Source organism: Lonchura striata, chromosome 4 (assembly GCF_046129695.1).
Source record: "Lonchura striata isolate bLonStr1 chromosome 4, bLonStr1.mat, whole genome shotgun sequence".
In the NCBI taxonomy this organism is placed as follows: Eukaryota; Metazoa; Chordata; class Aves; order Passeriformes; family Estrildidae; genus Lonchura; species Lonchura striata.
The window spans coordinates 65,497,223-65,563,578 of NC_134606.1; the positions used below are offsets into that span (position 1 = coordinate 65,497,223).

At 42.2% G+C, this 66,356-nt stretch overlaps 1 protein-coding gene and 1 long non-coding RNA gene across 2 annotated transcripts; both read right to left on the reverse strand.

Moving 5' to 3' along the window:
- Window positions 1-19,142: 19,142 nt before the first annotated feature.
- ZNF330 (zinc finger protein 330) lies at window positions 19,143-30,983 on the reverse strand. Its single transcript, XM_021526500.3, has 10 exons — window positions 30,878-30,983; window positions 28,255-28,384; window positions 27,972-27,991; window positions 27,776-27,846; window positions 26,187-26,266; window positions 24,730-24,856; window positions 23,926-24,030; window positions 21,383-21,429; window positions 20,191-20,308; window positions 19,143-19,852 (listed from the first exon to the last, which is right to left on the reverse strand). The coding sequence occupies exons 2-10, from the start codon at window positions 28,372-28,374 to the stop codon at window positions 19,575-19,577; spliced, it is 966 nt and encodes a 321-aa protein (XP_021382175.1). The 5' UTR covers window positions 28,375-28,384; window positions 30,878-30,983; the 3' UTR covers window positions 19,143-19,574.
- A 6,143-nt stretch (window positions 30,984-37,126) lies between these two features.
- Window positions 37,127-40,842, reverse strand: LOC110468528 (uncharacterized). Its single transcript, XR_002465087.3, has 3 exons — window positions 40,777-40,842; window positions 37,618-37,741; window positions 37,127-37,146 (listed from the first exon to the last, which is right to left on the reverse strand). It is a non-coding gene; the product is annotated as an uncharacterized LOC110468528 (long non-coding RNA).
- Window positions 40,843-66,356: the final 25,514 nt, after the last annotated feature.

Here is a 66,356-nt window from a genome sequence, read left to right on the forward strand (position 1 = left end):
TCTTGGGATTTTTCTCCAGTGCTAACTTTTGTCAGGAGCAGGTTGTTGAGGCTGATTCTGGCTGGTGGGTCAAGTTATATTTCTGCAGTGCAAGTGACCACAAGGTGAAGTAGATAGGGAGTGATTTCCCTCTTCAAGAAACTGGTTATGGCACCAGCACATCTTTTAGGAAATCTTTGGATCCCTGCTGTCCTCCTACAATGCCCTAGTTCAGCTGCTGGAAAGAAGACACATCCCAAGTGACCCATTAGCAAAGAGAGCAATTGGGAAGCACATGCAGAAGAAAATAGGATTCCACAGGGCCTTTTATGCTTTGTTGTGCTTTGTACAGGATTCATATCAAAGGTAGTTTTGCTTTTGAGTTTCTAGTTTCAGTTCAGTCATCTTTGTGAGAATGCTAATTATCTTTCCATAGCAAAACAATGGGGGTTTTTAAGCTTTAGCCAATGATCCAATTTCTTTCCAGCTCCATTCCAACAAAGTCTTCTGAAGTCCCCAGGTGCACAAACAAGATAGATTGTAGTAAACTCTCTAAGAGCAGATTCTCATTTGAGTAGAGACACAAGCAATACATTTTTATCCCTGTACAAAAGCAGCAAAAGGCTCTGATGTGGTAATTTTCATCTCCTTTACTTCCTTTTCTCCTCCTTTGTATTCACCTCAATGTATTTAAATCTACAGAGACTTGGCTGCCTATATGCATGCATAACCCAGAACTGGAAGGCCCTGTGCTACACCCACCACAGAAAACCAGAGTCTAGGGCGGGCTTGGGATATTCTGAGGCAGGTCTGTTCTATCAGGAAGAGCAGCTGGGACAGGAACTGGTCCAGAGAGAACCAGACAGGCTGCTCCCAGCAGGATGTTTTGCTGCGTTTGGTTTGTTGTTGGCTGTTTTTTTAATTGCCTACCTGCTCTATAATAGGCACTCATAGCTATGATGGACCCTTTGTAGTCAGTTGAATAAGTGCAGATTCTAACGTGGATTTTTTTCACAGCTTTCAATTTTCCTGTCAGCTCCGAATTGATCTTTTGCTAATGCTTTCACATAGTCTCTTCCAGGGCTCATACCCATTTATCTTTTCAAAAGATGCAGAGTCATATTAAAATTCTAGCAGAATTTTGTTTCCTAGATACCTAAGTTGCTCTTGAAAAGTTTTTCAAGCTTTTTAAGCTGTAATTTGTTACACTATGAAGAAAAAAAACAACAACCAAACAAACAAAATCACCACTGAAAAAACAAACCCACTAAAGTTTATGTGTGCAATTTTAACAAAAAAAAAAAAGGTATTGAAAATTTTTATATTCATTCTGGTCAAAGAAGCATGGTTAAAACATAAATGGGCCAATTGTTTGTGTAAGCATTGCAATCAGAACAGGGGACTCTGTAATTCAGTTACAACTACAGTGCAGAAAATTTAATTACAAGTAAGAATGGGAATATTGAAAAATGTGGTTTAGTTTTCTAATATCCCCTGCAGCCCTGGAATGCACATTCAAGACTGCATAATCTGGGAATTAGCTTAAGAGACAATGGCAGTAAAGATTCTTTAATTCAAAAAGCTGAGTGCTCAAATGACACAAAACCCACTGAGAAAGTGCTACAAAAGATGATGCAAACAAACAGCCAGCCACATAATTATTCTTCCAGCAGGCTCATCAGAGAATTCCCAGCATGCCCTCCTGCCTCTTCTGGGAATGTTTTGACTAAATCCAACAAAATAATGGATACCGTCACCTCTTTTTATAGTCACTTGGGTTAAAAATTGGCTGCAATGCCAAATCCTTGAAGGAACTGATGGTTCTCACCAGCAGTATTTGACTGTCAGATGCAAAACACTAGGCAGACACACAAGCATGTTGAAAACCATTGGAAAAAACATCCTTTTTTTTCTAGACTGAAATCCTCAGGGAGGAAACACTTTGGATATGCTTCTTTTTAAGAGAAGAGTTTTTCCTATAACTTTAGGTTATTTTAGGAAAAAGTACAACTGCTTTTGGAAACTTCACAAGCAAACAATTCCACTCCCTCTTCCTTAGTATAGGCACTATCTGTGCCCTTATTAGGAATAAGAACTTGAGCAAAACTAACTTCAGAAGCCATTTCATAGCACTTGTCCTTTCATTGCATCTTTCATTCCTAGTCATAAATATTTGTTAAAAGAATTTGCTTCCAAAAATTGAACTAGATCTCAAAGCTTAATATGTTATGAGCTTGGCCCTCTTGGGAGGTTCTGCTACTGTTGGATAGGCACCAAAATGCATTTCTCCCTCTTCAGATCCACATCTGAAGCAGTACCTGGGTAATAAGTCAAAATGGCCCTGTTGAAATTGGTTTCCTCTGGGAATAAAAAAACTCCACGTGAGTACTTCTGTGTTTGGTAACACAATTTTGTGGGGGAGAAAAGTTATGAATCTCATATTGTTTCTGATTACTTCACAGATTCCTGTCCTTTAAGGTAAGAAGTGGCCATTAGCCTCTCTCTCTCCTGGATGTCTTATATGGGTTGCAGTATCTCTTCACCAGTGCAGCAAGGCATGTAACTTGCAAGTTAGGAGTAAGAACAAAATAAATCAGCCAGAATGAAAGCCCTGAGGTGTTCCTTCTGCTGCATCTTCAGAGGACAGTAGGAGTTTTGTGATTGCCCATTCAGCACTGGCAATGAGCTCACTCTTCTTCAAGCTCAGGCTTGGGTGCCCTGTTTTGAGTAGTCTTAGGAAAGGAGAGACCACTACTTCTAGAAATGTTTGTTTGTGAAAAGGTTATGAAATTGAAAATATTATCTTTAAAAATTCTTTATATCTCTGAATCCTCATAAAGCAGAGTATTTTTGTTGTGTTCTGTATTTTTTCAATTGACTCTACATGTTTTACAAGCTTCGAAGAGCTAAAAGATCTTTTCTGCCTTTGGAAAAAGCTGTCTTCAGTGGTGGAAATTCAAAATGTTAGACTTATTCAAAACATATTATTTTCGTGTCTGGGTGGATAGATCAGTTTCAGTGTGTGAGTGAGAAAGTCTGCTCTCATCCATTATTGAGTTTATGGAAATGCATATTCTTGGAGCAGGCTCCTCTCTTTTTTTCTAAGGTACAGACCCACAAACTTCACCATCTCAAGTTATAGAATCAAAACTGTGTTGAAACAGTTTGTCATGGGTTTTACAGTCTTGAAGGATAATGTGCTGGATAATCACAAAATCACATAATATTCTCAGTTGAAAGGAACCCACAAAGATCATAAAGTTTAACTCTTTAGTGAATGGTCATACAGGGATTATAATGGATGATTTTTTCCAGAATTCATTGTAAATAAAGTTAACATCATTCTGGATCATAATCCAGAACATGATTCCTTTACAATACCTTTAGAATTGCCAATAGAAATATGATCCCTAGTCTTTGGAAGCTAAACTTCATGTGAGATATCTGGCACTATCCTGCATCTTCCAGAAAGATTATCTTCTTCAGCCCTCAAGGGATCTCTCTCTTCTTTGTCTAGCTTGCTCCACCACTTTTTCCTAGTCACATTTCCTGTGTAAAGGCTGCTCCTGTTGCCTCTCATTCTGGATCTCACAGAGCCAGCCCTGAAAACAAATTAATTAACTTGAACATATGACTGCAATGCTTCCCAGATACCCTGCCTTCTGCCAACGGGAGCACAGGTCCTGCAGGACTTGCCTGGATGCCATGGTCAGAGCTACCACAACTGCACCAGAGTCCCAAGCTTTTTGCTGTCCCCAAAGAACATTTTCCTCTTCCAGCTGAATTTGGAGCTGGGATTTGGCAACTGCTCAGTCCCCAGAACCTTGTGTCTGTAGATACGGGTTCATTCATCACGGGTTCAGGCTGGACCATCCCTTCTGTCAGATGGCCAGGAGCAGAGGTTACATTGGTGATAAAGGGTGAGAGAGGACAAGTCCTCACCACCTTCCTCTTACTTGTAGGGACCCAGCCTCAATCCATCTCTGCTGTCTTCATCTTCAGCAGCAGCTGAAGGCAGAGCCAATCCCTCCATCTTACCAGTCTAACAGTCATTCCCTCATGTCCCAAAGGCACTGACCCACTGTTTTATCTGAAAAAATTCAAGTTGAAGATGTGCTCTGAGAAAAAAGAGCATTTCTTTCCTTAGGGGTATATATTTCCCCCTGCACATCTCATCATAGTCTGATCTGTTTAAACATCAAAAGTACTTGTGTAAATATATACAATGAAACTAAGTGATTAGAATAATCTAATGCAAATTTCAAAGACTCTGTGGAGATCTGAGAAATCAACACTGTCATAAGTTTCATTTCCACAGCATGAATGGAAATAATATTAGTAAAATACAGTTTGTACTTCAAAGAAAAGCGGTGTTGAAATGCTAATAGGTGAGAGGACTACAGTAAGGTGGGGAGGGGAATATGGCAGGTGCAGGGTAAGCTCCTTCTCCAATTTTATGTGCATTTTATTTGTTCATAAATGCCTTAGAAATGTAATAACCTCTCTGGGACCAATGATGCATTATTTTCCATTAACTTTTGCCACATACTTTTTTAATGCGTTCTCATTCGTCTCCTGAGCCTGACTTGAACTCCACAGGCTGGCACTGCCCAGGGCAGGGCACTGGCCTCTCTTGGCAGCACCAGTGACAGCCACCACAAGGACTGAAAATAAGAGCCATATAAAGATACCCCAGGGAAGGGAAGCCTTCTCAAAGGCAGCACCCAGCCTCAGCCACCCTCTGCCCAGAGACAAGGATGCCTTCCTCTTGGACAAAAGGGAACGTAGCAGAAAAGCAAAACATGATGCCCAGATGATTCAGGCAAGAAAATGCGGTGGAGGTGTAGCCCCTATAGGTGCCACCAGTCCGATACCTGTGGTTCTTGTTCAAAGTCTGAGCATCTGCTCTGTCCCCACCACGTCCCAAAATGGCACTGTGTCAGCCCTGCTGAAGGGCAGCAGAGGAGGGAGTCAGGGTGTGGGGGCATCACGTCTCCCATCTGATGGGGATGTGAGAGAGTCTCCTCTAAACATCTGCTTGAGACTCAAACTCAAACTCTGCAAAAGCTGCACAGCTTTGCCTGCCAGCAGCCAGTTCATAAAAAGCTCCTACACTCTGGAGCTGACAGAACCAGAGCAGCCTCCTTGCCATGACAGGGAGTGGCCCATCTGGTCCCTGGGCTGGGGCTGGCTTCCACCTCCTTTTCCTTCTCTTTATCCACTAAGCCCTAGTGCAGCTCCACTGCCCAAAGTGCTCATTTCCTCTATCACCATCACATGCACTGAAAGTGCCATGGACAGCTCCTCAGGGATGGAGGAGCTGATGGAGAGGTGGCACATTAAAGCTAGGAATATGTCTTATATTTTCAATTTTGAGGACAGGCATCTTCATGACAAAAAAAAAAAAAAAAAAAAAAAAAAAAAAAAAAAAAAAAAAAAAAGGTACATTTTTAGATCAGTAAGAGGTGAACAGTTCAGAAATAAAAGCTTTTCCTTCAGAAATGCAAATAATTTGGATTGCTATAACATCTCCGGGGCTCTAATGATCTAAAGCTCTGTCTTTTTTCCTGTCTGCAAAGCAGCCATAGCTTGACCTCTGAAGGACAATTTCATTTCAAGTGACCTAGGGAAGCAATAAAAATGAAAAGACAAAATGGAAAGAAATATTTATTTCTTCACTCATGGCACTATTTTTATTTGCATCATAGAGATCATAGAGCTGTTCTGTGTGATGTTTCCATTCCAAATGGCAATGGTCCACTATAGCAAATGTGCTGTTTAAGGTCAATCATGAAACAGCTACAAGTACAATTTAAGCTTTTGCAATTACAGATAAAACAAGAGAAAAGGTACTTTGTACTCTATCTGGAATTCTACTCACTCTGTGCACAGTGTTAATAAAATACAGCTGCAGCTTGAGTCAGTGGTAATCAGAAGTCATTAACATCAGAAGCTGTTCAGGCCGGTATGACTTGTATTTTGTTGGTCTTAGCTCAGTGCCCACTAGACAGACCATCTACATTACAGGCAGAGCCATTGTGCCATTGGCAAGGACCACTGTGACACATATTCTCACTGAAATCCCCTTTTGGAAGTCAGACTGACCACTTTTGGACACTGTGGGGTCCCTTCTCCTCAGCACCACTCATGCTTATAACCTCCCTTGTCCCTGAGGGCAGAATGTGCACATGCAGGGCTTTTGGGTAAAGGGCAAATAGGGGCCAACAGAGAAAGCCATGACTGATGTAAGAGCAGCAAGGAAAACCTATAAGGCTGTCTGTCTTAACTGGAGGGAGGTGATACTTCTTCCCCTTCTGAACATCCAGAACCAATCCTATATGTGACTACAGCCAAAGGCATCGCTGAAACAAGAGATGCTGTGTGCCTGCAAAACATCTCTTGAGTGTACAACATGCAGCACAGACAGCCAGGGCTTTGTTATCTAAGAGATCACTGATCAATTAGAAGAAAATATTGGAAAGCACATGAGTCTTCTCTGCCCTGTGACATTTCCCTAACCTGCCTGTGTTTTTTCTTCTGTAATATTGCTACATTCAGAGCATAATCCTGAGGCAAGACCCCCTTACCACCCTTTCTGGTTTGTTCTGCTCTCTCTAAACCAGCACTGTATTTGGCATGGCAGAGACATAATTTTCCATCCCTTTGTTGCAGGATCACCCTTTCTGAGGCATCAGAGGAACGTGCTGCCAGCAGAGCATGCTGTAGCCCAGCTTTCAAGCCTCACTGGATCCACATGCTTCCCATGATCAAGGTGATTTTTCCCCTAGTTTCTGCATGGCTATAACTTGTACCTATCTAATCATACAACCATGGCCATATGCTTTTGGGTACCAGCAGAAGAAAGAAAAGATTCCAATCTTCAGGCAACTGTGTCCATCATTATCCCAGATGCCACCAGAACAGGACAAGGCTCAGGAGTTTTCAGTTCTCCTGCTGAGACTCTCTACCTTTCGGGGACATAACATTTTCACTCAGATTTGTCACACACCTCCCAGGTTGGAAATCATATTTTGATCTGTTAAATCCCCCAGTCCTATCTCCAGTAATATGTTTCACAGAAAAATGTCTGGAAGGCTTTTTTACTATGAAAATACAGTATTAAGTTTGGGGTTTAAGGCTGTAAGGATCTAAAAATATGTATTCATTCATTGAGATGCTTTAAAAAGAGTACAAAGCTAAGCAAGTGAAAATAAAGTAGGTCTGATTTATACAGTAATACAGTAAAAGGCTGTGCAGGAAAAAAAGCAAACAATCATTTTATGTATGTTTATGCACATTAACTTTCTAAGTGATTACACAGTCTCTAACGTCTAGATTTTCATGAGGTTTTGTAATGCTTCAAAGGAATATAGCTACAAATAGGCAAGTATAAGTTAAATTTCCTTCATTTCAATAACAGCAAATGCATATTTTTTTTCTTTCAGACACAGCCTCTACTGTCAGTAGTGCTTACATTTTTGTCTACTTTTATCCTGATAAAATTCCACTGATGTCAACTGTAGCAAACCTTCATGCTTGCTAAATTTGCAAACAAGAAGGGAATAAAGGCCACACTAAACAAACAAAAGTCAATCACCAAGGAATAAATGGGGGTTTTAGCTTGCTCAAAGAAAAGGTAAGAGGAAGGGCCTTTATATAACCCTTCCTCCATGCTCAAAGGTATTGTATTATGTAATAGGTAATGGTGTTATTTAAATAAAAACTTATCTTTGCCTTCTTTTTTCCTTGTGTGCTCTCAGAGGAAATTCTATTGAAAAGGCTAAATCCACTGACATTTTGGTGTTGTGAGAATGTAAGCTAGAAATTAATGGGAGTGGATCCCTAAGTATAAGATCTATTAAGTTGTGTTCCAACCCTGAGGAATGAAGGATAGAGTATTTTCTTAAAATCAATATCCCACAGGGGTGAAAGCAAGATTGGGATCTTCCAATGCAACAGCCCAGTAAGTACCTAGGTATAAATAGAAAATACCTCTGATTTACTTAAAGGGACTGCCCTGAATAAGTACCAGTGCAGCTGACAAACAACCCAGGGCCTCTAATCCCTGCCTGGATGTCTCCAGGCTAGTGTCCCCAGTGCTCTGCACCTGCCAGTGGCAGCTCACTGGAGGGTAGGAATAGGACCTCAGGACCTCCCATGCTTGGCCTGAGATGGATCTGAACTGATGTTTTCAGGGGTGGTCAGCTGCAGGAGATTTTCTTTTCAGTAGGATGAAATAAAGAAAATTACTCTCCAGGGGAGTTCTTTACAGTGCATACCTGAACCTTAAATACAGAGAGAAGTCAGGCATTAAAGGAGTGCCATCTTCAAAAAGTTGTTGGCACTGATAGATGTGGCTGATCAATGGCGTTTTGTTGCTACAAGAGGAGCTTCAATTGAAGCTGATTTCCCCTTGGTCCGCTACCAGGGACAGCAGCAGAGGTCTCTGAGGAGCTAAGGAAGAAAGGAAAAGGAGTCTGGAGGAATTCCTTTGTGGCAATGACTACAGACCAAGAGCAACCTATCAGCCATATACATTTTTTATAACCAAAAGCTTTGCAAGCTTTAAAAGCAGTCAGTATGCTGCTGAAAAGAAAGTGCAATCAATCCTCAAATACTCTTTTCACTGTATTCTGTCTTCAGGTCCTGTGAGTGGCAGGTGAAATGAAACACATCTGAAAACAGGTGCTTCTCCATCATTCCCTCTGCATTTGGCATACTGGGGATTAAAAGGCAGAATTATGAAGCTGCAATTGCCCAGCATAAGGGCTCTCTTCCCACTGCCAGTTCAAGCAAAGACAGAATCACAGAGTCACAGAATGGGTCAGGAAGTGACCACAGTAGGTCATCTGGTCCAACCTCCTTGCTCAAGCAGCGTCATTTCAGAGCACAAGGCACAGGAATGTGTCCAGATGCTTCTTGAGTATCTCCAGTGAGGGAGACTCTGCCCCCTCTCTGGGCAGCCTGTTCCAGCGCTCAGTGCTCAGTAAAGAAGTTTTTCTAGTGTTCAGGTAGAACATCTGTGCATCACTTTCTCCCTGTTGCCTCTCATTACTTGGCACCATGGAGATAAGGCCTGAGCAGGGGTTTTTCCTCAGTGAGGGGCCTTGTCCAAGCCCAGGAAGCAGTTTATGCATCTCTGTGTGTCTCAGCCCAGGCTGTCCCTTGTGACCCCCATGCTGGAGCTGCAGAAACTCCGCTGTGTCCAGTCCTGTCCTGTGCAATGCCTCCTTGCAGCACGTGCGTGCGCGTCCTGCGCAGCGGGACCGGAGCTCCCAGGTGCAGCAAACACACTCCTCCAAGCAGCGAGCGCACAAGTGCCATCTTGCTCGGGCTGCTCCAGGGGGTCTTCAGCCTCTGCTGTAAATTGGGCAGGAAGACACAGCATCAGACTTGCCTGTTGCTAGGGCTGATGTCATTGCACTGTACACAGCCCTGCTTTGGGGCAGCGGGCCCTTCTCAGACATCCCAGAGGAGCTTCAGCCCACCTGTCTCAGCTGCTACACCCTGCTGAGGCACCTTGGCTCAGGGAGCTGGGGCTCCTCCACTGCCTTGGGCTGGCTTTTACCACTTTCACAGCGACATCAGGCTCCTCAGCCAAAGTTAAATCCACACATGTGAGCTACACACTGACATATTCCAGTTAGTGCCTCTTGGGCAGTACAGGGGTTAAGCTGAAATTAGCAGGCCTCTGAGGTGACCGACAATCACATGCAGGAAGAAGAAGAGTCAGGGTCCCAGTAATTTCACAGACTTAAACTAACTCTGTCTTTCCAGCTCTGTCACACCCTTTTTGAAGCAATGATTTTTAAGTTTTCTTCTGGAAATAGAATGGATGCTTTTAATAAAAAAGCAGAGCCCTTGGGTGCTGCATCTTTTTAACCAGATGACAGTGACACCAGAAACCATCTCTCAGTGTGATAACTTTTGCCTTATCTCTAAAGTAACACATTTTCCTGATCAATCAAATATAGAAAATATAATTTAAAACAGCTGCATTTTGGGTTTCTGAAATTCATTACATCTTTAGACTGTTACTCTTATCCCCTAAGCTGCAATATAATTTTAGTTAATAACCTTCTCCTTCACCTTACCTTCTCCTTCACTTTACAGTATAGTCCCATTTCATCCCTCGCCTTTAAAACCAATTGATTTGATTTTTTGGCTGCTGGGGAGGTGGGGGATGGGGGACAGGAAACCAGTGGGGAGAAGGAAAAGCTGAGTTTGTAAAGGAAACAGGATTGCTTTTGTGTCTTGCTTTTTCTTTCTGCACATATAAATTTTAGGCAATGAGTAAACCTTCCCCATCTGTGACTATGCAGAAGTAGGTTACATTGCCTAAAGCAATTGCAGTAACTCACATCCAGTTCTATAGAACTCTCTGCTTTATTAGTTTTTATGCTGATAACTTTACTTTCCAGGCATATAAAAGGTAGGTAATTGAAATCACAAAGGTAGTTTAATACCTGAGCTATCATATCATCAGCTGGATGGATCTGAAACCAAATAAATTCTGTGTTAGTTCTTTCAACTGGGCAGTAATATAGTTTATGTATCACATAACCGAGTGTTCTCTGTGTAAAAAAGACAAGTGATAGAAGGACCTTTTCTCCTAACAGTGCAAGTTCTGTAATATTTAGAAGCACAAATTTAAGACCATTTGGTCAGAAGCTACTCTTACACTAATAAAGGCACAATGAGATAAACCTGGAATCCAACTGTTTGGAGTAGTGGTATTAGTAAAAGCAGAGAAATTTACAAACTTTCCGGATGTTCAAAGTGTTATAGAACTCGGATTTATTCACATGAAAAACTAGTGCTTTTGTGACTTACAGGCACAGATGAAGAAACAGCTTTCACCATTTCAACCATCATGAAATATTTCATTGTGGCTATCAAAATGCAAGAATGAAATTAGACTCCTCTTTCCATGGCAGAAATAAGAATGATGACCACAGATGTCTGATGCAACCAGATCTCAGGATCAATCTAAACTGACTGACAGCATGCAATTCCAACATCTCAGAATATATTGCAGTATACAGTAGACCTGGGAATTTCACCTCCTGCACTTCTACTTCATCTTCCACACATCTAAAAGGTATTCCTTCAGTCAGTCAAGCATAATATTGGTTTCCTCTTCCCTGCAGAGTGTGGCCGTAGCAGCAAGCAGTTGATCCAGTGTGCCATAAATTTCCAATTAAGATGGCAACAGAAGTCTCAGTATCATTGAAAGCTGAGTTTGGAAAAACTACTTTCAGATTGGGCTCTTAGAAGCAAGGTAAAGTTTGTTCATATAAACATATAAAGATTGTTCATATAGTAACAATTGGTCTACAGCCAGATAAACACGAACCCAGCTGTGCCCAGGTGGCCAAGAAGGCCAGTGGCATCCTGGCCTGGATCAGCAATAGTGTGGCCAGCAGGAGCAGGGCAGTGATTGTCTCCCTGTACTCAGCACAGGTGAGGCCACACCTCGAGTGCTGTGTCCAGCTCTGGGCCCCTCACTGCAGGAAAGATGCTGAGGTGCTGCAGCGTGTCCAGAGAAGGACCATGCAGCTGGGAAGGGTCTGAGGAAGCACAGGTCCTGTGAGAGGCAGCTGAGGGAGCTGGGCATGTTTCTCTTGGAGAAAAGGAGGCTCAAGGGGGACCTTGTCATTCTCTAAAACTCCCTGACAGGAGGCTGTGGCCAGATGGGGGTCAGTCTCTTCTCCCAGGCAACAAGCAACAGGACAAGAGGAAATAGCCTCAAGTTGTGCCAGGAGTGGTTCAGGTTGGACATCAGGAAGAATTTCTTTACAGAAAGTGTTGTTAAACATTGGAACGGGCTGCCCAGGGAGGTGGTACAATCATCATTCAAACAGCTCACTCAGTTCCATGGTCTGGTTGACAAGGTCAAAGGCTGGACTCAATGATCCCAGAGGTCTTTTCCAACCTAATTAATTGGTGATTCTGTGACTGCAAGTGGATACTTGTTATCTCAGCACATTCCTAACTTTCCCAAGATCAATTGCACAACTCTTGTAATTTAAATGGCAGGAAATTACTGTTTGCTGATTTCCTGCACTTAACACTGGCAATTTGAGCTGAGTCTTCAGTAAGGGCTTTTTAAACTATAGCCACTAATGCTATATGTGTATTCATTAATTTTGAATCTCAAGAATTGGAGATTCCTGTTGTCTGCAGAAAACCAAAGCACACAAACAGCTTTCTGTGCTGGTCTTTTTGTTCACTTTCAGAATGAAATGTTGCGTGCTGTTAGCTTGGGTTTGCCAGGCTCTGAGCAGAGGCGTTACTCGAGGGAGCATGAACTCTGCAAGCATCTGGAGCTTGTGCTCTTTGCCTTGGTCCTTGATTAGACTTGATTCTTTGGGCAGAAATGGCTCTCTGGAAACCAGCAAGTGGTGATGGGTTGAGATTCCTGAGACAAGAATTACCTCCTGCTGTTCCCAGCTGCCAGTTCTGTGTAAATAGAAGTGAGTTGCAGTTGGGCTCTCCATCACTTACCACACTGCAAAAACAACTTCCAAGGCTTCATAGGTTTAATCTCACACACCAAATGGTCAATATTAGTGACAGAAGGAATACTAATATTGGGAAAAGGGGAACACAATAGTGCAGATCCTGCCACAGTTGCAAGTGTTTCTGAAAGGACTCCCTTAGGTCCCACAGGCTCAGAAAAAGTGTGAAGTTATTCAAGGACAGTCCACAGGCTGCATTCCAGTGGAACCCAGCCCATCCTAACATAGTCCTGGCTTACTGGACTAGACACCAACTCCTACAGTTCAGGTGAACCTAAAGGTGAGTGGGCAACAGTGGGGCTTTGGCAGGAGGGAAAAGTGCTGAAATTATTCTGAGCAAAGGAGCACAACCGACAGAGCACTGTTCAGCACCTGGGGAGCTGAAGGACTACAAATGACGAGTACAGGAAAAACAATCCTCAGGTTTACTAGTGATGTAGTTTGGCAATATTCCATTTATTAGAACAAAATGCAGATTTTAAACTTAGTCCAGTAAAGAACATGACAGACCATTTGGATTTTGTTCTCACCTTAGGATATTTCACTAAAGAACCTGAGCTTAGCTGGAAACAAAACACCATGTCCTTCAGCTTCATGGGTCACATCACTGCTTGGGCTGACACTAATCCTCTGTCAGCAGCAGCAATTCCTGTCACTTCAGGACACACTCTCCTGCTGGGCTGCAGCTTATGAGAGCAAGTGGGAAGACCTTTTAACTTTCTGTATAAACCTGGAAGAAAGTTATTATCTGAGAAGCAAACATCTCCAAAAGAACAAAGGCTTTCAGATATTTTTAAATGGTACTTTAGGGACTCTGGCTCATTTTCAATGTTAATAATCCGATATAGCTGTAATATATTTTTTTAATATCCAAGAAAAAAATTCAGCACATAAAAGACCATGAGGTTATATTTTAGTTTTCTAGAAGCTGAAATAGTCATATTAATATATTATGAAGGCATTGTAGCAAGAGATTTTAAGACAAAACATTCAGGGTCAGCAGAAAATATATATCATCATCTGCATATTCATTTTAGATATAATAAAATAGCATAACATAGGAGATCTGTCACATTTCAAATAGGATAAATGTTATTTATACTTTACACTGCAGCATTTTATCCTCTGGAGAAGAAGGAAAGTACAGCAGGATTCAGTATTTGATCATGTAGCATCTGCAGATGTGCTGAGCAGCCAAAGCAGCTCATCCAACAGCAACAGTCCAGGGCTGCAGGAATTGCCATGTGTGGGGGATGCTGGAGGCCAGCTGAGGAGAGAAGCCATGCACACCAGCCCCAGACAGAGTCAGCTGGAGCCTGCTGCAGGGGTGCAGGTGGGAGAGAGGTTATAACAAGGGGAGCAGGCAGTGAGTGAGCTGTGAGGTGTCAAGGAGCTTTGGGCAGCCTGAAGTCACTTGACCTCTGGGTGAGTGACAGCTTGGGTTTCTCTGCAAGGGAAATGTGATGGTCAAGTGCAGCTGGTCTGGTGGCAAGCAGAGGAGGGGGAAAGCTTGTGGCAGTGAGTGGTTTCCTTTGGAGTGAACTCTGGTGCTTGCAGGGGTGGCCACACAGGGTGCAGTGGTTCTGACAGAGCCCAGGGAATCCGTGCTCCAGCACCAGCAGGATGTTGGGCGCAGGTCTGCCCCAAGTTGACTAAAACCTACTAACTTAAATCAAGGTCAGAAATGTTGTTTGCAGGAAGGGCTTCTTACACTGTTAATTTGCTGATGACTTTGTGAAATGTTGAACAAAAGAGCAGTATTTTTCTGAAGGTGTGATATGCTTAGATGGAGTATGCTACATTTTATGTTGGCCCTGTCTGCTCAGAAATGCTTTTGACAGTAGATCACAGCAGTGTACTTGTGCAGTACTAGCAGGTAAATGCCAAGAGGGGATCTTTGAAATGCATGCAACATCAAGAAAGTGTAGAGAATGTGGAAGGAATGCAATTTATTATCTAACTTCTGAATTATTTTAATATTTCAAATCTGGTAGCAGTGGTTGTATGTGCTAAATGCTAAATGTAAGAAATTGCAGTGTTTCACAGGAACTGTGAATGCTTTGGCAAACAAAAGCCCCAAGGTTAAGCTCTGCATAATGGTTTCTTGGTCTGCACTGCCAGACTTAAGAGGAGGGTGCTGAAAAAGCCAACTGTGAGCATATGGTGTTGTCCTCTGCATACCCTTCCTTCAAAGCACTCAGGACAGCTTTGTTGTTCAGCTCTAGATAGGGAAACATCTTTATCAAACTTCCTATGTAATTTTCTTGCTTATATCTGTGCTCAACTGATTATTTTTTTAATAAGGTAAAAATGGTAATAATGAGTTCTGTACAAGTTTATGGACATAGTCTGTTATTCCTGAGGAAGAAAGCAGAGTGCTTCTCATGTGATGCAGCTTTGCAATAGTTGTTTTTCCAGGCAGGATGCATTTGGGTTTCTGCTGGCTTTGAAAGTAGACTAGTGAAAGGTCACAATTCAGTTGTTAACACCTTCAGCTGTGATTAGTGTTGAATCCAGGATGAAGCCTTTGCACACCTCTCCTGATGGTGGGAAAATCTCAGAGGGGCTCATCCTTGTCTCTGCCATCAAAATAAGGTGCTGAATTTAAATCAGACAGGAGGCACCCCAAGGTGCCTGATAACTGACTAGCAGTGATTCACTTTCAAAATAATCAACCTCTTTCACTATGCCAAAAATAAAACAGTAGGAACAGCAACAGCCAACTATAGCAGTAAAATACTTGTATTACCTGTAAAGAAAATTGGGGGGGGGGGGGGGGGGGGTAGCATTTTTAAACTCTAATTAAGTGGGTTTTTTTAACTAGTGTTTTTGTAAAGTGAAAATCTACAATAGATGTGACATAACATCAAGATGAAGTGAAAACATTACTTAGGCCCTCATTATTTCTCATTTCAGAAGGAAACCAAAGTGAATTTCAAATTACAGTTAAGTTTGGGAAACACTTTGGGAGAATCACAGGCTGCAGAAGTGAGATTTAAAAGAATGCAGCAAACACTTTAGCATACTTTAGTGCTAGAAAATAAGAGTTGGGATAGCTACAATAGGCTTTCTCATGCTTTGCAGCTGTTTCTCAGCAAACATAGCTACTACTACTATAGTAGCTTAATTTGGTGAGACACAAAAATGCAATTTATTTTTTCCCTTTTCTGTATTGAAGTACAGGCTTGTGAACCTACTGTTTGTTTAGCAAAGGGAAATGAGAGGCTTTTCTATGTATCATTCTTCACATCTCTGACATTTGTCTATCCTGCTTATAGAAGCTAAAAAATAGGCTCTGCTTCAAATTTCCTATGTGTACTAGCCAATTACAGCACACATAATCTTAATAAAGGAGTGTAATAAAATATGTTTAGTCTGGAGCTTCATGGCTAGGAGATGGAAAGTCCAAGCTGCAGAGGGCTGCTGCCAACTGGACTGTTCAGGCTGTGATTTTTTTCAACTACCATGTTTTCTATTTATACACCTAAAAAAAAAGAGATTATGAAATTTGCCTATGTTCTAAGTGCTTTGAGCTTTTAGAAAATATTTATTAATTACATGAAGATTTTCAGGAGATGAGTAATTACATTTCTGCATCTTGTAGAATCTGATCCCTTCCTGCTTTAAGCAGCTTCATCTTTCAGTCTTGAGAGCACTTTCCAGTGAAACTGTTGAAATTTAGAACTAATATTTTCATGCTAATAGTTAACATATTAACCTCATGTTAAAAGCTTTCCTTCATCTTCCCCACTTCTGCTTATGCTCATGTCGTGTTCCGTAACACCTCCTGACATTTAAGACAAACTGTAGATACTGAAGATTATTGAATTGTTTCCACTTGGATAAATGGAAACTTTGCCATTGGCTACTCTGGAAATAGAATCAGGATCTGGACAGATGCATGTAATGTCTTGCAAGACACACTAATACCTTTCTGCCTAAACAAAGAGGATTCTGAGCACTTTTAAGTTTGTCCTCTAGCTCTTTGTGACATGCCTGCTACTATTTTTTCAGCTGCTCAGCACGTGATAATGATCTTCTCATTAACTAGCAATACTGGATTGATCAAAAGACTCCCAGTTACAGGTGCTAAATTACACCTGCATTTAAAGGAAAATGCATTAAATCTACTGGAGCACCCAATGAATTCATCATGAGCTGGTGCTGTCACCATAATAAACAAATTCAAGAAAGAAGCTTACAGAGGTGACCACAGCTTTTTTTTTTTTTTCCCAAGTTCTATAGGCACAATAAATGTGCCTACAAGTCCTACTTAAGTTTTGTTTAAATAGTCATTACAGAAGTTAAAAAACCTGAAGAGTAAGATTTTATCAAGGTCTTAGTTTCCTGAAGTACAAAACGTAACTCATGGGTATTACTGGTTACATATTTGAACTGTCCCTCTCTCAAATCAGAACTTCCTTTAACAAGAGACAGTATTTTTAAGGGAAATGTACAGCAATTAAGAAAAATGGGGCCAATATGATTTTGTCCCTGACCTGTTTTTCAATAAAGTCAGAATACATGTTCATTTTCTGTTCCATCTTGTTCCTGCCATTTAAATTAAGATAATCAAAATTATGCACTTTCTCTGAAAGCAAGCTCTGAGGACTTATCCCAAACACAGCACCTGCTTTTAGCTGTACTGAATAAGCAGAGAAAACAAAAAACATCATATTCTATCCAGCCTGTGCTGCCACAAACTGACATGTTCGTCTGTTCCAGCCCAAATCCACTAGATTACTTTAAAGCAGCTTAAACTTGCCTGTTTTGACCCCTGGAAGGCCAGGCACTGCAGGGCTAATTCCTGATCCAAATTTCCAGACTGGCTGACAGCACAGGCATTTTCAGCGATCTGAACAGCAGCAGAAAAGAAAAGCAAATAAATGTCCACTGAGTAGTGACCTTGCTAAATTACAACAGGTACCTTGAGCATCTGCCGCAGGCACTGCTGTGACCCTCACTTCCAATGTGCCACAGGAACACGCATTAGCTCTGGAGCATTGATCTAGCAAGGATCCGTGCAAGGGCACTTCAATGAGAAAATGAGTAATTCTTTACCCTGATTATGATGATTAATTCTGTTATGTCAGCAGCCTTTGGCACAGCCAGTGACAGAAGATTTCAGAGGGGAAAAAACCTAATTCAAGAGCAAAGAAACTTAAAAAGGGGTTTTGTGTGGCTAAGTAATATTAATAAATGACACACAAGCAGTCATAATTTTACATATATGGAGAAGCATATGTATTTTCCTCAGTTCTGTATAGGACTTGGTACTGATGTGTGTGTTGTATTTGAAACATCAGCCAAGATTTAGAAACTGGCATAGTTGCTGGAATTGACCAGTCACAGATGGAGTCAATGTGGAAGTTTTTGGAGCAAATAAAGCTGAGCAGAAATTCTCTCACATGTGCCAATTTCACAAATAAATAATCTGTGTTGAACTGACAGGTGTTCCGTTTCCATCACTTCAAGTTTGGTTATGAAAAAGACTAATCAAGACATCTCTCAGGTACATCATTTAAGCTAGGCCTTTGCACATGATAGTGGATGTTTCAATGATTGAAGGGAATTTGGCTTTCAGACAGTGCATTCACTTGTTTCCTCTCCAGTCTGAAGGCATGCACTCACCAGCTGTGCCCCTTTCTCCTACAGTTTCTCCCTCAGCTGCCATAACCAGGTTGTGCTCTCTGGCAGTTTGTTTTTGTCCTGGATGGACCCCAGCTCTTGTCTTTTATGCATTTGGTAGGAGATGCATTTAGGAGGAAAGTATAAAGACTACCTTTTCCAATCCTGTTTTGCTACAAAATATTCATTTGGCAATCTCAACATCATTAAAAATGATTGTCAATAGGGCACGCTCTGTTAACACATGACCTTTAGCTGATAAGAAAGAGTAGAGAAACACCACAAAAGCAGGTAATGGTATAATCAGTTCAGGTATTTGACAGATAACAAAATGGGCTCTCTTGAACTAAGGTATGGCATTTAGAAAGCCAAAGCAACATTTTAGGTTGGCTGCCCTTGTCTCATGATCTGTCTGCTGTAAAACATTCCCCTACACAGGGAAAATAAATGCCATCACTTAGATCTGTAGATGGGTAATTAACATGTTCACTTTCAAATCAGAACCACTGCAAACACTTCTGCAGGTGTCACCTTCTCAGCTCAGAAGTGCTCATCACTTGCCTTGTACTGGCAGGCTTGCACAGAAACAGTATTTGGACCCAGCATTTTTGAATCACCCATGTTTTCTCACCTTCTCAGCTCATACAGTGTTGTTTCCTATCTAATTTTTTTGGTATCATATGCAAGGAAGAGTTGAAGGCTAGATACAGAAGAAATTAGTCTCCTTTTCATCTAATGGCAACCTGCCTTACAGATTTTTGTGGTAGAGAGGATACCAATATTTTATTTCCATAAAAGTTTTGATTATCTGGGGTGCTCTAAAAGTGACTCTATATAGCCCCACCAATTAATATCTAATAATAAAAATACTGAAAGGTGATGTGCAAATACACAGAGAACTACACTGATCTGCAATACTGACATAAACAAGGAAGTAATTTCAATGTCAATTTACACTTTGTATACAACCTGCTTTCCAGCTATTCAAGGGAGATCAAAATTTATGACAATTCATTAGAGAATGAAGTTGACTTTTATTGTGCAGACCAAAAAAAATGCAGTCACCAACCCATCACTGCATTAATGTATGAAATCAGTTAACAAAATTATTGCAAAAAATAACTTAGTTTCTGATGGGTAAATGGAAGCAACAGTTACAGCTTTTCCACATTCCTGTGTTGATAGGAGAAAATGGTATTGAACCATTATACTCAGTAATTCAAAGACAAAATCATTCTGTTGTTTAGGGGAATAAAAATATCCTGATTTTCTTCCCCAGTCCCAAACCCAATGTCAGTTCATCTACAGGAAAAATGTTGCTTGGAATTACTGCAGAAGTCCCACACTCTAACTCTGATACATAAGTACCTGATGGAGCTATCCTACTGGCATGTACACAACTCAGTGAAGCACTGCTTGGCTCCTTCCAAAGCCAGCATACTAAGCTTAATCTTCTGATTCCTCATAATGTGCATACCCACTAGCATAGGTCCTTCCTAAATTCAAATTGCTGAATACATCTGTGGCCTCAGAATCTGAATCCTTCCCTCGCTCATCATTGTCATCTTCATCATCATCTTCTGCTTCATACTCATCATATTCATCCTCATGGTCACCTGCATCCCCAGTCTTGCTGGAGGAAAGGTTTTTCCAGCAGGCATCATAACCAGAAGCTCCATCTGCATCTTCCCCTCCAGTCTGTCGGCCAAACTTCAAAGAACGTGCTGCAGGCAAAGAGAAATCATCATGTTCCCACCAATCCAACATTTCATTTCTATCTTTTTTTCACTACTTGAAGAGTGGTTTAAATGGCAATTATTTTTCATTTTTCCACAACTAAAATCTCAAACTAAACAAGAGCTTTCATTTTCTTGGAATGATTTAATTGTTAAGAATGAGACTGCTCAATTCGATAACTCAAAACCACAAAGTTTTTCTCAAATAAAATGAAGCAAAACTGTGCAAAACAATTGAATGTAACCAGACTTTACTCAGTGCTCTTAGGTAGAAATTAATCACTAATGGCACTTGTATGGCTTGTTAGCTAGATAAACTGGCTTACTTGACATGCTCAGATCCTTTGTCTGCTGAGTTTCATGGCCACATTTAGGGCAAGGAGGCTTTTTCCCTTTTTCCTGCTTGAAAACCTTACTTCGCACATGATCGTCACAAAAACAAGCCTGTGTTGAAGGGAGAATACAAAGGCCAAATGTTTTAATCATAGAAGCACATTCTTCAACAATGAGCAAGCAAAAATGTGTCTAACAGCAGCAGGGTTTTCTGACTGGGATTAAAATTTAATGAGGTCTCTCTTGCAGTGGACATGAGGTCTGTGCACAGAGGAACCCTCTGTGTTCAGTGTGGTTCCAGGGTTTCTGGGGAAGAGGCTGAATAAAAGTGCCAATAAACATGCAGAGAAAGTAACAGAATCCAGGGCTTGATTGCAGTGCTGCCCACAAGGAGCCTGGCAGACTTGGATTTGTGTTGACAAGCTTAAATAAACATAATTAGATGTATGCAAGAACAAAACTATGCAGGAGCCTGCAGGAAAGAATTAAGAGATGGAAAGTTCACACACTGAGCACCAGGGTGCAGTGGAAATACCTGGAAAAAGGAACTATTTTGAATAGGCCATCGATGCCATTGGAAGCGTGCAGAGAAAACATATGGAAGGTAGAAGAGTAAGAGCACCTGGAGAAATCTGGGCAATGCTGATGATGAAGCAGGTGGAACTTTTTACACAAAATTACTTCTGAGTGTGTAAAAACATAAGCCCAATGTCAACAAATCAGCCTGCTCATATGGAAAACTGGATGAGCTGTGGAGATGATTCCTTCAGATGCAGCGATTTTTAGTCAGATAATCACTTGACTGTTTAAAAGAACAACTTTTCAATTTGTTGCAGTTCCACACTGGATCAAAGCATATTCCAAAGCCTTGGATTCTGTTCGCGACCAAGGATTTATTTTGTTGTCTTGATAGTTTTTTAAAGCACCAACACATTGCAGGTCCAACTTAAACTAAGTTAAGAGGGCTGGGCAAAGATCACCTCACACTATCTTGTAGTTAACAGGCAAGCACAGATAAGACCTTTTGTCACCCACAAGTCTGACCCCAGGCTACATAAGCTAATACAAAAGTATGAATTTCCTTTTAATCAGGGAGACAAAGATGTGGCAAGGCCTGATACCGGCCTTGGAGCCCAAGGATAATGACCCTAAAATCAGCTCCTCACAACTGTCTTTAGTCTTTACCTTGCAACGCAGGCAGGAATGCTGCCCCAGCCTGTTACAGGAGACACCTGTTGGAGAAAAGCAGTATGACAAATTCAATACTTGGAAACTGCAGACCTGTCATGTTTTTAAAACCTTGTAAAAGTATGCAATACCATAATTGAGGCATTTATTTTTAATTCCCTGCATAACTGCACTCTGGCAATGTGAATCAGTCATTTTACCCTACAGTACCATTTTACTATATTTTTTTAATTCTAAACTCACTTTGACACAAAAAGTTAAATTTCAAAAGGGGAAAAATGTTTAACTATTTCTTGAGCTTCTAAATTTTTAAAACATGAAGTTTCAGAACCAATTTGTTGTTAAGGTTTCATCTTGCTTTTCCTTTTCTCACAGCATTCAAAAGAAGGAGCGCTAGAAATGTAAGAACACTTCAAGCTTGCAAACTTCCAAACCTAGAAAAGTTGTGACAGTCTGTATTTTCTGTCATATCCTCTGGAAATGTACTTGACTGCACAAAACTTCTTAAGAGAGTCTATCTGTGTTAAAGAACTGGAGCACGCACACAAGCTATAAAGACCAGAATCAGTGCCAAAAATTTAACTTGTCTTGAGCTTCAAGTTGTTTGTATTATTCCACTAGAAGGAGTACAGTAAAGGCAAACACTCAGGAACTGGCAGCAACTGGCAGAAGTTTGGTGAATAGTTACTCCTCAAGAAGCAGTAACACGTACTTTATCAGTTTCTGTGCAAGTACTTACTGCTTTCCTTCTTGTGTAACCTCTGTGACAGCAATTTTTCAATCTGAAGTAATAAATATCACACGTTCTCCACATGAGCACGACAGACGTGGGATTTAGAGCTATGGTGTGTTTAAAGATGGAACTGGAAATGCTGATGCATATATATTCATCATTTTTTGAGTATCTGCACTTCAAAAAACTTCTCTCAGATAGTGATAGAAAGTAACAGCACCTGTTTCACAGCTAAAATGGATTTATACTACAATTGAATGACCACATTCAAAGACCATGTATTCCATAAAAGTACAGAATACATGTTACAATCTTGTTATGTCACTGACAAAAATCTTCTCTACCAAGTCTGCTCTGTGCCACAAAACACCAAACACAGTGAAAATCCTCAAAAAACTCTCTCTCTATTTAGGGTTCAATACCACATCTATGAATTGAGAACTTCCAGCAATCATTGAAAAAACATTCTTGTGGAACAGCTGTTGCTGCCTCAATATTGCTATGCAGGAAGAATACATCAAGGAAATTCTGGCAGAATACATCAAGAGAAGCTAAGCAAGGCTTGAAAAATAGCTGGCTAGGAAGAAAAGTATGGAAGATGAAAAGGAGATAAGAGATATATCTAAAGACAATGATTAAAATATTGAAATCACAAATATTCTGGACCAGGAGAAATCAATTAGGACTACAGATTAGTCAGTTCAAAGGAAAACAGCCTTACAATAAAGAGCACCTGCAATTTCTACAATAAGAATTGAAAATGTTGCAATAGTCAAGATACATGCATGCAAGTTTTGGGAAGGAGAAATGCTTGTCTTGTGATAAACCAAATCATATTTAATAGTAGGTAGGCAAGAAATGCTGCTAGAAAAAAATAGTTATTTCAAATATGCATAGTCTTGGCTTGTTTTGTTTTATTGTTGTTCTTTTTTTAACTTCACTTGAAGATACTTGGTTTCAGCCAGAGATGAGTAATGAGTAACTAATGTTGGGCATGGCCATCATATCTTCTTGCAAATAGCAGTTTCAGTTTTGTCCAACAATTAATCAAAGTTCAAAAGGACATAAAGTGTTCAGCTACCTTTAATTTACTCAGAAAGAGTGATTGTGGATCAACGTTTGATATGCTACTAACATATGTGTCCACAGTCCACTGGTCAGTGAGGAAATGAACAGTGAAATCATGCTCTGGGACTACTTTTGTCACTTCCTTCTGGGTTCACCCTGTCTCACTGAGTCAGATGATGACTGCTGAGTCACAGCCTTCCTCAGGACTTGAGCAGCTACCAGCACACAGGCCTTTCACAGCAACCTGGGAAAGTTTAGCCAGACTAAGACAGGTGACATTGTTTTGGGCAACTGTCTTCCAGGAGGAATAGGTATCTAGAACTCGTTCATCATTGGGTCAGAAGAGTGGAAGACAGCTCCTTCTGCCTGCAGAGCTTTGTGGAAAGAAAAAGCATCATAAGCAGTTCCAGTTGTTTTGCTGCAGTCCTGCTACTGCCAACACTCCAACTTTGGAGAATGCTGGCTCCTGCAAGGGCTGCTTCCCATGGGAGGCCTGTAAGAGCCTGGCAGGAAAACAACTGCCAGGTATGCTCTGGCATGGAGGAAGGTCCATGAAAGAGAAAAAAGTTCTAGTCTGGAAAACTCGATACCAAAAGCCAGTACATAGGAAACAGGCCCTTCTCTCCAGCAGTGGCAAAATTTACTTGGGGAAGGTGACGGAGAGTATTCTGGAGCACAGAGAAAACAAGTAGATGATCTACTTGGCTGTGGTGAAAGGGATTATGAATAGCTAACTTACATTTAAATGTCTCTGCTTCCAGAACTTGGCAGCTGGCTTGATGTTCAAACTGATCATCTTCACAGAGGAAATCATGGCAAAAAGAACAGGCAAATATTCTGCCTCCTGAAAGATTTATCAAGGGAAAATAATCAACAATGGGCACAGGCATCAAGTCCTGCTCTGCAAACAATTTAGGTGGTAGTTTTGACTAAAGACCAGTTCTCCCTTCTGTCACAAATGCTTTAAGGCCCTAAATTAGACACTGCCATCCATTTTTACACTGAAAAATACCTCCTATCCTACACTGTAAAACAGCACACCTATAAAGCAAGTATTACTTTTAGTACTTTTCTTCATTTTAATTTGACTGTAGCATCAACTATTTTTCTTAAATGAGATCACACTCTCATCCAGTCTTCTCTGCTCAGCTCTGATACACACTTGAAATAAACACTTTAAAAGATTTGACAAACGGGAACCCAAATACCTGTGTTAGTGTAGAAGAATGGAGTAAGAATGGCATAAAACTGTGTTGGCAATTTGAGTGCTTAATTATGTGAATAATTAAGCTGATCGAACCATTATAATTTAGATTACATAATCATCCCTGAATTGAGCACTGGTTCTTGAGCAGGTCATTTACTTTCCCCACTGTAAAATGACTATTTTTAAAACGGGGAGAATCCTTGCTTTGAACAAACATACTGCAAGGACTAATTTAGTTAAGACTAAAAAGGCTATGTTAAGAATATAGGTGCACTAACTTAAGCAATGCAAGAAGTTTAATTTATATTTTCTTATTTTTAAATGTGAGCAACCTACCATGGTCCCAGACACTTCTTTCACACTCAACGCACTCCGCGTCTGCCAGAGGGCACATACACGCGTGGGTGCTGAGACACTTCCTCCCGTGACACACCCAGGCTTCACAGAAATCACAGATTGCACCCTGCAATCACAGCAAGATATCATCTCAGGACTTCTGCAATACCAACAGAGACACTTATCTCATAATCCTCAATGTATCCTAGTATCCATTCTCTCAATGGGCTCGCTTTCGCTGAGTGAGAGTATTGAACCAAACCTGTGTTCCAACCAAGCTGCTGCACAGTTCATGTTTGTTGTTCATTTTTTGCAGGATTAAGTATGATGCAATGTATTGTTATCTATCTCAATCCTGGTTTTTACATTTCTTATCATACACTTTGCACATGGAAAATAGTGTCCTCCAGTTGAAACCTGGGATCCATAAACGATAACAATGCTCTTGCAAAAATGAAATTTCAAGGACCTGAAAAAATGCCTCTAGACTATTAGAGCTGAAATCACTCACTTGGATTTTAAACTCTGCTATATTAGAGCACAAGCTCTGCATAGAGCAAAGAACAAATAACTCGTTAGAAGTAAGTTAGACTCTTTAACTTTTATTTTTATTAAATTATAAGATCTCCACTTCAGCTATCCTTAAGTGTAGTATTTAAGAAGCCCTCTCAGTCCATAGGTAACTAATTACACGCATTGCATGCATTTTGTGCATTACATGCACACAAAGCTAAGAAAACAATGATGAATCCAAATTTAACTGTTGATGTGTTCACTTCTGCGTAAGTGAGTGCATGGGTAAGCTCAGGAACACCAGCATATAAAGGCTGGCTGTGTTACTGAGAACAGCTGACAGCCAGCTGCAGGCAGCAACAGGATAGAGGTTTAGACCATTTAATTCAGAGTAATTAAATGGTCTGTGACAGGTAACACCTTGCTTTCCAGAATGCAGACACTAACTTGTTCTTCTAAGAACAAAACTTCAAAAGCCTGGAGCTATGATTATCTCCAATTAAAAGCCCAAAAGAGGGGTTTTGTTTATTAAAATTCCCCTCTAGTGCAACAGATTCCTCTCTGTGATATTGATGATCTCTGCAGTACTAAGACAACAGTGACAAAAGTCTGCAGGTTTCTGCAGAATAACCCTACATTTTAATGAAAGCTGGGAATTGTGGTGCATGTAAGGGTCCAGTGCTCTTCATGTGCTTAGGGCCTGCCACCAACACAGACCCATTAGTGTCCAACATGTGCTGCAAATGCAGGAACTGAATCTAAAACTTAAAAATTTGGGGGTTTCAGTATAAGGGAAAAATCAGTTTGTTACAGAAAAGTGAGGAAAAAACCAAACTTGGCATTGTACATGCTATCATTCCATAAATCTGTTTTATCATTTTTCCAGGAAGATTTGCACAGAATATCCTCATAGTGCAAAAAGGGCTATAATTTTGTATACATACCACCATAGCTAGTCCAGTACTGTACACACCAGCATGTTTTATAACACAGTCAGAAGACTTCATCATGCATTTGGTTTTTCCTGTTTAAAATAAAAAGGCAAGCAACCATAAGAAAACGATGTAAAAATATTTTTTTTAAAAAACTAGAATGCATGTTTGTGTAAGAACAGCACTTCAACTAAATGCCTGTGCTTAACTGTAAATCTAGGTAAAAGTAACACAAAGATGTTTGCATTATTGCTGCATTCTGCAACCCACCCTCACACTTCTCTTAGGTTAAATTACTTATTGTCAGTTTTCAGTCAGATCCCTTGCCCCTGTACTGAGATAATAAGACAATGCATTGCTCTTGCTCTGGGTTTTGAGACACCAGCAAAAAAATTCAAATGTCAAAACAAAGAACAAAACCACAGTCAACGCCCAGCAACGAAACCTTAAAGAGTTATGTTTAAAACTGCTGCTAGTTCTGTCCCACCATAAAAGCAGCTGAGCTGGGCAGTAAGAGGTGGTGGGGGCATTACTGGGCATGGAGCACTGGAACAGAGCCACCTTACTCCCATCCCTCACGGGCTCCTCTAACAAAGATGTTGTTGGTTCATAGTCCCCAATGCTTGATTAAGCATCAAACAGTTCTAATGGTCTTCACTTGGAAAACCCTGGGTCTCAATATAGTAATATGGTTGCTGATAGAAATGTTTTTCATCTAGAAACATACTCCAGATTAAGATAAACGCAACACACAGAGACCTTGTTTTTAGTACTTCACTGCATGGTGACAGAAAGGAGACTTATGAAGGGTGACATACTGCCACTGCACACTAACAGCCTGGCTTCCAGAAACGCTCAGTATCTGCAGGTCACAACAAAGGCACTGAAAGCTGCAAGTCAGCAGCTCTGAGAGTCAAATTCTAAAACAGCTAAATTGCTTAATGACAAATTGAAAATCTGCAATGATGTGTTGAAACAGTAGAACATTCACCCCAGTATGAAATGAATATCAACATCTCCTGCAAGCAAGCAGCTGTTTAAAAACAAAGGGCTTTTTAGCCTGATTCAGAGCAGTTCTGTCACTAGGAGTCCTTCTCTTCTAATTTCAAAGCATCAGCCTTCAAGCCCACATAAATAATGACAGTTGAATATTACATTACAACACCATGCAAGGTGAATAATATGTTGTTGCTTTAAATCGACATTGAATTGATCAGAAATTATATAATCTCTAAAAAGCAGTATTTATTGGTGCCTTGCTAGCAGTCAGATCTTTTTTAGTTTTGCTGCTGTTATGAAACAATGTTCCCCATGGTCAACCTATGAAAACAGTCAGATTTCTGAAACATAAAAGGAAGTGAGACAAATTTTTCTGAACAAGATGAGCCATGATCCAGGCCTGCAAACCTCTGGGGGTTAGAGGCATATATACTGATCAAAGAAGATCACTTCTCAAGGAGGATATTCATAGCAGACGCAAAAGAACCTGCTCTACATCACTGAGGTACTTTAAGATAAATCTACTGTAACACAGATACTGAGAGCTTAACATCACAAACAGGATTGAGGACAGCTTGTTTTCATTCATTATTTCTACTCACCACATTGTGCACAAATGGGCAATTTCTGAACAGAATTACAGAAGTAACAAAAAGCTCTATTCTTCTGTCGTCTAGGCACATGGAGGTGAAAAAACAAAAATAAAGTATTAAGCTTTAAAAGAAAGCATTAAAAAAACCTTTAAAATGTCTGAAATAAATGCTAAACTATTAGTTTTAGAAGGGTAAAAATTCTTACCTTTGGCACTTATCACATTCCTAAAGAGAAGAAATAAAACACTAGTAATTATTTTCATTCTAGGTAAAATATACAAAAATTACAGACCTCCACAGGGAGTTACAATTGTGATCCAAACCTTTTAATCAATATTCTGTCTGGTGCAAAGGTAACTTTAAATATAAAGGAAGGATAGTAGGAAGAATGGCATTCTAGTGGCATTAAATGCATTCAAGGTATTATCACTGGGTTTATGTAATTAAAAATTAGGTATTTTAATATAGAATACTTTAGGTTAATTTACCATTGAAGCATTACAAGGATGTTTGGCCAAGTCTATGTTGGCTCGTGAAGCCCTTATCTGCTTCTCACGTTCACGACGGTTCTCAGCTTTCTTACGAGCACCAGTCTTTTTTTTAGGCATGTTTCACAGTCTGTGGGGGGGAAAATAGGTACAGAATGAATGCACATAAAACTATGTAAGTAAATACATGGACACACATGACATATCCAGCGCTAAACCTGGATCTTACATTTCCTGCATTAACTGTGCTTCCTCTCCATTCATTTCCTTGTCTGAAAGTTTCTTTTGAAATGCAGAATAAGGGGACAATCCACAAGGAAGAGACATGTGATGAACCATAAGGAATCTTGTGATCTGGAAAAATTTGCTGTCCTGAATTTTGTGTTTAACTCTCTTTCAAGTGTTTTGCCTCAAAAAAATGAAACCATTACTATCTGTAGGTTTATTCAGGATGGACCTCTGGTATTGGTTTGCCTTGCCTGTTTAATAAGCAACTGTAAGGACAGTTGCAGCATCAACAGGCAGTCAATTCTAGCAGCTCCAACTTGGAAGAAAAAATTGGTATCTTCATTCAAAAGGTCTTATAAACCAAGGAATAAGTGAACACAGAAATATATTGTCCTGACCAGATACTAAAATTTGCTTTTGATAACACACATAAATCTGTTTTCTTGCCCTGTTGCATTTTGCACCACGTTTAAATTGTATTAGTGTCATATTTTGCAGTCAAAATGATAGTGATGTGCTGTCTGCTGGCAACTGTGATTCTAGATTGTGGCATTTCTTACACTGGGAGTCCAATATCAGGCTCCACACTAATTTTCAAACCATTCAAATGCTAATTTAACAACAGAATCTAATGGTTAGTATTTATACCTTGACTTCTTAACATTCCCTCATAACGGAAAGCACAAAATGACAAACTGTTTTCATGAAAATCACTGCCCCAGCACCTCCTGAGAGCACAGGCTATGAGAAATTTTAGATGGCAGTTTTCAGAAAGTCGCACTGAACTAAGTAACAACAGAACTGCAATGTCAAGTCCCTTCATCAAAGTTGTTGAGTGCATACATGCTTTCAAACATCATCCAATAATAATATCCTATAGATCAATATTCTTATCACTCTTTTCCTCTGAGCTTTCATTTAAGTTGTTTGTTGTCTTTGTCTTGGGCTCAAATTTTTAAAGAAATTTACCATCTTTGTAAATTTTGGACTAGATATTAACAATGTTACGATTCCAGAAATTATGACAGCATAAACCCTGTCTACCTTCAATTCCTTTCAAAGCAGAACATCACCTCTTTTAGTATTCAAATGCCTCTGCAGAGTGTTCTACTTCCACTTTTGGCACACTGTTACCAAATGCTCAGACAGGAAAGATACAGTGGATTCTATCTGCAGTCCACACTCCTGAGGGGTGTGTGGGAGAGAAAAGTGCATCTGAAGAACCTAAAATAAGAGGTTGTGGGTCCATGCCTGGTTCCCCCCTCAGCCCCAGAGGGTATAACTGTGCTGCCCTACAGAGCACTGGAGCTCCTGCATGGGGAGCATTCTGCACAAAGGCTGTTTCTCCATTCCTCCTCAGGAGTGAAATGCTGTGCCTGGGTCACAGCAGCAGCTGTGGGAGTGAGTGTGGCTCTCCAGCTCAATGGCTGATGTTGTGGCACAAGGAACAGAACTCAGATATCAGGAGGCTAGGTAGGAATGAGGCGAACCATTCAAAGGAAAACCCCTAAAATGTGTCATGTGAGTATTGGGTCCCCAACAATGTGTTCCACTGTAAATTTTCACCTCCTGTTGCTCTCCTGCTGCATTATTTGTTAAGGCAACCAGGGGGCAAAGACCACAGATTTCCCACCACACCTCCAAAGAATGCTGGTGGATTTCAGCTGGTGGCTGTGCCGTGAGGATCATTAACAATTTAACTTCTGCTGAAGTCACGGCTTCTTGTCCTTGGTGAGGTCCCAAAGAAACACCCTGACTGCACCAGCAGGTTCCTGGATCTTCTGTGCTGAGCAGGACAGTGCCTTGCCTCGTTATCTGGTGACAAGAGGCATGTCACAGACAGGGTAAATAGCTGGAACGGGCTCTTCACTGGGGAGCAGGGAACTGTGGAGCTACCCTTGTCAGACCGCAGATACCAACACCCAGAAAAGGCTTTCCGTATTTCAAGGCTTCTTGTGCTTGACCATCAGCTTCCACTCTTATAGGTATTCAAAATCCGTTTCACCACTCATACAAAATTACAGTTAAAAATAATAATAATAGTAATAATAAAAAAACTGCATTAGCAGGGCTGCTCTCAGCGTGCGCACCACGCCGCCGGCGTGCAGCGTTTAGCGCTTTCCCTTCCCTCATCCGCAGCACTCGGGTCCCCGACCCCGCCGCGTCTCGCTGCCGACCGGCACCGCCACGCTCCGCGCTCCGGCACTCGAGCCGGACACCGCTCCGCTTGCTCGGGCACGGAAGCCGCGAGGGCCCGGAACCGAGACCCTCAGCGCCTCTAGCCAGGCCCCTTTGAGGCACCATCGCCCCTTCAGCGCTCCGGGCCCGCCCCCCATTCCCGCATTCCCGCATTCCCGCATTTCCCCGTCCCCCATTCCCCATCCCCCGCGCCAACCTGGCTCGGGCGGCCGCGGGGAAGCCGGAAGTGGCGGTGCGCCGCCGTGCGCTGCCCGCCCGGCCCGCGCCGCCCGGCGGCGACGTTCTGAGCGGCGTTCTGCCCCTCTCCCTCACGAGGGGCAGCGCGGCAGGAAGGGCTTTTCCATCTCTGTGCATGGCCCAGCCTCAAATCTTGTTTGGGAACGTTCTGAGCGGCGTTCTGCCCCTCTCCCTCACGAGGGGCAGCGCGGCTGGAAGGGCTTTTCCATCTCTGTGCATGGCCCAGCCTCAAATCTTGTTTGGGAACGTTCTGAGCGGCGTTCTGCCCCTCTCCCTCACGAGGGGCAGCGCGGCTGGAAGGGCTTTTCCATCTCTGCGCAAGGCCCAGCCTCAAATCTTGTTTGGGAGCGTTCTGAGCGGCGTTCTGCCCCTCTCCCTCACGAGGGGCAGCGCGGCAGGAAGGGCTTTTCCATCTCTGTGCATGGCCCAGCCTCAAATCTTGTTCGCTTTCGAGGCAATTGCACCTCGGCTCCCACTTGTCAAAAGACCTAATTTTGGGCATAGTAATTACAGCTATGTCGTGGTTTTAATGGGCACCTGAAAATTTGTCTCTGAAACCTTTAATCTGTGGCTTAAGCTGTTTTTAAAATGAAGTGTTGATTAATCTAAATGGTAGGTGTGAAAAATGCCAATCACTTGGTTTTTTTTAATTTTTAAAAGTTTAATAATAATAAAATGGTTATAAAAATAATAATACAATTAGAGAAATAAAGTTTAGAGTTAGGACAAGACAATAAAGTGCAAAGAATTACGGACGTCCGGATGCTCTCGGACACAAAGTCAGGAAAAGCATGACTTGTGAACAAAGGACTCACCCTTAAACCAATACACTTGTTGCATATTCATACATCCTTCATGGTTATGCATACATTCTATTCTAAACAAAGAACTCTGTTGTATGTCAACTGTTTCCTTTAATTCCCTGGCTTCTTCAAGCAAGGCCTGAAGAAATTATCTTCTTCTGATAAGCCATAAATTCCTCTCCCTTGGAAGATTTAGGTGTTCTTCGAAGCGAGTATCTCATTCCTAAAAAGAAAACTCCCCCCACATAGTCTCTATTTTAACATTATGTTGTAACCTAAAACTATACTTAACACAATACATAAGGGAATTAATAAAGCATAACTTTCTGATATTACACATATAAAATTCATTGTAACATTTGCAAAAAGCCAATCATAAATATGCATTTTTCACATAGGGATACAATGTAGCTGAAAAAGGGAAATTGTGCTATAAAAAAACCCCTGCACATAGCTCTGTCTCCCCTGAGGTTATGCAAGTCACTGTCGCGCATGGATATTGCCTAAAAACCCCTTTGTGAAAATCATTAGAAGATGTATTGCATGGATATTTAATGGAAGATGAGTGCATGGGTGGCATTCTAGTGTGTTTGATGGTGTTTCGCCTAGAAAAGGTTTGATACATATTTCATATAAATAAGATCTAGGGCATTGCTTCATGTGCTTTGATCACTGATACCCTCGAGTCAGGTGGTTGTGTTGCTTCACATTGTACTTAGTCATATAATTCATCCTGAAAATTGGCTTCTGGTTATGGAATGTGATTGTCACTTAACGAGAGACACAGATTTTCGTGAGCCATCACTGCCTTTCCATGAAGACACTCCTAACTTTTGTGAGTCCACTGTTGATTCTCCCACAATTTGTTTGCTTGTCATGCTTTTCCTTCAAGATGTGATCTTCACAGTAGGTTAGTAGGATGCACACAAAACAGCTTTATTGTTTCGCAACAAAAAAAATCGTGGTGGTCACTAAACTGGATGCTTCTACTTCATGAGAAAGTGTGTGGAAAAGCAATTTGTTAGAAGCTTTTTTGTGTAAGTCTCACTTTTCTTAATGAATGTCATTAATCACCAACATTCTTGTATTCTGCTTGTGACCATTGTAGTCTGTTTTAGGCAGCCATGAATTCAAGAACTCAATTAGGATAAATGTTATAGTGTTGGAAAAGAGTATAAACAGAAACTTTTAATCTATTCTATAATCATTATCCTAGTCAGCTAATCTGCTCTCATGAATGAATGTAGCTGTTGAAAAAAGGACTATTATACATGTACAGATGTGACTAGGCATTTTTACATAAACTCACAAATGAAAAAGAAGGAGAAATCTAGAAAAAGACCAAGAACATATGTAGACACTAAGATTTTTATCTTAGTTTTATTTTACCCTGTGAAACGTTGTCTGCCTCAAATATGTTTCAGCAACCACCCTCTAGATGGCAGAAGTTTGTCACTTCACTCATTTTCTGAACCAATAGAGTGGCCTAGGGCTGTAATACAAGTGAATTAAAAAAAAAAAATAGATGAGAATAGCCATTTTAGAGCTCACAGAACTTCCATTAGTACTGGACGAGTCTCTGGGGAGTTGTTGCAGACTTGTTTCAAGGAAATGCAGAAAGTAATGAGAGTCAGCCTCGTTTTTAGAGGTGTTTTCAGTTACTTTGTGCGAAAAGCAGTGGAAGGACACTGAGTGTGTCTCTGAATGGTTATCATTCAATATTACCTGACAGAGGGTCAGAACTGTCATGTCTTCACTTAATGCCTACTGTCTGGCCTGCCAAGATAACAGGCGAGGGCCACCCTACACTGCCTGGAAAATGTATTTGTCTAGTCAAGAGCTTTCAAGACAGCACATGTCAGCTGAGCTACCTGCAGAGGTCACTAGGAGAAAAGTGAAAGCCACTTCTGTAAGCTAAATGATGCAATGACAGCAGAGCTTCTGTAAAGGCATAACCCTGTAGTGGCATGCACTGGTTTTCTCTTCTGTTCCACTCCACTGTGCCATCACGCATCTCATAAAGTTAGTTTTACCTATAGGGCCAGAGGATGCTAATGAATCGGAATCTCTCAAAAATAAATGGATGTCTGTGTGTCATGGTTTGGCACTTATGTAATGCCAGTGTCCCATGAAAATACACCTTTCCAAATAAGTACTGTGAGATAAAATCAGGAACAGAGCAGAGCAGGCCCAGCTTAGAAATAAAGGAAAAAGAACTTTATGAAACTACTACTATGATAAGAGTCACACACTAAATCCAGAATTAAAACCTTCCAAAACATTCCTCCTCCCCTCACCCAAACAAACCACAATGAGACACAACTTGGACCCTCAATCAAGTCATCACCCTTCATATAATCAATACTCAGTCCATCAAGGGAGAGAGGAGTCTCTCTTGCACCATAGACCTCCAAGGAAACACAAATGCCACCTCTTGTGTTTCTACGTTACACATGGCACTGCCTGTAGAAAATCTGTTAGTGTGACACTCTCATTTCCATGTCACAGTGCTCTCACCACCATGCATGGACAGACTGCTCATAGGGCTCCTTTAAGGATGCTTTGCCAAGGACCAAAAGAAACAATAGTTCAGTTTCTAATTTTGGGACCACAGTCCCCTCCATTTTCCTCCTCCCCTGGGGCCAAGGGTGAAAAGAGAGATCTTCTTCTTCTTGAAGACAGAAGGCACCCCCACACCCTCCTCAGCTTCCTCTGTTCACTCCATTCCTGTACTGGTAGTTGCTGAAGCAGGTCTCGGCTCACCATTGCATCCCGCTAAAAATGCAGTCTCTATTGCAGGAGAAATTGGCTCAGTCTATGGCTAACAAGAAGAGTCCAGCCAAAAGCCACTACATATCTCTCCCCACCTAGGATTATTTTTCTAACATCTCAGGTCCCAGACTGTCTCTCTTCTCTTTCAAATCGAGGAGGAGTAATATTTCATAAAGCTTTCATTTCCCAGGAAAAGGTTAAAAGCCTTGGACTCCCCAGATGGCTTTAATCTTGGACCAGACTCCAACTCCCATGGCTGGGCACCTTCCCCCTTCTCCTTCTCCTCTGCCAGCAAATTTCCAGGCGCCTTCAGGCTCTCTGTCTCTTTCCCTCTGTGTGTGGGGGTGGGGGGGATGCCAGATCTCACCCCCAGGTCGGGGGTGGCTCCATGTGGTGGAAAAGTCTCCTCCAACCCATGCTTTCAAAAAAAGGCTCAGAAGTCTTCAGTCATCCAGTCTCAAGGTTGTTTATTGCCAGTTATCTAAAAGATTTTCTTCCTGAGCTGCTGCCGTCTGCTCAGCAGCTCAGGCAAAGGCACACACGCACCTGACATCCTCTTTGACTCCCGTCTTCTTCTTTCTCCCCACCCAGGGCTGCTGCTATCTTTTATATGGTACATTACATGTTAAATGTTTAAAGTTTTTCCCCAATACCTACTACCTATATTAAATGGTGACTTTCTACTCTAAACCAATCTGTGAGTGCCAACATCACCAAGAACATGGAGGTAAGGAAGAAGAAAGAGGGAGGACAGAACAGGCCCAGATCCCTCCATCTTAAAATTTCTGACCCCCATGTACAAAACCAAAACCACCCTGTACAAGACTCAAAAGTTCTCCCCTTTACTTTGTGACTACTTCTACTATAATATCTGAACTTTCTATCTATAATATCTGAACTTTTGTGACTTCTTGTTCTCCCTGCAAGGTTGATAAATCATTCCATGGTTCAAATCCAAAATCACAGCTGTTTCCAGCTGCCTGCCAGGGTCTGAAATGCTTCTGACCTGGACCCAGAACATCCAAAAATGTCTGAGGGACATTTTGAGTTCCGACAGGGGGCAACAAAGATATCTCAGCCTTCCTCCACCTTTCCATCTGCAGGAGCTGACTCAGCTCCAGACCCTTCACACCCTGGCCTAACTCCCCAGTCCACATGACTTCCCCTGCCCCACCCAGCCAGTGGCTGGGCAGGGGAGGTCTCCACCCTCTGATGACCAGAACCAAAGAGAGTGAGTTCTCCTGGGAGTTCTTGCTTTTAACCCTCTGTGTTCTCAGAGGCGTGTCCAGCCTTCAGTGGTGACTCCAGGTGCCAATATCCAAACATGATGACTGATTGGTTTGACCCTCTTCTTCCTGAGAAAATTCACTTCCGTGTCAAACCACAACACTGTGATACAGAACTAAAAACTTTTTAGCAGCATCTTTCCACCTCACTCTCTTTTTTGTTCACCTTTCAAAGTCAAGGGGCTAGTCAGAGCCATGGCACTCTGTATTACATACTGATTTCTGGTCAGATACATATTTTTAAGGCAATAAACTCACATTTCAAATGGGAATAATTCAGCAAAAGGGTGTTGCAGATAGTTGTCTGAGGGAAGGTGGGCTTGCTTTTTCCGTGGTCAAAGCTGAGTAGTGCCATTGCAGCACCATGTACCAGCTCCCATGGACACTGACCATCTTCAGGGCTGTTCTGCTCACTTCCCCCTCTGTCCATCTCATAAAAATTCTTCCTTTGCTGTGAGAGCACATTTCAGGAATGGACATTTACTTACTCCTTAAGTTACTCATGTAATAATAAAGGATTCATGCCTTCTCACTGAATGATTCGTGCCTCTACTAAAAATTATAGAGATCAGAAAGGAAAATCAAGAAATTAGGTGTGGGCACAGCCCTGTCAGAATGCCAATATTCTGGGGCAGATAAGACCTTCATATGCAGTGACACTGGACTACACTGGATGACAATGAAATATTTTTACTGCCTTTTGCTGTGATATCTCAGTCTCTTTAAAGATACAAGAAAGCATAACATCTCTCAACTTGAAATAAATACTGACCTGAGTTGTTGTCAGTTACTACTAATTGAATGAACAGAAATTTCTTTTTTCTCTAAATAATATGCTTGTTCTGATCTATTTAAACCTCTACTGCCTACCTGCCTATTACCATAATTATCTTCATTATTGCCATGTCTACTTGCAGCATTCAATATGTTCACCTCCCTAGGGATTGCATTGTAAAATAGGTGCAGCATACACCTTTCTAAATGACCTTTGAAATGGCATACGTCAAATTTAATTTCTTCTTAAATCGTGACCTTGCAGCAATGGACCTTAAAAGTCATGTCAATATTTGTTTGATGTAAGATAATTTTGTCTGAAGACATTTATATTTGCTGATCTAACTATATAAAGAAACGTGAAACAAAGAAAATAACTTGCGGCAAAAATCTTTAGTGACATCTACTGAATTGGCATATTCAAATACAATATTTAAAAGCAAGCATCCTAGAATTAGATGTTCAGAGACTTTTTGTTTGTATCTTTTCCCCCTGCTATTATAACTGATGCTTTCAGTCATTAATCGTTGCCCTTGAAAGTCATTTCCCAAGAAATTTCTAGATGGTTATTTTGTCTGGTCAATGTTTGTGGTCTGTATCAAAAGGGAAAAGAAGAAAGATAAGAGATAAAACAAAAAGAGAAATTTTGCTGTTAAGTGATTAGAGTCTTGATTCAGGGAGCTCACTCATTTGTCAACTTATTTATTAAAATCTATTAATCTTTCCTATGATATTCAAGTTTCATTTTTTCACATTTCTTCCACGACTTCAACAAAATACTCAACAGCATTTTTATCATGGTATCTTACTGCAGCTTTTTATTTTGTTTTTTGAGATGAAAGATATACAGTAAAGCTACTACTGGGATTTATGTACATAGTTAATGTGCCATCATATGTTAATTACCATATATTAATTAAGATTGCTGAGGTGAGGGGATAGTGCAACTCATTTTGTAGCATAAGGAGGAAGCTATAATTTTTGTTACGGAGAAATAACTTGTTGTCTGCTGGCAAGTTATTAGTATTGTTTTTCCATTATGAGATTGCAATATCATAAATTACCTTGTTTCTCTTTCCTCTGATCCCATCAAAAGGCTGGTACGTAGTGATATATTTGCTGCATAGGTGACACTGAGAGGCATTGTTTGTGAAGAAGAGGAGGGAGATGCCTGATAAATGGCAGCACCTGTGTGACAGAAATGAAAAAGGTAAAAAGAAAAAAAATCAAGGTCAGACAGAGGATGACTGATGACAAGGATTTCTCTCTCAGTGCTGGAGGCTTGTCAGGTGGATGTGGCAGAGGAGAATGAAAAATGTAAATGTTTTAATTGGTCACAGGATCTGAGAGCAATTCACGTAGGTGATCAGGAGACTACCAAGGTGATCAGGAAACTGAGAAGCCAGTCCCATAGAACGAGGCCAAAAGAATGTTCTGTATCTGTCAAAATGAAAGGTTGGAATGGGAGAATGGGGTTTCTATTGCCACTATGTCTGTGCTGAGTTAGAAGGGTGAGCAAAATGCCTATTCTAGCACAAGAGCAAACCAGTATGAAATTTTACAGTCTGGGGCCACATGGGGGGAGAGAGAGAGAGAGAACAGTGGGAGAGTGTCAAGGTTCAGGGGACGTAGTTTTGTGATGTATGAAGAGAGCTGACACAGTTTAATCTGGAGAAGGGAAGGCTGAGAAGGTCTAATTGCTGTCTTTGAGGACCTAAAGGAAATTTATAGAGAAGGCAGAGCTAGGCTCTCCTCAAGGGTACCCTGTGACAGCATGGCAGGCAACAGTCACAAGCTGCAGCAAGAGGAATTACAACTTATACACAGAAAAAAATTCTTTGAAGCAAGAGTGGTTAAGCAATGGAAAATCTGTGCTAGACTCCCAAGCACTGAGTTCAAGAAGCTCTCTTGTATTTAGAATGGATATTATTAAAATAACACAATTAATTAGATAGGAGGGGGCCACTAGAGGTCACCTATGCAAGTCTCCTGATGAAAGTTTCTACATCAAATAAGGCTGGTCAAGGCTTTGTCTAGCTGAAACTTGAAAGTTCACATGGATAAGGATTGCACAACTGCTCTACACTTTTCCCAGGATTAACAACCTTACCTGCGAAGATACTGAATAGGAGGATCCTACTGATTTCAAAGGCAGTTGGACTGTGTCCTAGGCAAGATAGAATATTTGTTTGCCATATTTTTCTGAAATATCTGTTCTAACAAATTCAGCATTTCAGCTGTTCCATGTTTTTCTTCTGTTATCGAGCTGTGTGACATGTTCGTCTTTGGTGTCACTTCTTATCCAGATAGCAATTTTTCTCCAATTATGGCTTTTCCTTATTTCATATAATTCGTATGTAGAAATCTTATGCAAATATGAACTGAATGGTTTTCCTGTCTAATTACAGCTCCATTTAGATGACATTTATATCAGTGGCACTGAGCACTGTCTGAATTAAATACTGAATTTATTCAGCTAATGAAAGATGAAGGACAGATCATTTGTTTTATGGCATACAACATGGGTGGCTTAGCTGTTGATTCAGAGGACTGAAAGATCATTTTTGCATCAAGTGTTCACTTCCCCGACATTGTAGGGAGCTCTCTCTTACAATCTCTTTTACAAAATTAACAAGCTCCCATCTTACCTGCCCTCACTGTGTTTTTGAAAAGCACTGTGGACAAAGAACAGGATTGCACCCTGTGTAGCATAGCATCATACAGCAATTCATCTTATATTGAATTTCACACTGTAGGTGATTTAATACTTGTATTATAAATAAGATGTTTGAATGCAGGTAATTGAGTGTCAAATCAGATGCTTATGGCACTATGAAAAATGACAGAACCATTTCTAGGCATGGATATTAGTCCTCAGTATTCTGATTGATTTAGAAAACACATTTGTTTATGCTCCACTACTGTTAGTTGATATTCTGAAAATAGTTTCTATTCATTCTCATTTATGTTTTATTAGATTTCATTTCTAGTCCAAAGTTGTGGTAACAGTTCTTTTGCTTCTCAAATACCTGTACATTTAGACTTTTTTGAAATGTCATCCTAAATAGTCATGTGTTCACCATGTTCACTAAACTCCCTATTTATTTTTATTGTGGAATAATGAATCTGTAGTCCTACTCTGAGCTAGAGCTTATCCACTGGTGATGTATTGTGAAATACACTTCAATTTTTATAATAGGTATTTGAAGCATAGTGCTGTTAAAAAGCTGAGCAAAAACCTTTTTGATGGATTATGAGGGGGAATTGAAGGGTTTGCTCCAATTATTTAATTGTATTTACATATTATTTAAAACACTAGTGAAAACTGCAACACTGTTGACAAGACAAAAAGCAAGACAAAAGCAAGCATTCTGGGCTGTGAGTTGGTTTCTTTGCTCATTTGTACTAGGTTATATATCTTTTTGACAAGATAGAGCTCTGTAATCTCTGCATTGAGTGTGTGTCTGATGGGTCCTGGAAGTATCAAGGTGTTTGAAGAGTTGTTTATTTGTTTTACTATGTTTCTTGTTGCTGTCATGTCTCTGCGCAGACTGTTGCCATCTGCACCTAGGATGTTGCTATGTATTTTATATGAAGTTAAATATATGTCTGCAAGGGCCTCAAGGCTATGAATTTGTAATTTGCATGATGATCAGTGAAATTAGAAGGGAATAACTTTTGGTCACTGCCTGCTTCTCTTGGTCTGACCTACTCTGAGCTTGAAGACCTTCCAGGCACCCTACAAAAGCTAGTTGTGTAACAGATTTGGGCTAGAAGATGGATGGGCTGCCCCTGGCAGCCAGTATGTTTCCAGAGCAGTTTCATTTGCATCATTACCCAGCAGAAGTAAAATGCTTCTTGCATTTGTTTTTTGCAAGTGGCTGCTTGGTGAAGTTTATTTGCATAGTGGTGTTTTTGTCACTGGTCAGTTAATTTTAAATCTAATTTGTTTCAGAGAGCTCAGACCTTTTAAATGAGGTCACTGTTTTCCTATGTTAAATCCAGCTAAAATAGTCTAGAATGAACTGGAGCACTGGCCTATAAATGAAAGGCTTCACAGCCCATTACTGATCCCCTGAGCCATCTCATCCCCTTTACTGTCGTGTAATGTTTGTTTAATGTAAAATTTCCTTATAAAGCCAAACAAAATAAAACCCAAAATGCAGAACAGCAGCTCTTTGCCACTCAGATATTAAAATATTAAAATTAAATGCATTACTGACCTTAGGGGTATCCTCACCAGGGAAATGCCACAGTGATGAGAAAAGTCTCATATCAGAGGAGGAAGTGGTCGAACCTCTTTTGGCACCATGGACTGGAATCACTGTGGAGTTTTTTTTCAGCTTCAAGGGAGAGGACACCCTTGTGGGAGCCTGCGAGGATTTCTAAAATCAGTGCTCCAGGCCAGGCTGTCACTGTGCATGTTGGGCAGGAGTGTGTCACTGTGTGACTGAGGATTGCTGTGCATAAGGAAGCACATCACTCCATGAGTCACTGCGGATTTCTATTCATGACTGTTTCTCTGCTCAAATATGAATAAATAACATTCAGAGCCTCCAGTCATTCTAAAAAGGTTTAATCAAGGCTATCAAATAACTGGATTGTCAAAAAACATTCCTTGCTGAATTTATTCATGAGGGTTTAGGGGCTAAAGTAAATTCAGCATCCCAGCAGTTTCTCCTGGGTCATTTAAAGTTCCCAGAAAGATCAACGGAAGACCTCTAAATAAGATCTTTATAAATCAGAAGCCCAAACGGGATCACTTGTGTGAAAGGTGGAAATTATGCGTTCAGAGTCCTGTGCACATATCCCCTCTTGTGGGATGCTTTCCAGCTCAACAAGTGCCTCTGCAGTCACTGGTGGATCTATCAAGTCTTGCACAGCATTGGATGTTGACTGCAGCATTCATCCATCAGTGAGTTGGGGATTGAAGGTACTTGGCAATGAGGAGAGAGCATGTAAAATGGGAAGGACAGCCTGAAAATACTTGCTGAAGGTGCTGGGAGAAGGTAAGGGAGAGAATTTCAGAGCTCCCTTGCTGAGGATGAAGTACAGTGACATGTTTTCACATGGACCTGGTGAGTCTGGCGCTTTGCTCGAGACCCTCACCTGGGCTGCCTGTGTGTCACTGCCCCACTGTCACCTTGGCCTCACCCTACCTCTGCCCTGTGCTGGCACCCAGGAGAACATCTGTGTCACAGCCTCCCCCACTTGAAGGTCTATCCTTTCAACTCAATCTCTCATAAGCTGCCATGCCCCTACCACTACAGTGAGGCACAAATGAAGGCAAAAGAGGTGAATGGGCCATTCTGTGGATCGATATTAAGACATTCCAGGAATGCTATGGAGTTACCAGAGCCTTTCTAAAAGACTATTTTTTTCACCATGAAATTGGTGAGTGAGTCTGAATTTGACCTTGAGAATGTTTTGAAGAGAATGAGGCAATGGTCCTTGTTAGGGAGTGATGGAATTTCTTCATTTCACAGTTGGACAGTAACAAGCATAAGGAGTCTTGGGGAATATCTGTGCCCTGCATCTCTTAAAAAGCAGTGGAAGCACTGGAAATGTGTTCTAAAAGAAAGAGAAATTACACACTCTTCCCTCTGATTAACCCAATCTGCAATTATATTAGACTTCCTTGGATTCAGCTTCAACAGTTTCTCTGCATGGTTGGTGAGCTTATCCAAATGGGTGAGTATCTATCAGATAGCCTTGTTTGCATCTGAGGTGAAGTAGATATAAAGTTTGGAGTGATTTAATTGCTATTTTTTCCTTGCTATGTAGCAATGCCTGCCAGAGGAATACAATAAATGCAATGTGACACAGCTCATCTAAGAACAGAGCTGGAGCTGAGGTGCTAAAATAAAAGCAGTTACTGAAAGCTAGTCAAATACTATCCTCAGAGAGTTTGTTTCCCTATCTCTGTTGTGCAGCTACATCTCTAGTGGAGCAGTTGCAGCTCATAAATAGGAAGTGGAGTACTACAGAAATCTTTGGGAAAGAAGGATGCAGAGATAAATGCAGGCAAACATGAAATACAATTATCCAGCTTGGAAATGGGTTGCTACACATTTATTATTGCCTTTCCTTTGGGAATTTTGCTGACACAGACATTCCACTTTCATCCTGTGATAGAAGATGGCACCTCCCATAGTCCCATACACGTTAGTAATCCTCAAAAGCTTTTGTTCATTGTGAACTGAAAGACAAGATCCTTGCTGCCTACTCCATCACTGACAGGCAAGGCTGCGAGGTTTTCCCTGGTGGAGGCTTGTTGGCATTTGATCAATAAGCAAAGCCTCTTGGCCAGCCCTGGGTAATCCTGAAGTGCCCACCCTGTGTCTGGCTCTTACAGAGCAGGCTGTAGTAGAGATGTCCTGGCTGGGCAGCTGCTGGAGCTGCTGGTGGCTGTGACATTGTCTCTTGGCCCTGGTTTCTGTCCTGAGCTTGTGGGAGCTGGCTGTTACCTTGTTTCTGGTCCTTGGAGATATGCCCTGCTCCAGCCCCTTGGCCCTAACAAGTGGACAACGACCTTGGGATGAGCTGAGATTGGTTGCACAGTTTAAGGTCAGCATTTTAATCCCCTCTCAGCCCACATATCACAGGGTTGTAGTCCCTGGTCCCTTGTTGGTCAGACTTGTTGGCCTGTAAACCTAATCATTTTTCTATGTTTTTGGCACTTGCCTTTCCTGTTGCAGTTTTTCATTTCTTTCACGCTGATTTCAGAGCTGTTTCCTACAAACTGGAGAAAAAGTAAAATTGCAGTTCTTATTATTATGCCAGAAATTCAAATTGCTACATATGTCAGTATTATTTTGCTTTGAAATAGGATCTCATTCAGCAAAAGTGAGCAAAATAAAACTGTGAGAGGAGAAGGAGCAAGAGAGAAGAGAAGGAGGTTCCAAGAATATTCTAGATGGTTTAGTGCAGTATGGCTGTATATGGCTATATGACTAATGAAAGCTGGCATACTGGTGTAACCTGTAGGCATTATTAGAATATCTGGCCATATGCAGACAAAGTTTATTTTATGGAAGATATGAAATCTTATATTAAGGCTCATATTTGATATAAGAATTAAGAGAATTTTGTCTGCATAAAGTATGTTGCAGTTTTCATGGGAAATACAACAGGGATGTAAAACAAATGGAGTTGGTTTTTTACTCTACAGGAAGTAGCCATAATAATTTTGAAAATTTTAGATGGTATGTTTTTATCACTTTCCTCTAGATACAACATAAAAATGGATTTTGTCAGGCCTAGTAATATAGTTCAAATATTCTGAGTGGTTGAACATTGGACTATGATTTATGTAATATTAAAAAAAATAACTTTATACATGAGCAGGAAGTCATCTATTTGGTAGAGCTACTCAGTATATTGTAGTGTCCATGTGTAAAACACAGAGTGAGTTCCTTGTACAGTGTGTGTATGCAATTATTAAGAATATTTAACGTATTTTGTCTTTATTCCCCCAACATAATTATTTTTTTCAGTTTGACTGTTTCTCTAATGTTAATTAACAGCAATGCTGGTAAGAAAAAGTGAGATGAGGACAATCATGGATAAAATGTGAAGGAAATATTAATTTGGATTCTTTATTTAAAACTTAATTTAAAGTACAGTGACAAATATACTCTGTAGCTAGAACTTTGGCATGTAATATATACATGAAATCACTGAATTGGATTTCTTTCCTTTTGCAGTATTTGTCCTGCAAACAAATCTTTTCAATAAATTTTAGCTATTTACGAGGATAGTCTGCCACTGATGCTAATTGAATGTTCCTGGATTGTTAGGTCTGATCTGTGATGAGGTTTCCATGGTGATCTCCACAGATGATACTATGGCCACTACAACAATTTCTTTGTGCTGATGTGACTCTCAAGTGCCTATCTAGCTGAGGATGACATCCCAGCTCAGATGAAAATCAGTAGGAGTTTGCTGTTGACATTAGTGAATTTGGTGTTGTCTCTATTGTGACTGGGTCTGGAAACTTCTCTAGAATCATACAGGTCCCAAGTGAAGGCAGTCTGTAGTCAAGATAATACTTCTGGTTTAAATTGTTCACTGTATTGCTTGAGACAAGTGGAATTTACTGGCATTCAAACCTGCTCCCACACTGACCATGCCTCCACACTAAATAAGTTATGCAAGCCATTTCCCTCACAACTCAAGCCCTCTGGGATAATTTGATTCAATTGCATGGAAGCCCTTCAAATGGAGTGGGATGATATGGCATAAGGGATCATGAAAATACAGAAGATGGTTCTTTTTCAAAGAGCTTGCATCTGGATATGGATGGGCTTCTGAGAACGATTGGGAAAGAAGGAGAATTGGCAGTGATCAAAGCAAGTCAGTTGCCTGGCTACATTGAGATTGATATGTTACCAGCTGAATAATTGACACTGGTTTTAAAGAGGCTTTTGAAAGAAGACAAAAGGATTTGCTCTCCTGTAGGAGGTAGGTGGAAGAAAGTGTGGCAGTGCTTTTTGGAAATTGAGTGGGCAGAGGGTATTACTGTGGGCAAGGATGCAGCAATGGCAAGCTTGAGAAGGATTGCAGTGCCCATTTTAAGGGACAGTTGGAGGCAAAAGCATGGCATGAACAATAAGAAAAAGCTAGTGGATGAACATTTAAAAAGGGACTAAAAGGGTCAAGATATGATGATCTCATTTTAACAGTACTCTGAATTGCCCTAAAAAGAGCAAGTGCCAGGATAAGGCATAAGGAAGCTTATGAGATGGGTGAAGGGAACTACGTAAGACAGGTGAAGTTCCTGTTAGAACATGAGATGGGTTCCTAGATAAGACTTTTAACACAAGTATGGTTAAGAAAGTCTATAATTTTCAAGAGATTTTGTGAAAAGAAATAGCCAGTTTTAGAATTAATCAGGGTTAGAGAATCCTTGGAGTATAAAACAGTTTCCAAGCTTTTCTACCTCCTTATTCCAGTGAGACAGTCCTGGATCAGGTAACAATAGAAAATAATAATTTTTGTAATATTTCAACTGGTTTTTTAAGTTAAGAAGAGGACAAGGGATGAGATTGATTGTTGAAGGTCCAAAGATCTCTTAAGGAAGGATGTGGACTGTGATTTTTACTGTCTCTTCTCTTGGACTGATAAGTAGCCATTTATCCTAGCAAAAAAAATGTCCCAAATAATAACCCCTTTCTTGATCCTTGTGTTAAAGTTGAACAATGAGCATGTGGAAAGGTTCAAGAAAGAAATTTAAGGAAAGTGAGAAAATATGTATTAAAGATATGTATTTTTTAAAACCACTTTGAATTTACTACAGAAACTTTTTTTTAATGAAGAAAGCAAAACAATCTTAGTTGTGTCCGTTTTACGTTCTGTTCTGTAACTCCTGAAAATCCTGAGTAAATCCAGTACACTTGTGCAGTTTTCCTCCTGGACTGCAGAGAAAGGGTTCTCATGGACCAAGGATGACCTCTTGTGGTTGGTTCTCTAGTAGAGATTCAGGCTTGGCCCATGTCTAAGAGTATGGATATTTATTAAATGAGGGAGAGTCACAATATGCACTAACTATTCCTATAGAAATCCTTTAAGTAGGGACTATGAACATTTTGCCTCTTTGATGGAACTTCTCTCATGTTGAGGCTAATGTCCCAAGCTGAAATGGTGCCTTTTTTTTTTTTTTTTTTAAATAATCCATAAAAATGAAACAAAAAAGCAAATAAACTTTGTGTAATTAAAGCCTTCCAAATAAATGTTCCTATCAGTCTAAATGATAGGAACAACGCAGAAGTTGTAGCACTGTGCTGCTATACATGAAAGTACTATATTTTCACTGTTTATGCTGAGGTAGAGACTAGATATTCTGCATCAGCTGGAGAAAAATGTATCAGCTGGAGAAAAATGTATTTCTGAAATGTCTTGCTTATAAGTAATCTAATTTGCTTTCACACTGACTGGTGTTTTCAATACTTTGTGCTGACAATGCTCTTTTAAGTTACCACTACCTCTAGTCATGTAAAATCTTGTACTATTTAAGTTTGCATTGTTTATGTTTAACTGTAGTCTGGAAGTTCAAAATCTATTGACTGACCTGCTTATGTGCTTGAGAGAGGAAACAATTTGGGTTTTGTAGAACATCAAAATCTTTGCTAGACCTCCTTTATGCCTCTGCTAGGTAGTGCAGAATGCTGTGAAATGTGATATGCAAAAAGCCCTCAGTGCCTGTGGACAGACCTAAAGTTTGTAACATTGTTCTCTTTGTGTACGCATTGCCAACATTACTGTAAAATTTGTATCTTGAAGATTGAGAAGTCAACACACACACAAAAAAAAAAAAAGTCTAATATCAGTATATCAGCAAAGGAGCACATCTAAACTTCTCAGTAACCTTGGGAAGAAAGGCTTGATTAGAAACAGAGAAGACTTCATTACCATGAGATATCTCTGTAACTGAGAGCCTTGGAAAACTTAGAGGCTGCAGTGTGAGGCATTTTGGGGCTGTGTTTTACTGATGGTTGATGTTAGCACAAAGAAAAGATCTCGTGCTTCAGTATCTAAGCCAGTCATTTCTGGCAGGCAGTGTAGTATGAGCTGGAGGCAGTCATGGGAGGACAAATCAAGTGCTCCCTTGTGCTGAGGGGTTGGCTACTTCATGGTTTGACACTGGCCAAATTCCATGCACCCACAAAAGCCGTTTTTGCTCACTCTTCCCTGCCACAGCTGGGCAGAAGAGAGAAAAAAAAATACCAATGGGTTCATGAGTTGAGGTGGGGTCTGGGTATAAACACTTTAAGGGCAAAACAGGCTCATCTTAGAGGTACAAAGTGAATTTATTACTAACAGAGAGGAGAATAATGAGTAGTAAAATAAGCCCTTAAAAAAGCACCTCTTCTTCCCCAAATCCCTCCTTCCTTCCCACAAACAGTGCAGGGAGACAAGGTATGGGGGTCTCCCTGCCCTGGTCACTCATCACCCGAGGTTTTCTTCTGCTCCTCAGGGAGAGAAGTCATTCCCTTGCTGCACCATGAAGTCACTCCCACAGGTGACACTTCTCCACAAACTTCTCCAGCATGACTCCAAATCTCACAAGCAGCAGTCCTCCCATGGGGCTCTCTCTCCACAGGTGCAATCCTCCAAGGCCAGGCTGCTCCAGCCTGGATGCAGGGCTCTCTCCCCACCGGGTCTCTCCTGGCCCAGAGCCTCCTCCAGGCTCTCCCGCTCTGCCGAGGGCACCTCCCGCACGGGCTGGGGTGGATCTCTGCATTCCCCGTGGGTCCCCATGGGCTGCAGGGGTTCAGCTGCTTCACCGTGGGCTCACCATGGCCTGCAGAGGCATCTCGGCTCCGGTGCCTGGGGTGCCTCCTTCCCTTCCTTCTCCCCTGACCTTGGGGTCTCCGTGTTGTTTCCCTCACATGCTCTCACTTCCTCCTCTTCTCTGGCTAGAAGAAAAATAATTTGTGCACGTTGTTTTAATTTTCTTCTTAAAGCTGGTAAAGAGTCTTATCGCAGAGGCATGTCCATCTTCAGAGCCATCAGGGATTGACTCTGTGAGACATGGTGGAAGCTCTCAGCAGCTTCTCACAGAAGCCATCTCTGTGCCCCCCCCACAACCAAAAACAGGATATGCAAAACCAATACAGCTACCTGCCAGGTACCACAGGCTGTCCTAAAAGTTTTAAATATAAATAGTAATGTAAATAACTAACTAAATAAATAAAGTTTTTTATATGCTTACAGAGGAGGTAGAGCATTTTGTTTTTGTCATCCCTTCCCTTCTGCTTTAAAAAAGAGATGGAAGACACAGGTGATACCTGCTCCAAGAAAGGCCACTTACCCAGAAGACCTTTCAGCAACATGAAAGGTGCCCAATTAATCTGCCATTCTTCAAAGATGATTATGATGATGATAAAAAAATAATAGCTATTATAATTATTAAAAACAGAACATTAGCAGAAAGCCACAAGTATATCTATGTATCTCTGTAAAAATTGCATGCACACATATGTTTCCAATCACAGGATCTTCCACCACTCTCACGAGTGGAAAGTAATGTTTCTCAGACACAGCCTTCCTTCCCTTCTGTAGTGCAGACCCCTGACTTGCCCCCACATGGTGAGGAGAGGAGGCTGGAGGCTCCTCCTGTCTCAAGATGGAGAGTAAGGCCCTGTGCTTTCTTTGAGTTCTCTGGATGTCCTAACAAGCTAAAGGGATGAGAACTTAATGAAAAATAATTGTAGCCTTTTGTCTTCAAAAACTTGCCTAAATGCTGATTTTCTAAAAGCCAGAAGGCTTGACATTTGATAAATATGGCAAAATATTTCTCTTAGGCCTCTCTGGACTATTTGGAAGCAAGAAAGCATTTGGGGAAAAAACTTTTTGATGGCTTACATGTGGCAGGACAGGTAGCTGCCACTAGTACTAAAACAAGAACTCTGTTTATAATTGAAGTATTCATGGTAAAGAAACCACAACAAGGTTATGCTCTGACTAGAGAAAAGAACATTAGTTTTTTACTAAATGCGTGCTTTGCATGCATGCGTACTTTTTGTCATCACAATAGAGGCAGGGCAGCTTTCCTACCTACTGAAATATTTTGCTTGTTTTTATTGATGTTATGGATAGAAGGAAGAAAGTGATTTATAGTGGAAGTAAGTTTTTCTATATTCATGGGTAGCTTAGAAGTCAACTAATGAATTTCTACAAACTTACTTTGAAGATCAAAAGTTAGTTTGTAAAGTTTGAGAAGCATAATGAAATATAAATCTCTATATACATTCTTGAAATACAAACAAGTTGAAAATTTACCTTTTTTTAATTTCTCATAAAACATGGAACTAGGAATGATACTTGATATTAAAAACAATGTTAACAATTTAAATGTTAATAACATCATTAACGTTGTAGAAAACCAGAGGAGGTGATCATAATGGACTCTTTTACAGGAACCCTAATTAGTCATTGCTATCTGTAGCAAAAAACAAACAAACCCTTGCTGACTGCAGAAAAGCCTTTTCTTCTCCCAAGACGATGTTATAATAAACCATTACATTGACTCGTATGACAGTAAAACTTTTAGTCTCTTCACAAAAAGCAGCTTTTAGACAACATATTGACTAAGTCATATGCCAAATAAAGGTGTAATGTAATGAAGGGATTTCAGCAATTTAATTTTCTGTCAGACAAAAAGCAATGTTATTGCAAACTGCTGTGCTCAATCTTTTATTTAAAAAAAAAGGTCCACATCAGAGATTAGAACTAGAACTTGATGAACAAACTTCCTCAAATTATTTTTTTGCTAAAAGTGTATTTATAAATCATTCATCAGTTCTTCCCCTACATGGGCCATTTCTCTGTCATTCCAGCATGGCCATTTCTTTGTCACTGTAATTGTAGTGATAAACAGTTTATAAATGTATGAGGTAAGAGGACACAATACAATGTATTTGAGTGTACTTGAAGTATTTGAGTGATGAGTTCAGAACACTTACTTTTGAAAACTAGCCTTACAGGAGAACAGAAATCTAAAGCACAAAGGGGATGAGAAGAGGTAATAGCCAAAAATTTAAAATCTGAGCTCTATCAATTTTTTAAGTAAACACTCTGCATACTTTTTCTTTAATTCAGTCCACAGACCCAATAGGCTATAGGCTGAGCTGCAATCCAGGCAACAAATATCCTTCCTCTTGATTTAAGAAAGACCCAAGGAAGGAAATAAGAAAATGAGACAGCAAAATCCTAGGCTCTCTTTTTTTTTTTTTTTTTTTAAATGGGCTTGGCGTCCCTAGGATTCAGTGAAATTTTCATTCAAACTGGTGGTAAAAATACCATTTGAAGTGGAATTTTAATATCTAGTTATGAAAGTGCTTCCCTTGAGCAGTAGCACTGCTTCTAAGAACCTGTTCAGTCACAGCTATCAGCAGCAAACCATGTTAAGTAGCATATGTGGGAACATCATAAACTATGCTTAATGTGCCACAGCATTTTGGCCATAACCTACAGATATGAAAGTCTGGAAGTACAGAGCTTGTAAAACTCTCTGTGACAGCACCACCTGGTGTCTTCTAATAATGCTATTTATGCTATTTTTAGGGGAAGAAAAGGAAAGAAATATCCTGACAGCCTTTAAAGCTAAATTTGGATATGGACTGTCGGAACTCAAAATATCCCTCACGACATTTTTGGATGTTCCGGGTCCAGGTCAGAAGCATTTCAGACCCTGGCAGGCAGCTGGAAACAGCTGTGATTTTGGATTTGAACCATGGAATGATTTACCAATCTTGCAGGAAGAACAAGGAGTCACAAAAGTTTAGACATTATAGTAGAAGTAGTCACAAAGTAAAGGGAAGAATTTTTGAGTGCTGTACAGGGGGGTTTTAAGTCTTGTACAGGGGGGTTTTGGTTTTGTACATGGGGGTCAGAAGTTTTAAGATGGAGGGATTTGGGCCTGCCCTGTCCTCCCTCACTCTTCTTCCTTACCTCCATGTTCTTGGTGATGTTGGCACTCACAGATTGGTTTAGAGTAGAAAGTCACCATTTAATATAGGTAGTAGTCATTGGGGGAAAACTATAAACATTTAACACATAATGTACCATATAAAAGATAACAGCAGCCCTGGGCAGGGATAGAGAAGAAGAAGACGGGAGTCAGAGAGGATGTCAGGGGTGTGTGTGCCTCTGCCTGAGCTGCTGAGCAGACGGCAGCAGTTCAGGAAGAAAATCTTTTAGATAACTTGCAATAAACTGCCTTGATACTGAACAACAGAAGACTTCTGAACCTTTTTTTGAAAGCACAGGTTGGAGGAGAGATTTTTCCACCACACGGAGCCATGTCCGACCTGGGGGTGAGCTCCGGCAATGGACAAAGGGGATTTCCTGGATCATCTAGTCCAAACCTTGCTGTTGCATGCCATCATTTAATAATTCCTTCACATCAGTTTATCATGTCTTCTTTAATTCCAGTTAGGCTATGAGAAAATTACACACTTCTGTTAATTAAAAGTTTTCCTCTTTTTATTTTCTTTTATATTCATTTATATATGATCAACTTGCAGTCTTTTTCTTAAGGGCTGAATCCAAAGTTGCTGTTTTCCTTGCACTGCATTTAGCTTTCCTAATATACCAACAAAGACCATCAAATCCTGTTTGGTTTTCCCCTTGTTGCCAAGCTTTTAACTTTCTCATAAATAATTCTTTACTCCCTTGGTCTCCTAGATCCTCTTTTCTGCATCTTCTACAAGGGCAGCTCCAGGTGGGTTTTCTTGTGGCATCACATGAAAAGGTTTGTATGCCCCCCCATCACTGCTGATCCTATCTGCTAAATGCATTTTAAGGCCACAATTGAAGGGGGAGAAGGTGTTAATGGGATCTTTCTGACACTGTCATCTTCATGAACCACCATCCCAAACAAGAAGCTTCCAGGTAAGAGCAGGAATATGTCTTTTCAATCTGTAAATTAATGACTAGCGTTATGCACTATTGAATTCCATCACATCTCTCTCAGTTGCATCAATAAGATTTTGCTGTATTCCATACATGCCTTTCTCTCAATTGCCAATGGCACCTTATTTTATGTTGTCAATTAATTTCCCATTTTGTTTGCATGCACAGTGGTCATTTATGATCCTGTTAACGGTGATCAATCCCAGGAATCTCTCTTGGGAGATTTCTTTTAGTAACCTCACCCATCTGTTTTCTGGAGAACGCATTAATGTCTTCTATTTGGCCAAGCGTCTGTGACACTGTTTAAATCTTCTATTTAAGGTTATTATCAAGGTGTACTAGTACAGAATACCCAATTAAGTCAAGTATATGCTACCTGTCTCTCAAGCAAATGTTTGAATTGTCCCAAAAAATCCCTCTCACCATATCCTGGATACATCTATTTTTCATTGCATTCAGAAGCTTGTTGGTGATTTAAGGAACAAGATGCAGGATGTCTGTTGAGCAAATAACTTTGTGTGACTACTGTCTGTTCTACAGCATATTCACTGATATGTTTCAACTAAAATAGTGCTAAGCAAAATTCTGCCACTAATTTGAAAACTGCAGTAAAATTTTTTATATATTGTCCACAATATACAGGGTGCTTTTGGGGTTTTTTTTTCTACACAGACTCAACTCTGTATTTCTTTTCGGCATTAGAGAATGGCATGAAGCTGGCAACTTCTGCTTCCAAGATTTATCATTGTACCACAGAAGTTATGAGCCACCTAACAAGCACTTAGCATGACTCTCTTTGCTCCAGGTCACATGAACGTCCAGCATGATCATCTCTAATCACACATTTCTCTGCAGCTTCTGCAGCAGGTTCTATTCATTATGCAGTCTTGATTAATACATTTCCAATTTGTCTATTTTTAAGAAAGAATTTCTTTTATTTGTGACAGTTTGGTTTAGGTTCTTCACATTTTCCCTGGAAGATGATTAAAACACTAAAAACTGACACCATTTTGGAGCTGTGTGTTAAGATATTCTGCCTCAGCAGGACTGTGCTTCACTCTCTGTGTGTCTGTCAGTAGCAGAGCAGCGAGCACAGATGCAGAAATATAAATCTGAGCACCATATGCACAGTTAAGCTAAGTACTGTCTCCAGTTGGTCAGGGTGACTGTTTAAGGGAGATGCTCATCACAAAATTTCCTTCATTTCCCCTCATGCTGTGGGCTGTGGAAGATGTCAATCTTAATAACAGAAGCTTGTGGGGGTCATGGTCAATCTTTGATATTTTTAATTATACATGCTCTGCCTTAAAGGGAGACAAGTAGGAAAGGAGCAGTAGATTAGGTGAGAACTTATATTCAAGTTCCCGTTGCCCTGTAGGATAAGCCACCTGGCTGGGATGGCAGAAAGTGCCACCTTGGCTGCCCTGCAGACCTGGGGCTAAGTTTTGCCTGTTCACTTTTTCTGTGAGACATCTAAATACCTCTCTTTATAAAAAAGCAAGGGAAATAACCAAATAACAGGAGAAAACTAACATTTTGATATTTTTTCATTGCAAAGGAAAAGCCAATATTTTGACTAAGGGCTGAATAAACCTCCAGATGAAATTAGTGAGAAAAGTGGAAAATGCTGAAAGTTTAAGGGAGCTGAACGAGCTATTACGAAGAGAAAGAAATTGCAGAAAGGTGACTCTTTTTTTCAACATATTTTTTGGAAGCTATAATAGTATAAGGAACAGGCAGAAAGGGGTTCATCAGTAGCCATCGACTGGGATGTACTTTACAAAAAAAAATCTTTAATGAAAACAGACACTAAACAAATATGATGAAACATGACAGGTTTTCCCTTTGGAACACAAGGAGCACTATCTCACTAAGAAGGTAAGGCTCCTTTGAACTCTTTTCATAGTTTTTAAATGAAAGTATCACTTTCCCTATAAATTCTATTGAACTTTTCCTTTAGCTCCAGTGAACAGTTTATTTTGACTGAAACACAGATCCCTTTTTGTCTGGGACTTGACTCAGAAACTTGCTTTAGAGTGTCAAAATATTCTCAAGAACATTTCAAATTTACTTAAGTAAATGAAACCAGAACTACAGTGGCAACTATAGTGATACAGAGAATGTTACAGTAGAATTAAGCAGTATCCCAATCTAAGGAAGGATTCTGGAATAAAGTGACAGGTAAAGTAACTATTAGCATATGACTAGGAAGATGGATGGGGTATTATCAATGTCAGTTAGGACAAAAAAAAAGATGTATGGTTCAATTAACTCTCTGAATGAACTGACACACTGGGGTTTGTAACTCAAAGCACAGTATTGGCAGCAGATGGGTGAGGGGATGGTATAATTTTATTCTTTGCATGGTCTCACATGTTAACATCTCTTCTGCTCTTCTCCAGATGTAGAAAAGAATTAATTTCAGTCTCATAGCGAGGGAAGGCAAAAGAATTTCTTCTCCTGAGCACACACAGAGAGATCATATTTCAGTCAGCTTTCCTGCTGTCCATCAGCATCAAGAAAATTTCAGACTGCACTGAAGTTAGCACTAACCCCAGGTCTCTCCCAGTCACATATTCTAAAGCCCTAACCCCGTGGGGACAGTCACACCCAAGGCAGAGAGAGCTGACCAGAACCTCCTGAGAGGAGAGGGAGGGGAGGGACTTCTCAACTACCCTGTGGTGTGTATTTTCTGTAAATTTACTTTTGCCTGTGCCCAGTTCAACACAGAATGACTGACCTTTGGGAGTATCTAGGTCCTATATACAATAGGCATCAAGTTTGCACAGTCTGTATTGCTTCCTGGATGATCTTCCCTCTAGTGATAAAGGGAGCCAGTGCACCTAATACAGGCTTTTTCAACATCCTGCAATGCCACCTTCAGTAGTCTTTTGGATAAAGATTCCTAAATTCCGGGTAAATCCACACTTCAGCAGAATTTAGGCAGCCTAGTATTGTAAAGTCTAATTTTTAAACCTTTTGCCATTTTACCTCCTAGCAATGTGTGCCAAGAAGCTCAAACAGAGGTCCACAAAACACTATGGGATTCCATAACAGAGGGCTTTAGTAACCTGATGGAGATTTCTCATCTTTAATTGAAGAAATTTCTGATATTTCCTTTGAGATCATTTGGGTTTTGGTATAGACACACATTCCAGCACATAGTGATTATCTTTTAAACAAAAAAGAGTATAAACTAAGGAATTTTACCTCATGAAAGGACAAAGTGTTGTGGCATATGCCAGAGATAGTCATGCAGTGAATTTCAATGTGTCCTTTGCTCATTATCAGCTGTTGCCTAAATCCAGTTTCTGAGTCTCTCTAGATCAAGAATCTGGAGCTGGAATTCCTCACATGCCACTTCTTTTCTACTTATTAACCCTATTTCAAACACTCAAGTTTGAATATAATGGTCTTGTAGCTTTTTGCAAGGTAAAGTTCTGATGGAATTATTGTCATTTCAGAAACACGTAAAATGGGGAGGAGAATTTGTAATATGTTGTTGAAGTCATATATAACATTCAAAATCCAGATATACACCACTCATCCCAATGCTACTGATATTCTAAAATTATTTTCACTAGCATATAGAAGTAGAGATTGTGATTTTCGCTGTAATTTGGGCAATGAGATTTGTGACAATGCCTAGTATGCTTCTATGAGTTTGGGTTTTTCTGAAGGAGAGAACATAGGGTAGGGTAAGGCTGTGGCAAATGTCTTGCTGGCCTGAGAAGAAACATTTATGAAGATGTGCAAGAGTCCTACCAGAGACAAGTTCCAGGAAACCAAGAAATGTCCCGGTGGGGAACCAGGCGGGCGCTGTTCCGCTGTCCCTGCCTCAGGCCACAGACTGAGGAATAAAACACACACGGAAAAAGATGAAGAAGATGAAGAGAAGGAAGTTGAAGAACAGGAAGAAGATGAAGATGACCACTCCTGCCGATCCTGCTCCTCTGTGTCGGAGCAGCAGCTGTTTGGTTAGGCTCAAGGGGCTCAGAGATTGCTGCTGCAGCTCCTCCTAGCCAGGGGAGAGAAAAGCCTTTGGATGGGCCAAGCAAGCCAAGCAAGCCAAGCAAGCCAAGCAAAACGCAACCAGGCAGAGCCACGAAGGCCTGGGCAGTGAGGCTTGGAAAATGCCCACGCAAAGAGCCCAAAGCTCCCCCATCCCTGCCCCACACACACCCAGCCCCGGGCTGGAAGATTCAGCAACCATTTCTTGGGCACAAAGCAGAGGCTCCTGGAACAGACTCTCAGCACAATCCGCTCCAAGACAACGGCATAAAGGACAAAGACAAAGATGAAGACAATGACACAGAAAAAAATGAAGATGAAGACGACCTATCAGATGAAGAAGACAAAGACAGTGAAGAAGACAAAGACAAATAGGATGGAGAAGATAGCAAAGAGGAAGAAGACAAATATGAAGACTAAAAAGAGAAGACAGAGAATGTTTATTTAAGAAAAGATAGAGGAAGTATAGTAATAAGAATTTAGAGATACTTAGAAGAAGAAAAGTACTAGGAATAGGAATAAGAATTTTGAAATATGTAGAAGAAGAAGAAAAAGAAGGATAGGAATAGGAATAAGAATATAAAAATATATAGAAGTAGCAAAGAAGAAGTATAGTAAGAGTAGGCAGCTGAGGCAGCAGCAGCAGCTCTGTGCTGCTCCTGACACATCCCTGCGGCAGCAGCTGCACGGGGCTGGGCAGCCACAGAGCCCAAAGCGGCGCAGCAGCAGCGCAGCAGCAGCGCAGCTCTGGGGCTCTGCTGCTGCTGCACCGCTGGGCAGCCCCACAGGGCTCAGGGCTGAGCAGCCGTGCCTGGAGCCCGCTCCTGGCTCCTCCAGCCTGGGGGCTGCTCCTCTGCTGCTCCAGGGCAGGGCCTTTCTCCGGGATTGGCTTTTCTTTCTGCTGGGAGAACTCTCACAGAACCCCAGAATCCCTGGGGCTGGAAAAGCCCTCCCAGCCCATGGAGTCCCAGCTGGGCCCCGTGCTCGCCTTGGCCCCAGCCCAGAGCACTCAGTGCCACCTCCAGGGGACACCTGCAGGGAAGGGCACTCCAAAGCTCCCTGGGCAGCCCCTGCCAGGGCCTGAGCACCATTTCCATAGGGAAATTGTTCCTGCTGTCCCAGCTGAGCCTGCCCTGGCCCAGCCTGAGGCCGTTCCCTTTCCTCCTCTCCCTGTTCCCTGGGAGCAGAGCCTGACCCCCTGGCTGTCCCCTCCTGGCAGGGGGTACAGGAGGATTGTTCCTTTCCTAGTCCTTCTCCTCCTATTCTCTGCTTTCCAAAACTCAAAAGGAATTACTGAAGGAGGACAAATCCCACACGAATATTTGGGACTGGATGTTGGCCCATTTCTTGTGTCCACAGGGACAACCAAGTGTCTCCCTCCTCCCGTGCCCAAAATCCAGAGCGTCCCTAGGCCAGCATTCTCTCCATGAGAGCAGCAGGAAGGAAGTTGGAGGACTTCTGCCACCCATGAGAGAGGGAAAGGCAGGAATTCTCCCTTCTTTCTCTCTTTTCCTCACCAAAGGAGACTCCTGCCATGGGAAAAGGAATTGTTCATGTTGGAGCTGCCTCGTGGGGCTCCAGCCTACAGGAGAGGCCTGTGGGATATCAGGTGTGCTCCCACCTGCAGGTCGGCACTTCATAGCTGTGCCAGGAGTGGAAAACTTGGAGAGAAAACAGATTATGCAGAAGCACTCTTGATCTGTCTCCTCTCACTCCCTGCACTTGGAGAAGGTGCTGGATAAATGATGGAGGACAAGTGTAGGAAATCAGGAGGAGCTCTGATTTTACTCCCCTCGTGCTGCCGCGCAGCCTCGGAAAGGAGAGGAGCTTTTGTGCATGGCTGAAGCGTGTGAGTCCTCCAGGAGTTCCACAACCATTCTGAAGCCTTGGACCCAGCTATTGGTTTTTCCCTGATGCTGCTCAGTTTTGCTTCAATGTTCCTGTTATAAATTGAGGCAAATAATTTGATTCAGCCTTTTAAGATCAATTAATAATTTTATTAATTACAGCAAGCGATAGCAAGCAAACACCGCTGGGTGCAGCTGGGGAGTCTGTGTTCCACCAAAAACTGACAACCTTTCCTTCTCTTCAGTCCCTTTTTATCCAGCAACAATTGGTTTCAAAAGTGGGGGTGATGGGTCTCCTTCCACTGCGGTTATCAGTTCCAGCCAGTCCTGCAAGATCTTTCACAATCTTTGTTTGCGGTTCCCAGCCTTGCCCAAGCCTGCAAATTCCATGCCCCGACCACCCCACCACCCCCCACCCTTTTATCCAAATTTCATACTTTTGATGAACAAACAAGTCAATGCAGTTTATCACAGACACCACTCCGGGGATGCTTCCAGCCAGCTCCTGCCCAAGCCCCCCGGAACCCGGGCTGGCTCTGTGCGCTCCGGCAGCCACGACGGGACTGGGCAACAGATGGACACTGGGCTTTGCCCACAGCTGAACCTGGAGAGCTGCAAGCTCTGCCCTGCACGCTGCTACAGCCACGGCTGGGACCCGGCCAAGGAGGAAGGAGGAACCTCTTTGCATTGAGCTTCCACGGAAAGTTTATTCGAGATGGAGAGAGCTGGATAAAAAAGAGCCCCTCACCCTCGTTTGGAAGTGATTTTGCTCAGATCCAAGTCAGGCGGTGGGTACAAACAGTGAAGCAACAGGGAATCCTCAGGGCAGGAGTGAGGGGATTACATCAACACTGTGGGACAATCAGGATCAGAAGAGCAGGGGGAAAGGCACAGGGGACAATGAGGCATCCTGGATTAGGGGATTTCCAAGTGAGAGTTTCAATCAGGGGTTGGCCCAGGGCCTGACTGGCAGGGAATATTCAGGAAAAAAGGGGCAGGGTTACCTGGACAGGCAGGGAAGGGACTGGGACACAGGGAAGGGAATAACTTGAGGGACACCATTAAAGGGAGTGTACAACTTGGGGAAAAAAAACAACTTGGTGAAAACATGGGCAGACAACAGAATGTACCACTTAACAAAAACTGAATGAAATAAACATAAACCGCAACAGGTTCATGTCTGCTCCACTGCCCTTGGGGTGCCGGGGCTGGCCCTTTGTGACACGGCCCATGGTGTCACGGCCCTTTGTGATGTGGAACGTGGTGGTGGCCAGAGACCCTTGTGACATCAGGGAGCCCCGCCCAGGCTGAGGGTCTCCAAGGGGCGCAGAGCCCTGGGGTGCCCAGTCCCAGGAGAGCCGCTCTCTGAGGAGGAAGCAGCTCCCTGGCTCTGTCTGCACCTGACGCCGACAGCCATTGCTATTGGAGCTACCGAGAGCGACAGACAGCGACAGCGAGGAGGACAAAGCCAACTCCACCTCCCGGTCCCACAGCACCTTGCCCAGCTGGCTGGAAGCCAGCAGCGAGCAGTGGTCAGGGGCAGTGGGCAGCTCAGTCCTGCCACTGTCACAGCCTGAGGAGGAGGAGAGGCCCTTCGCTAAGATGGAGCGAGAGCTTTCCCAGTGGGAAGATGTGCAAGAGTCCCACCAGAGAGAAGTTCCAGGAGACCAAGAAATGTCCCGGCAGGGAGCCAGGAGCAGCCAAGGGCTGTACCAAGGCCAGGTACGTGTGAGAGTTTGGGAAGTTTCCCAGTACAGAGGGGGGACACACCAAGAGCTCTATGAATGGGAAGAAACCATCAGAGCTCAGGAGCTGTCCCAGTGGGAGGAGGACAGTGAGATGTACCAAGAGGGGTGTAAGAGGGAAGAACATGTGACAACCCAAGAGATTTCCCAGTGGGAAATAATAGGTGTGAGTGGGCGGCAGGAGATGGGATGGGGAGAAGATGAGAGCTGCCAAGAGCTGTCCCTGCAGAGAGATCTGAGTGTCCCAGAGGATTCCCATAGGGATGATGCCCAAGAGAGGGAAGGTGAGAGGTACCAAGAGCTCTCAGCATGGGCACAAGGTGTGCACTCCCAGCTGTCCCAATGGAAAGATAGGAGACAGATGGAATTGTCCCAAGTGAGAGAAAGCAGTGGCAGGGAGCCGTGCCAAGGACCAGACACTGCAGCCCAAGAGCTGCCCCGGTGGGACGATGTGAGTGAGCGAAAGCTGTCCAAAAGGGAGGAAGATGTGAGCAGGCAGGAGCTGTCCCAATGGGGACACAACATCAGCTCTGAGATCTGGGACAGACCTTTGTGCCCAGTGAGGGACGAGGAGCCTCAGCCTTGTCCCCCAGAGGGGCCCTGCTCTGCCAGCTCCGTGGGCACAGAGGTGGCAGCAGAGGCAGTCCCTGCTCTAACCAGCACCACTCTTTCCCTCCAGAGTCCCACGGAGGCCGAGCCGGCAGCTGCTGCCCCGGCTGGAGCTGCTGAGGAGGAGCAGAAGCCCCCTGAGCCTGTTGTTCCTCAGGCAGAAAAGGCAGCGGAGCCTCCTGCCCCCAGGGAGGAGCTGCCATCAGCAAGGACACAGAGCCCGGTCCCTGCCCCTCCCAACCCCCTGGGCTGCAGCCAGGCTCTGCTGGACTGGGCCTGGAGCATCAGCGGTGAGATCCTGAGCTGGGCACTGCGGCAAATCCAGGGATGCGTGCAGCAGGCGGAGGAAGAGAGGCAGCTGAGGGAATATCAGGATCCAGCAGGGACAGCAAGAGGCCTGGCAGAGAGGGCAGAGAGCCCGATGCCTGCCTTGCACAGTCTCCCCAGCCCCTCGTGTGCCCCACTGGGAGCCCTGGACACCTGGGAGGAGCCGGAGTGGTCAGTGTTGGCGCTGGCAGGGCCAGTGCTGTCACAGCAGTACAGCCTGGAGTCTTTGGCTTCGGACAGTGTCTGGGATTCTGACAGTGAGGAAGGGAGCCCGGTGCCTGTCCTGCACAGCACCCCCAGCTTCTCGTCTGCCCCGCTGGGAGCCCTGGACCCCGGGGAGGAGCCGGAGTCATCAGTTCTGGCGCTGGCAGGGCCAACGCTGTCACAACAATACAGCCTGGAGGCCTTGGCTTCAGACAGTGACTGCAATTTTGACAGTGAGGAAGAGGAAGGAGATGTAGAGTCAGAGCTGTCCCAGGGGACATTCTCTCTTGTCGAAGAGCTGTCCCAGGAGGAGGACGATGTGAGCTCCAGCTCTCGGGAGAAGCCTGTGGATCCATTGAAGGAGGGGGACACCCAGCCTTCTCCCCCAGAGGGGCCCAGCTCTGCCAGCCCCGCGGGCACAGAGGTGGCAGCAGAGGCAGCCCCTGCCCTGCCCAGTGCCTCCCCTGGCCCAGGCAGTCCCACGGAGACCGAGCTGGCAGCTGCTGCCCCGTCCGGAGCTGCTGAGGAGGCAGCAGCGGGGTCAGTGCTGGCAGTGCAGGAGAGGATGGACGGCTCCGATGAGGAAAACAAATTTTGGCAATTCTTGTATGACCTGGAGCCTTTCCTGTTTGGAGACCCAGAGCTTTCCCAGGAAGCGTCCTACTGTGAACAATGCACAGAGGAAGATCTGCCCCACGAGGAAGTCTCGAGTTATTACCAACTCTTTGACTGGAAAAAATATTTGGACCAAGACCGGTCCCAGGGAGAAGTCAGAAGCTCCCAAGACCCCTCGGACTGGGAAGAATGCATCGAGCAAGTACTGTGCGGAGGAGAAGCCTTCAGCTGTGCAGAACTTTCGGACTGGGAAGAATACCTTGGCCAAAACGTGTCCAGAGGGAATGGCAGCAGACCCTCAGGACTCTCCAGCTGGGAAAACGACAGCGACACGGGGCTCATGCAGGAGAACTGGCCCGAGCATGTCATCTTGGCCAAGCCCTTGTACCCAGAGGACGATGAGTGGGACGATGTGAGCCTCCTGGAGCTGCCCCCAGAGGACAACAAAGACAAGAAATGGAAAGTCTGTGTGGCAGAGGGGCTCCCAGTGCCCGTCCCTCGGGAGGCCTGGGCTGAGTGCCCGGCACAGGAGCCGTACAGCCACGGGCCGGCGCCTGTCCCGCACAGCCCCGCCAGCCCCCGGCCTGCCCGGCTGGGAGCCCAGGCCCTGCGCAGGCAGCCGGCTGCCCCCAGGAAACGTCCCTCCCGCTTCAGGCGGGCGCTGCGGGCGCTGCGGGAGCTGTTCCGCTGTCCCTGCCTCAGGCCGCAGACTGAGGAATAAAAGAGACAAGAAAAAAGGTGAAGAAGATGAAGAGAAGGAAGGTGAAGAACAGGAAGAAGATGAAGATGACCGCTCCTGCCAATCCCGCTCCTTTGTGTCGGAGCAGCAGCTGTTTGGTTAGGCTCAAGGGGCTCAGAGATTGCTGCTGCAGCTCCTCCTAGCCAGGGGAGAGAAAAGCCTTTGGATGGGCCAAGCAAGCCAAGCAAGCCAAGCAAAACGCAACCAGGCAGAGCCACGAAGGCCTGGGCAGTGAGGCTTGGAAAATGCCCACGCAAAGAGCCCAAAGCTCCCCCATCCCTGCCCCACACACACCCAGCCCCGGGCTGGAAGATTCAGCAACCATTTCTTGGGCACAAAGCAGAGGCTCCTGGAACAGACTCTCAGCACAATCCGCTCCAAGACAACGGCAAAAAGGACAAAGACAAAGATGAAGACAATGACACAGAAAAAAATGAAGATGAAGACGACCTATCAGATGAAGAAGACAAAGACAGTGAAGAAGACGAAGACAAATAGGATGGAGAAGATAGCAAAGAGGAAGAAGACAAAGATGAAAACTAAAAAGACAAGACAGAGAATGTTTATTTAAGAATAGATAGAAGAAGTAGAGTAATAAGAATTTAGAGATACTTAGAAGAAGAGTATTAGGAATAGGAATAAGAATTTCAAAATAGGTAGAAGAACAGGAATAGGAATACGGATTTTAAAATATATAGAAGAAGAATAAGAATAGAAATAGGAATATAAAAATACAAAGAAGTAGCAAAGAAGAAGTATAGTAAGAGTAGGAAGAAGAAGAACCATATGAAGAATAAGAATTGATATATGAAGAGTAAATTGAAGGAATATGTTAAACCAGCAAATAATTTATTTTTATTACATATTCTATATTTCTATGACAGTTATGAAATAAAAACATGAATGTACCATGTGTTGTAATCACAATGCATTACAATGTCCCCACGCTGTTCCCGTTATTGAAGAATCTGTGTGTTTTCTAATAAAGTGTGCAAGGCACAAGAGCAGAGTGCCCAGATTGCGTGTCCTGTCTCCCCGAGGTGCCGATGTATTGTCGCAGCCCGTGGCACGGAGCGCCCTGCGAGCAGCGCGGGCTCAGCGCCGGCGGCAGCGGGAGAGTTCCCGGCCGGGCCGGCGGGGCAGGGCTGTCGCTGCTCTCTGCAGGCAAACGGGAGGCGCAGGCTGAGCCCGGCTGGCAGAGAGCTGTGCCGGGCAGCCCTTTGCAGCAGGGCTGTGCCGCCAGCACAGCCAAGGCAGCAGAGCCCCGCTCTGCCGCTGCCCGTGGCCGGGGAGCCGGGCCGGGGCTGTTCCTGCAGCCCTGCCTGCCTCCGGCAGCCCCGGGCCGGGCGGGAGGGTTTCCCCCGCTGCAGCCCCAGCTGAGGCAGCAGCAGCAGCTCTGTGCTGCTCCTGGCACATCCCTGCGGCAGCAGCTGCACGGGGCTGGGCAGCCACAGAGCCCAAAGCGGCGCAGCAGCAGCGCAGCAGCAGCGCAGCTCTGGGGCTCTGCTGCTGCTGCTGCTCGGCTGGTTTTCTAATTAAGAAAACCCTCTGACACCCCAAACCAATGTTTTTAGATGGCTTGTTCTCAATTTTGTCCCAGTTGTTCCTAATTATGTTGTGACATATGCCAGAGATAGTCATGCAGTGAATTTCAATGTGTCCTTTGCTCATTATCAGCTGTTGCCTAAATCCAGCTTCTGAGGCTCTCTAGATCAAGAATCTGGAGCTGGAGTTCCTCACATGCCACTTCTTTTCTACTTATTAACCCTATTTCAAACACTCAAGTTTGAATATAATGGTCTTGTAGCTTTTCGCAAGGTAAAGTTCTGATGGAATTATTGTCGTTTCAGAAACACGTAAAATGGGGAGGAGAATTTGTAATATGTTGTTAAAGTCATATATAACATTCAAAATCCAGATATACACCCCTCATCCCAATACTACTGATATTCTAAAATTATTTTCACTAGCATATAGAAGTAGAGATTGTGATTTTCGCTGTAATTTGGGCAATGAGATTTGTGACAATGCCTAGTATGCTTCTATGAGTTTGGGTTTTTTTGAAGGAGAGAACATAGGGTAGGGTAGGGCTGTGGCAAATGACTTGCTGGCCTGAGAAGAAACATTTACAGCTCTACTTGAAGACATAGTGTTCTAGTGCCAGGACCAGAACAGAGCTCTGGGGAAGAGATTTCTGTGAACAGAAAAAACACAGGAAGAACCACCATCAACTATGACACCACACTGGGTGATTTTAAGTCAAAGCATTGATCTAGTTAATTGTAGTTCAGCTTTCAGCAACAGAAGTAATGAAGTATTCCGTTTTCTTTATTTAAGAGTATTTTCAAGGTGAGAAGTGACCACTAGATTATAAATTAATGGTGAAGAATGTCATATCTTACATTTGAAGCATGCTTTCGATCTGTGTTTGTTTGTTTAATTTGAATATAAAACCAGATTTTTTTTCACTTCCCAGGACCATCTCACTTCTGAATTTTCTCTAGTAGACAGATGCTGTTTAATCAGCTACTTTTGCTCTGAGCTCCAATGTCTAGTTTAAACTTTGGGTCCTGTTATGTTTTACCCTCTAGCTTAAAGACCCTGTTAGTACCTGCTATTACAGCCCTGTGATGGTACTTATACAGTGTAATCACATCACGTCTTTTCAAGAAAAGTTGAATAGACTTGGCACCTGAAAACTCTCCCTGGAGAATAAATTTTTAGGGTTTCTTTCTTAACCTTCTCAAGGTTCTCAATATCTATTTTTAAAATGCAGATACCAAAACCAGACAGTTTTCAACATTTGTCTCACTGGTGTTTCAAACAGAGCAAAAATCTACTATTTCCTACTTGTTGCTCCTCTGAAACATGCAGGGATAGCTGCATCCTCTTTAGGCCCCATTTCCCTAGGAATATAGGACAATTCTTTCCTACTCTAACCCTGACACTCTTCCCTGTGTGCAGAGTAAACCACACACTGCTCCAGAGTGGCTGGCATTTTGTTATCTGGAGATGTGTTTTTACATTAAGCTCTGTTAAAGCACATTCTGTTTCAACTAAGTTCATCTTATCTGGTCCCTAATAGGTTACGGTGTAATGAGAATGTCATGTATCATTGAATAGTAGACTTGTAAAAAACCTGTTATGGATGTGGCTGTGTAACTTTACTAACCCCACTGATAACTTCCTCACAAAAACATTAATCATATTTACTTGGCAGGCCACTTCCCATAAAAACACTGTCTATACATTGGATTTTTTCTCTCTTGGGTTTTGTTTTGTTGTTTTTTTTTCCCAAGTTTTTTAATGTCAGCCTAATCAGTCTCTAACTAACTGGTCACCTTAATTAATTTTTTTGGATCTTATCAGGAAACTGAACACTAAATCTTTCAAGATTTTCCTGTTATGCCAAGATTCCTTTGAAGTAGAGTCAGAAAGATAGTTACTCTCTCAGTTCTCCTGTCCATTCTTTTGGTATTTTATTGGTACATGTATGCTATTTTTCTGTGTCTGCCATTTTTCATATGTTCTTAGGAGATGCTTCTTCTTTTTTAAGTCCATAATCTAGCAAACATACCCTCCCTTTCTTTCAAAATACAATCCTGAAGTATTTGTTAAAAAAATACATATTTTTTTAGCCTTCTCTTCTAATAATTCTCCTTACACTTCTAAATATACAAATGCTTTGTTGCCCATAGCCCTTCCAGGCATGGATTTTCCCCTTAGGGCTTTTGCTTTCCTGATGAAATCTCATCACTTTCTAATTAATGTTGATTGCCATCTACTTTTACATTTCAGTGTTAGTTCTACACAGTAATTTTTTCTTCTCATTTGCTGACTTTGCTTATTCAAGAATGGGCTTTCAAGGAAAATTTTCCTCTTGTTTAATGGTAGACTTCTTGGTGAATTACCATATTTCTCTGTAAACTTCTCTATTTTATTCCCTTATTCAACTTTTTCTCCCAAATGCACATTTTTCAGCTTTAGGGAAATAACTTCTGCAAAGCAGCACGTGTGTAAAATGTGGTTAAGGCTTGTTTGTTTGGATCATGGGCAGCTATGAACATAATTTGGAAAGAGGCAAATATTGACAAGACTGAGATACTCAGGCACTCATTGAATGAAAGTGAATGGTATTTCCAGCAGCAGGTTTTACTAATAGGGGCTACAATAGGAACTACCTGTAAATCATACAAGACATTTTTTGTTACTGAACACAGTGATAGGAAAGTGGAATTTTGGCCATCATTTGCACTCGTATAGACAGATATAGAGTCCAGCTGTCTTTT

What these genes read in the sequence shown, in the direction of transcription:
- ZNF330 (XM_021526500.3), bottom strand. Translation starts at nt 28,374, where the DNA reads ATGCCTAAAAAAAAGACTGGTGCTCGTAAGAAAGCTGAGAACCGTCGT. An exon ending in GTACTGGACTAGCTATGGTG is followed by an intron (nt 24,857 to 26,186) that starts GTATGTATACAA and finishes CTGTGATTGCAG; the next exon opens with GGTGCAATCTGTGATTTCTG. An exon ending in AAAGGATCTGAGCATGTCAA is followed by an intron (nt 19,853 to 20,190) that starts GTAAGCCAGTTT and finishes CTTTGCCTGCAG; the next exon opens with CACGTTCTTTGAAGTTTGGC.